We start from the raw sequence: 54,066 nt of genomic DNA on the forward strand, positions 1-54,066 counted from the left end.
GTAAAAATTAAATTATATGGGTATTGATTAGATGCATCATAATAATTATACCATAAACCAAGGAAGGAAGAAACTCTCCACTTATCCAGAGATAAAAAAAAATAGTAACAATTAAGTGACAGGGCTCCCAGTAATTTAGCCAATTAACTACTGCATAGTATGCCTGTGTGTGTACAGGCACATAAGAATTAATGTGTAAAATGTGTGTGTAATGTGAAAAGTAACCAGGTCAATAGAGAGGGCTTAGATCAAACCCAACAAACAGGATTGAAACCTCAGAGATATAACACACAAGTGCAATAAATAATAATGAATTAGCCCAAAAGTTTCTTACACACCAGACTGGAGGTGGTACATGATAATCTCACACACAATACTAAGGAACACCAATTCACATGGTATAGAAAATGGCAAACTTAATGTATGCTTAAGACTAATGATGGGTAACAAAATCAACTACTGCAAACTAAGGCAGCCACAGTGCTGATTATATATGTGTAGGGATCCCCAAATTTGGGCCCCTTAGGTGGGTTCCCGTTTAGACAGGCACTAGAGGGTGGCCTAATGGGATTTGGACACCTAAAGGTGGTCCTAGATGTTTATGTGCTAAAAGGGAGTTTCCAAGTAAGTTAACAGCAACCACTAGATGGCGCTGTGCTAAAAGTATAAAAAGGGATGATACAGACACTATGGGGCAGATTGATCAAAACGCGAGTTTGAATCCCGAATGTGAAAAATTCAGATTGGATATGATAATTTCTGATGATCGCAAATATCACAAATATGCTTACGAAAAAATCGTATTAGTCATCGATAATATCATATTGGCGAATCGAAAGTCACAAAATTTTCGTATCCGAACGATCGTAAAATGCAGGAAAACCTTTCCAACTTTGATACTTCTGTGCACGATTTTGGAAGCCTCCCATAGGAATTAATGGCACTGTGCAGCTCCGACATGGACCAAGGAAAGTCACAATACCAAAGCTTGAATGAATCCGAAACTTTCATACTCACTGCGACAATACGATTTTGTTGCGGTTTTTTTTACGCACAGTACGAAAAAGTCGCGTTAAATAACAAAAAAAAGGCGAAAATACGCAAGGTACGGAAAAGTCGCAGAAAACACAAACAGTCCGATCGAACGAACGATCGGCCCGTTCGTGGATTGCTAAATCTCCCCCTCTGTGTGGTGTTAGTCCTTTATACAGAGGATTGCTACAGGCTGGAGTTTATAGTTCAGGAGATTGGTAATACTTCACTCTAGGAGTGCAAGACAGGTTAATTAGAATGGGCAGACTGAGGCCCCACCAGGAGATAGCGGGGTTAAGTGACAGCTCAGGTGGAGCAACAGGACCACATTGTGGAGATTCCTAATCAAAGGGTATTCCAGCGAGAGTACTGGGGAGAGGCCTCAGGGAGAGTCAGCCTGGCGGGAGTACAGGGGAGATCACTAGAGTGGGTCTCCTGGCGAGAGTACCGCGGGGGACTCCCAAAGAGGGTCTTCCGGCGGGAGTACCAGAATAGGCCTGAGAGAGAGGTTCTCCCAGAGGGAAGTAAGAAAGTACCTGAATTGCATGTGATACCCTGAATAACCTGTCTGCAAGTAATAAGGGAGTTCATCTGGTTAACCATCACTGGCAGTGTCCTGATCTATTCAACACTGTGTGGATCCTCAACTGCCTGGTAAGCAGCTACCCCAAGGTGGGCAAGGTACTGGGAGTTGCAGGGAGTCCCACTTCAAGGAGGACAGTACAGAGTTCCCAGAGAGGGGTATTACAGTTCCATCTGTCCCTACCTTGGGTGGAGGCACGCCAAGTAACAGCAATATAATACCTGCCCCCCATAATAAGCGGGGACACAGGGCTCCTGTAGCACCAAAAGCATACAATTGTGTGTCAGAAGTAGCAGCACCATCTAAAGTGGGCTACATATGATATAAGTGGTTGAAAGTGGACTGAAACGTTGAGGCTTGCTATGTTTATTTTGCTCCATTTTTCTCATTAAATATCATTTTATATACATTTGTATGAAACCCTGTGTGTGCTGGCATTACTCCTGCAATATGATATAAGTGGTTAGATACAAAATGTTAACCCAATATTCAGTGTTCTTAACGGTATAGATCACAAGGTACAGCGTGAGCTCCAATAGCTAGCCAAAAGTTATAAGTGGTGACTGCCATTCTCATTGCTAAGTTTCATACCACCAGCAATAGTGCACTTGATTTCTTTTCATTTGCTTGCATTTCTTACTATTTACATAAAGTCTCTACTTTGGGGGTTCCAGAGTAGTGCTGTTTAAAGAAGACTGAAGGTCAATAAGGGTCACGTTTAGGGATTTTTATTTGCTATCTTGTCTGTTCTTGAAATACTGTGCCAGATAGACAATAATGACAATATTTTCATATCTGTACATGTTTTCAAAACATTTTCAATGCGTTTACAGTTTCCTGGGCCTCAGGTAGAACCCTGTGCTCTCTTATATCAGAAAAGTTGTTTGTAGTTTTACACCTGTATTGTGTAATGATAACTGGCAGTATATATACTTGAGCAAAGTGACTCCATAGTGTGCAATTCAGTCATATATGTTGTTTCTTTGTGGCAGGGAGAGTAAGGAAAAATTATTTCTAAGCAATACTACTTCTTTTAGCCTCCTACCTGATTTTAGCTACATAGAGGCCTGCTTAAAAGCCTACTTATCAAAATTCATATTTGTGTGATTTTTATGTTTTTTTCTGCTTTAAATAACTGAAATTTTAAATTTTTATTAAAAAGTCCATTTAAGAAATCAGATAAACAGATAAAGAAACTCAAATACATCAAATTCATAGTTTTTGTGTAATTATTAATGGGTCCCATAGCTCAAACAAAAAATCAAAGAGCTCAGAAAACTCAGATTGACTAGATAGTCACTAGATAGTTGAAATTTTGCCTAGCACAGCTCCCATTGACTTCTACATGACCTTGCAAGCTTTCAGATGGCAAGTTTTTTTGCTTTTTAAATGTCAATAATATATTAGTGCAAAAAACTCAAATTACGAAAAAAAACCATGGACAAATAACCATAGTTTAATTTGATCTTTCTTTGCTTTGCTGATTCCTGTTTATTGTAAAACTCTGTGACTTGCATATTAGTGTTATTTAATTCTCTTCAACCTTATCTTACTATTTGCTTGTATTTGTTTCAATTTCTTTTTCTTTATTTTATCCTTTACTAGTCAACTGCTACATCTTAACAGCCACTTACTTGTAGGGATGGAAATAGGAGTAGGCAAAAGAGGCACGTGCCTCTTTCTTTGCCTCTCCCTTGTCTGGGCCCTTGTCTGCCTGCTCCTCTTTAGTCAGTGTGCACTTGTTCACGCATGTGCATATGGGGGAGGGCCACAAGGGTGGGCGGGTTGCCTAGGGCACCCAGCCAGCTAGGCCTGGCATGGCTCACTTGTGGTTCCCTACATAGCTGAAAAGGGGGAACCCTAGCCATTACAGACACAAACAGTGAACAAACAACACCAAAATAAAACATATATTTTTTATAAAAATAAATGAATAAACAGAGAACAGCTGAAATGTATTTTCTCAATCCTTATGTCTAATAATTTCTACTTCTAGGTGACGTAGCATGTCGCACCAAAGCACATGGGAGGGGTATGTGGGACTCCACACACAGTGAGCTTAAGTTGGAGTAAGGCCAAAGCACATTATTTTAGGAAATGCTTATTTAAGCTTATTAAGTTCCTTTTAGCAGTTCTGCAGCAGCAGCTGCATTTCTTGTACTAAGAATGCATTCAGCCAGCCCTACATAAAATAATGCAACAATATGTGTAAAATATAATTACACTAATACATTTTAGAAAGTATAAAACAATGTTTAATTGTAATAGTACATACATTTTATTTCTATCACACATATTAGGAGGTGCAGGGGGATTTGTTTGCATTATCTGAGGCATATAGCAGTAGTAACAGTATGTTAAGGTCAAACATAAAGGCACTTTTCCCATGCTCCTATGTTTATGGACAGAATATAGCTGCTACCCTCATTTCCTCTTCCTCAATAAATGTATTTGAAAAACATTGTAAACCCCCAAGATAAGTAAAGCGATGCTGATATATCTGTGAAGTAATTATTACTCAGTTTATTAATAACAATATATAGGCTGTTTTTTATATTGATCACAGCCAGTAGTACAGTAAGGGATATTTATGAATGTTGGGCTATGTAAGGCTATGCTCAAGTGGTACACGGTTAACCTTGCATCAAGGAGGACAGTCAAAGTATCTTTCAGTACAAGAATGTTCAGAGTGTATGTATAAAAGCTACAGGACGTGGAATTATAGGCTTCATTTCTAACATTTGGCGATTTCCAAATGCAAAAATATATTTACAATTAACCATGTCCCTGTAGTGGACCGCTTTTTGCATAATTCCAGTGCCTCTGTGTTTGCAGTAAAACAATGTACCTGCTGCTAGATGCCAGCTATGTATTAATACTGGTGCATAAACTCCATCCCACTTGTAATTGTGCTCAAAGTACATGGGCATCATTGTGGGCATTCTTTTAAAAGATTTTCTCTTGTGTGCTATTTAGCTAAAACAAAAGCATTTGCATGTGAGTGCTAATGGGCCCTGACACTTACCGTGGGGTATATGTTTTTAAATATTTATTTCAAAGAAAAACAGTAAACTAGCTCTGTAAGTGGAGAAGAGGGTCAACAAAAACAACAGGCACTGGTGGGTCTGGTTGAGGGTGGCCTAATTTGCACACAAAGGACAGAGGGTGCTAGTCTGGAGGGACACATGGCACCCGACTCGAGTATAAGCCGAGGGTGACTTTTTCAGCACATTTTGGGTGCTGAAAAACTAGGCTTATACTCGAGTATATACAGTAAATAGTTGCTTAGAGCATCGTTGTGCCTATAACAGTGCACTTTGCACCTTATTTATAATAGTTAATGCTATGGCTTAGGCATGCTAAGCAGTTTCATGAAAAATTAAGAAACACTGATATTTCTCACCTGATCTTAGCAGTGAGAAAGGCCATCTGGGTTTTCTTATCTCTCTCCTAAGCAGAGCAACATCAGAACACTGTTTACCTTCTGAACATGTTCTCCTTGACTGTACAGTCAGAAGAATTGACCAGCAGGTGGTGCTGTTATGAAATTCATAATATGAGCAGTTTATAAACAGCTAAATATTTTTGAAATGAAAAAAAAAATGATAATAATAATTTAAATTGCAAAAGTCCTTAGGGCACCCTGAGCAATTTTACATTACATTTTGAATGTTTATATATTCTTTAACCCTAAACAATAATTTCCAAGAAAATAAGCCTTTCATTTGACTGAATTTTGTATGATCCCTAACAGGAAGATTTTTTTTTTTTTTTTTTTAAACAATCTCTTTCATTAAACCAAATTTCTTTTGGTAACCAGTAACTGTTTGCAGTCATGAGAATTTTTTGTACACTGACAGCAAATACATTTGATAAATGGGAATTTCTCAGTCCATTAAACTTTCCTTACATCTCAGCTACTTCACTTAAACAATGAACAAGCCTAATATGCTAACAGGTCAATGTGAACAACTAACCAGGGATGACCCCAATCCTATTTATTAGCAGAGGTATTCTACTTGGTTTGATATAAAATTATATGGGCAAAATTGTTTACTTAGTTTTGTCATTGAAGAAGAATTACAATAAAACATGGTACAATCATCCTTTACTGAAAATAACTGCAAGTTATGGAGGTGACCTCATGAATCTCAACTTTGAATAGTAAATCTTAACTATTTTGAGGCAAGCATTAAACACCAAAAATTGCATTCTTGTGCTCCTTAGTGCTCTTGCACATATGTCAAGGGGGGCAGAACTCTTTAGTTATGCCTGGAGTTTGCTTACTATTTGTTAGGGAGTGTAATACTGATCTTATCTCTACCCTTTCTCTTAAGTGATCACAGTAGCCTCACATTTATATTGTACATGGGTAAACTGTTAGAACTAAACGCTTTCTGTCCATCTGATGTTAAATATGTAATACAATGGCAAAGATCTATGGCAGTAAGCTGGATTTCAACTCCATGGTAAAGTACTATGGAAGGACTTTTTTTTATTTGAAGCGACTTTCAAATATACGATACTTAAAAATGTTCACTGGTTTTCAGTGTGTCTTTAAATGTAATTGATACTGAATCTAGTATCTATCAGGCTGTTCTGACTCCTGATACAATGTAACAGAAGCAAGCTAATTAAACAAACCTAGAGGAGAACTCACTACTACTACATTGTTTGAAGTGTCAGCAGCACAGAAAAGAAGAAACAAGTACTGAAGGAGAACTTCAGCCACATTGTTTGTGTCAGAGGCAGAGAAAAGAAAAGGAGAAACAAGTAGTGATTTAATTTACAATTACAAACAACTTACATGTTTTAATGCAGTGATCCCTAACCAGTGGCTTGTGAGCAACATGTTGCTCACCACCCCCTTTGATGTTGCTCCCAGTGGCCTTAAAGTAGGTGCCCATTTTTATATTTCTGGCTTGGAGGCAAGTTTTTGAAGCAAAGAGACACAGTTTTACTCCAAGCAGAGCCTCCTGCAGGCCAGCGGCCCACATGGGGCTACCAAATAGCCAACCACAGCCCTTATTTGGCATCCCCAAAGAACTTGTGTGGCTCACCAACACTTTATACATCTGAATGTGGCTTACAAGTAAAAAGGGTGGGGGATCCCTGTTTTAATGTATGTTTACTGTAACGTAGCTCCAGCACTTGCTCCCCTTTTAATACAGGTAGCCTTAAAGCTAAGTTAAAGACAGGTTTGAGTTTAAAAACCAAAGTGTTTTATACAAATGAGAGTGGGATCATGGGGTTACACATCAGTATGTATAGCTGAGAAGACTGCATCACAAGCAGTCAGACAACATAAAAGCTACATCCATCCATGTTGATGTCAAAGATCATTAGGCTGATACAAACTGAATTCATCAACGTGTTCAACTTAGGTAGGTGAATCTTGAGGCAGGTAATTAATCAAAATCAATTCTTGCTTAATGTATATAGTGGATGTCCATACTGGAGGGACATCCGCCTTTCTAATTATAAGAATTTATGGCCATGATGCTATTATCTGATTGATAACTGTGTATGCAGGGCTACCTACAGTACATGTCTTTGCCTGCATAGGGATGTAAGTGCATGCAAATGCCAGGCAGCTTACAGGACTATTATGTTGCATGTACAGTATGTATAAAAAGTTGTATGCTTAGGGCTGCATACAGCACAAAACAGCATGCACTTGTCGAACTCCAGGACAGTGGATAAAATTCAAAAGTGTTTTATTTAAAGATAAAAACTTAACATGTTTTGTGTATGCTGTTTGGGACATTACAATGCATGCTTTATTTAAATCATGCTCAGTATATTGCCATTTGTGTTTGTTAAAGAAACCAGAGTTCTGAAACATTATTCATTTTTTATTATCATATGGATTACTGCTACTGGGCAAATTAGTAATTTTTACTACATATGGAGGAAAGCTCCATGTTTTGAGCCCACAATGCAATTTGTCACCCCAAGTTGCCTTCCATTCTCAGGTACAATCCTATGCACTTGCCTGTATGGAAGTCAAATAGTTGCTCCCTTTTGTAAAGAGACCCTTTTAATCCCTCCACATCAGCAGTTTCTAGATCTTACAAAATAATTTAATGTGACAGAACAATATATCTCTCTAATTTAATGTGCAGGGCAATCAGCAATCCAAACACTTAGCATCTCAAAGTCACATAAACTTTCACATGGACTTTCTTCACAAAAGCACTGAGAAGCAAAGATAAAGTAACTTCTAGCTTCTAAATATAAAAATTTGTATCTGTTTCTGCACTTTGATCATGGCCAAACAGAATTTTTCCATAATGCTTTCACCAGGATCTCTGGAAATGGAAAGTAGTCTAAAATTCAATGGAAACTATGCATAAATTACTTGGTTTACATTATATATATAAATAGGATATTCAGAGCAAATGCCAGTTTGGCTCAGAATAATTGATAACCTTGAAGATTTGTCTTTATGTCAAGTATAAATTTAGTTATAAGCGTACAGATCCAATCATTCTTCGCAAGTTTAAAAATCTGAGAAAATCTTTGTCTGTGTAGACGACAATAGGTAAACAGGATAGAACATTGATACAGCCCAACAAAATGTATTTTTAGTCAGTCACTATATCAAAAGCATGCATATGATTCAGGAAAAGCTGAATGTTGTATGAGGTGGTATTTCTCATATAGCAGAGAAAAAACATGGGTTGGTCTTGATGTAGGTGGTAATTTATTACTGCAGTCCCATCGTGAAGGTTAAAAAGGTCAGATTTGTATGTGTAGAAATATATTGGTATAGAGTACTGGCATATTAAAACTGAATATGATTTTCTGTCTCCTCTATCATTGTATTGCTAATATTGACCATGTGAACGATTACATTTGCTTCAGTTGCACTGAATTAATAATAGTAAAATATAATAAATCAAACTCAGATTTTCTTTGTAATCTTTTTCTTTCCACTCTGTCTGTTCTTGTTCTCCATGTTCTTGTCATAGGCACATGGATTTGGTAATTAGCACACCTTTCCAATTCAAGCCTTAGCTCATATATACACCACATAGCCCTTGAATGAATTGTACGGTATTACTTGTTAAACAGGACAACAAAATGCTTTATTGTATAGGAATTAGCCTCCTAGTTTTTTACTTGACTGTTAATCTCTGCAAGTCTGATTATTGATCCTTTAACCTACCTGACTGTGTAAAAGTTATGTTACAATATGAGCAAGTTTATAGTCATCCTTTCTAGTAAACAGGCTTTGTGTGTACTTTTATTATTATTAAATGACCAATGTAATAAACTGCTGCTCTGTGTCACCCAGAAGTTGTAGGGTTAACTTGCCAGCTGCATTGTGCTTGCAGCCTGCTTCAGAACGACATTCATCACACAAGACCGGCACAGTCCTGAATTGTAAAGTTCTCTCTGTGAGACTGACACTGGCTATTCAAGTAACTCATTCCACCATCTGCCTGAATGGCAGGAACCTTCCCACAAATACCTATCTCCTGCGCTCCCATCTCCTATCCCCTAACAACCTTCCCAGGCACTGGATGCCTTTCTTATTCAAGTAACAATGCTGGGAGAGCATGAATGAGTTGCCTTGCTGGAGAGAGGATGTTACAGAAACTATCCTTCTAAATACAAACATTGTGAAAATTCTGGAAAAGATTAATCAAATGGTAACTTCTAAAAAAGACAGCAAGCGATCTAAAAAGTAGAAAGGGAACAGTGTTCCATATTCTGTCAGCCAGGGTTCTGCTTAGATTTGCTCAAGTAAGTTTAAAATAACTTTTTTTTTTTTTTTTTGCTAATCCTCTAATAGTAGGACTTCCTTTCTTCTTGTTTGGATATTGTGCTTATAGGTAAACCATCCACATATGAGATGTAAGCACCTAAGCTATGCGTCTCTTGCCCTGCAGTAGCTTAACGGCCTGTGATCTGTTGTTTCATTTAGTTTAGCTGCTTTTTAACTGGATCGGCTAATTTATCTATATTGTATGCAGTAACCTGCTTACAATTGTTTTTGTGATAACTGGGAAATATTTGAATTTTCACTGAAATAGTCATTCAAAGCACTTTTTATGTGTTTTTTTACAAAATGGGCATTTCACTAAGAATCGGCCATTTCACTTGGATATATACCACTATATATATGACGGCAGTTCTGGTATCTGTTTAGTTTAAAAGTCATTCCCTTGCATTACAGTCTATAAAAAAGATGGCATATGTGATGCCGTATCTATTTCAAATGTTACTTAAAAATCTTTTTGGGCCAAGTTACTCAACCATTGCCAGTCAGGTTTATATTTGCATGTTGTCCAAAGATTAACCCACAGGGCAATACATACAGTGGTTGCATGCTACAGCCCAGTCATGATAAGCCCCAGTACCCCTTTCTCCTTACATGCAGAACATCCCTAATGATTCTAATGATTGGAATGGGCTTTAAACCTGCATGTGCTCAAATTTTTGGACGGGAAATGGATCCCATGAAAATTCTACTGTATGTTGTATAATTGTGATGATAGTTTGTGTCTCTATGCTCTAGAAATATTGTTGAAACCCTGCAAGTTCTTAAATGTACATATTTAATATTTGAATATCTTCAGTTAGGATATTAATGAAGGGGAAGAAATTATGTCCTAATTTGTATTTATTCCTTAGTAATTTCTGTTTACATGAGACACCTGCATGCAAGACTAGTTTAGGTATCATAATATACAAACACAGGTTAGTACTGTAAGATCTCACTTGGTTGCAAAGTCAGATGGGGTTAGCCCTACAGTGTTGGCATACTGCACAGTTATAGAATAAACCATTAATCTGTTCTAACACAAACAAAAAGCTGGTGGTTGAGGACTGTGTATATATACTAGCATCCATGACTTGAACTTGTCATGTCACCATTCTGAACAACAGACCCATTGTCTCCATTTACTAATTACACTGACCATCTTTTCAATTGTCTGGAAAACATTGGTTTCTAGAGTTATTGTTTCCTTGCTTTCCATAACAGCCTTCTCTTTGCCTTGCTCAGAATAAAGATGTTCAATGTTAGTTTGTCTACTCATTTGACTGTTTGGGTTGTGCTTCTGGGAGTAAAATAACAAGAAGTAATGGCTTGAACAAAGCAGACTGCCCATAAATCCACTTGTGGAAAGGCCCCTTCTGCAGGTGATGTGAAGAAGCCACACAGATACAGGCCTGGCACTGTCACCCTGAGAGAAATCTGAAGTCTACTGAGCTGTTGATCTGAAAACTCCAAGACTGATTTGAGGTTCCAGAGTGCAGCTATTGGTGCTCTTCAGGAAGCAAGTGAGGTTTACCTGGTTGGTCCCTTTGAAGATACCAACCTGTGTGCCATTCATGCCAAGAGATTAACAATTATGGCCAAGGACATCCAGTTAGCAAGAAGAATCCATGGGGAGAATTTTTAAAGATTTTGCTAGGAACTTTTTTGAACGTAGTTTTCTTTTTATAATTCTACATTGCAGTGTGGCATATTTTATAAAGGGTTTGTTAACTGTAGTGTAGCTGACAGTAAGGTGGTAGTAAACATTTTATATGACATTACCATAATCCCTAGGTTTTTCAGAAATTTGTATCTGCATCTAGTCTACTTTTGTGACCCCCTCCTTTAAACCATAGTGCATGCCCAAACTTCATTCTTTAAATAATTTTGTATCGTTCTGTGTAACTCCACTGTAAATAAACTTTCCACTACCTCAAAAAAAAACAACTATACTAGGCTCTTAACACCACAGTTTCACTGTAACCAAGCAATAACAGGGAGTAAACTGTGCAAAGGAAACTTATTTTGCAGGTGTTTCCTTGCCCTGACAAATATAATGAACATCATTAAATATATGCCATGGCATTGTTTGTGCTGACAGGTTATCTATAAAATGCAATAACCACCAGGAACCTCAATCTTTGAGCACCTTTGTGTCAATTCTTTACGTAAAGAAAAAAATCAGTATACTGTATACAGGTCTACTACAAGCAGGCTATAAACAAGCCAAAACTAAACTCACCCACTTTCTATTCATTTCTATGGGATTTTTAGAAGCATATTTATCAATGGAAAAAAAGAGTTCACCACTGGATAAATATGTTTCTAAAAATCCCCTAGGAATGAATAGAAACTGGGTAAATGTTTTTGTGGTAAGCTCTAATTTCCCATTTTAATAAATCTGCCCCTAAATGAAACCCTGGATGAGGAGGAATGGAGACATATTCATATGCACATGAAGTAATCATCTATAAAACCATGATTAAAAGAAAATGCATACAAAGTAAACTATGATTGGTATCTTGCTCCTAATAAGCTACATAAGTGGTTTCATTCCACTGACCAGTGCCCAAAAGGATGTAGAATATCCACTGATGAGATACACATGTGGTCGACCTGACTAATAGTTAAACAATTATGGGATGATTTATTCTCACTCATCACTGAGACATTGGCCACTAACTTGAACAAAACCCCTGGCTAGCCTTCTTACTTCACAAACCAAACCAACTTACAAATAGTGACTTTCACTTTCATGTACATCTAGATCTGACCACAAGATGCCTAACAGTGACAAAATGGAAAGCATATATCTTACTATATCCTATTAATAAACTTATAAAAGAAAAAAAATGCAAAAAGCTGAGCTGTAAGTATGGTGATTCATATTATGGAGCATTTTGTATAACAGACCTGTATGTGCCTTTGGGTAATTCTAAATAGAAAATGACCATTTTTAAGTACTAAGGGCTGCCCCCCTGAGATTCACGGTGCACATAAACAAACCATACATGTTAGGTTACATGAGCCAACTAATGGACAGAGCTCTGCCTTTTACTACCACGCTTCTTCCTGTATAGATAGAGCTGCATTACTTCCTGTCAGGTGATCTCTGAGGGAGCACACAGACCATCACGAAATGAAGGTTTAAGGGAAAAGATGTAAAAGGGCAATGATTACTGATATATATATTGCTGATTTTGGGCTATGTTACTTAATATATTTTAACTGCATGTGAAAAACTTTTTGGAATTCCGAGTCATTTTTTGTATATAAAGTACACTGTACTGTATATTCTGATATATTGATATATCCAAGTTTGGTAAGATTCTTTAATAGGCCACATAATATGACAGAAATTATATTAGTTATAATATTCATTCTGGGAATAATGAGCTGCAAAACTTCCAAACTTCCCTTCATCGTACAACTTAATTGTAATGAATTCCAAATGGCTCCATTGTGCCAATTACATAGATTTTGAGCCCTCTTTGTTGCATCACTGCTGGACAGATATATGCTGAGGAGAAAGAATTGTGCTGTCTGTAAGATACACTTATCTGCATTCATCAAAATTCACCAAAAAGCTTGAGGGGTGGTAAGCTCTTTTGTTAATTGTTTCTTTCAAATGTGCACTGTGATGAACATGGACAGAAAGCAAGGGAACAATGGGGAATGAGAGGAGCTTGTGCACTCCAGCCATAGTCTGACCTTGCACAGACCTGGACTTCCATTCCTGTCATTGGCAGACATACAATTAGCATAACTGTAGTCACAGTCAGAATCTGCACCTGCTGAAAGGGTAGAAAACCCTCTGGAGAGCTGTTTGGAGCAGGAAGAAGCAGCCCACACGCAGGACTGGTACTAATCACTTGGAATAACATGGAAGTTGTCAATCTCTAATTAAAAGCCATAGAAGCTCTTGACAGATAGAGCAACCTGCTATACTTGCATTATATGAAGTTGGGTGCAACTTCAAAATGCTACATGATGATGAATGGCAAAATTGCACTACATTTTTCTATGCCCATTTTGTCTGTGCATATGTTTAATCATTTTTGGTACTTAAAGTAATATTTGTATTTAGGATTCCTGAAGAATTTCTTCTTAGCCACAAATCACTTTCCTGACTGTGAGGGAATTATTCCTGACAGTTAAGTATGCCACATAACCACATTTATCATAGCAGTTTGGAAAAAAGCATTTGAACACCATTCTGTTCCATAGAATGCTCTTTCAAAGCATTAATCCCCACAGCAAGTTCATGTGAGGATTACCAATGCCAACAAGTTCTTTTCAGTTCACTCCAGCTTGAAAAAGAGCTTGGTAAATATGACTTGTGGTACAAAGTACTGATGCTTAATAAACCAGCCTTTTATCTGAAAACCATGGCCTAAGTTAATGCATTATTATTGGCTGCCCTTAAACCCATTATTTCACCTTTTTAACCCAGTTGCCTTTTTTTTTACCTTACTTGCTGAATGCTCACATGGTCACAAAAGGTGTCAAGGAGCAGCCAATGCTGCAAAGAAAATTACACCCATCCTTGAGCTGGCTATACATGTGATTATAAAAGCTGGCGTTTGATTCCTCCAGATTTAGCTTGAGTCTGTGATTGGCCTGCCCGACCCATATCTGAAAGAAAATTAGCCAGTGGGTCTCCGTAGACAATATAGTGCATTTCACCCAATTTCAGAGGTGCAATAAGGTAGCACATTTGGACACAGTGCACAAAGGGAGTCCTGTATGTTATTATCATTTAAGCTGTATGGGGCTCCCTTGCACCTCTCTGTTTTATGTCCTGCACCTTATTCACATTAACAAGTGCAACAGTCACATTAGTGCTAGGAAACTTAGTTGCAACTGCTTTGTGTATGGCTTTTTAGTACAGTTAAACATGCATACATTTTCGTACCTAGTATTTGCATATGTCTTTGTAAATTAGGCCCATAGTTGTTTGATATTTGATGTAGCTTTTAAGCTATCATAAAAATTATTCAAAGATATATAATTATTCTTTCACACATATATGTGTAATCATACTGTAATATTCACAAATATATATTTATGTATATACTGTATATACTCCAGTACCATTTTAGTCTGGGTAAAAAATAAAAATAAAATGCTGTATCTGACACTTAAAGGTTCGCTTTGTGCAGTCTAAACATACTTATGCTGTAAGGAACTTTTAAATTCTCTAAAATATTTGAACAGAAATAACAGGAAATACTTTTGTCGTACTGCTAAGTGAATATACTGGAATACACTTTGCTTCTGCGGTTACAGTTCTGAAACAGTTTTCTGGCTGCAGGACTTACAAGAATACAGCGTACAATGAGAGTATAGGCAAAATCAATTCTGTTCAATTGTTGTGACCGGCTAGGACATCCTTCTAGCCCGAACAAATGAAATCAGTGAAAGAAGACATTTCATTTGCATTTTCCTTTCCCTCCTCATTTTGTCCAAAATATACATTGCTACTTTGATAACTCTTTCCTTGCTTAAAACGTTCCAATATGCACATGTGGGCTCAGTATAGAAGCCAGGCAGCATTTGTAGGGTTAAGGGGATTGTCCTGTCTCTTCTCATTGCCAGCGTTGGCAAGGTGACAGTAGTCGAGTGTGCAAGCCTGTGCTATTGTCCATAGGTCTTGGGATACCATGGAGACCCACTAATATGGCACAGGAAAATGTTTGCTGATGGCAATTCTATGGGCTTTGTCTAAGTCTTTTTCCTTCATGACGACTCGATTTAAGTCTCTAACTGTTTGACTACAAATGCAAGAGTGCTATCCAACTCAATCCTTTTGTCCATGAGGTTTGAATGGGTAATTCAGCTTTTGTGTGGCTCAATTGAGGGGGCAAACATAAAGACAAGATTCTTGAGCTCTCAAGCTTCCTTTCCATGGATATCTGCACATCTCTTTAGAGATTTGTTTCTTTCTTACCTTTCTGACATCACCCCTTCATCCAAAATGAGGAGAAAAGAGGAAAAGAAAACCCTGACCAGTTAAAAGTGGGCTTGGCTGTGCAGTAATGCTGGTATTGTCCTGTGCCACTCAAGCATGGTTACCTCTAGCCTCCCAGACAGATTCGCTTATTTTAAAGATAAAAAGGGTGTCTACCTATCTTCACTTATCATGAGCATATCATGTTTTATTGTGGGGAGGTGAAGAAGGAGGGAAATGGGACATGGTAAGAAAGCAAAGAAATGATGGTATCTGTTGCATGTCTTTTTGTAGGTGTCCCCATGGTGATAATTTGTAAGTGAAAAGAATGTGGGAACAGAGAGTCTGCTCCCTGATTGGACTGCTTTGTATTTGCAAAATGGATTCTGATTGGGCTAAGTGATTCCTAACTAGCAGTAGTTTATATTCATTCACTTTTCTCCTAAACACAGGAATCTCCACTTGCACCCTTGCAGGTTTGTAGTATAACAAGATTAGTTCTGATCTGGATTACAGTGAAGTTGTATTCTTGGGATGTAAAGGTCATGTACAGAATAATCAGAAATAAGGAAGAGTGGATGGATATGTTGGGGTATGTTAACTCTAAATGTATTATAGATAGCCTCCATGCTGCAAGTAAAGTATTTTAAAATGAATGTTGCACATCATATAGGATGAAGTATATGATATATGATTTTGTTTCATTTACATTGCTTTTTTAAAATTCCATTTTTTCAGCAGGTTGGATAATACTGTCTAATGGAATAGCCTGCATTGACTTTGTATGGAAATCTGTTTTTTTAAATATCATGGCATCTGACAGTGAAGTGAAGACACTTTTAAATTTTGTGAACTTAGCATCTTGTGATATTAAAGCGGCTTTGGATAAATCTGCCCCTTGTCGGAGGTCTGTGGACCACAGAAAATATTTACAGAAGCAGTTGAAAAGATTTTCCCAGAAATATTCCAGATTGCCACGATGTACCCCAAGCAAAAGTGTGGACCTGCGCAAAGGTCTGCTGGACAGACAAAACACCACAAGCCTTAACAATGGACTGAGTGAAAAATCTATGCATGCATTAGAAACAGAGGAAAGCATTATTAAGGACACTTTCACTCAAGAGAATAGTTCTGAGGCTGGAAGACCCGATCAGGTGCCCATGCGAAAGAGGCACCTGCCTGCATCATTCTGGGAGGAACCTAGACCTTCTTCCAGTCTTCTTGAACTGCACTGTCCTTCTAGACCTGATATATTTAAGGAGAGTACTGATACCTTACTACCTCTTTATGAAACCAAGAGAGGCAAAAACTTGGCGATCCATGAAAGCCATAGCTCTTCCTCTTTCTACCCTTCTGAGGACAAGGAGTCTGGAAAATTGCCCTCTGTGGCTTCACTTACAGAGCTGGTGAATGCTTGTAGCTGCTGTCCATTTCAGTACCATGGACAAGCCATGTACCAGCACTATCCTGGAGAACTGTCTTCTAACCCATTCACTGCTTTAGCCCTGTGGAGTAAAAGCACCGTGCCTACTTTAGAACTTCAGCACCTCTGTAAAGAATCAGGCCAAAGGATTTATAGACATGTGGTCCTAAAACCAATTCCTACAAAACCAGCTGTGCACAGCTCCCTGTTTAATGTTTTTGGATACATTTAGTGCCAACCTTTCATGACAATGCAGTTGTTTTATTGCCATATTAGCATACAGCAACAGCATACAATATCTTGTGGTGATCTGGGAAATCAAATCTACAACCTGATAAACCGAAGGGCGGGAGGATAACATTATACAACTAAACAAGTCTTTTATCTATCAATAAAAGGAACTTAAGCTGCAAAGATCATTTGTCCTTCTATCCCAAAATTTGGTGGCTTAAAAATAGAATCATTTGGGCACATGCAGTTCATCTATAAAATGTATAAAGAATTTGTTTTCTGGATATGTTAACTGAGCAAATAATACGAACTTTATATGGGTACAGTGAAAACTGATAAATCTGCAACTATAATTTAATTGCCAGGATTTGTAAAGTTTGTAAGCGTGCATTGTTTACATGTAAGTATAAAAAGCTACAAAAATTATTCATTTTTTTTGGAAATGTTTTCAAAACGATATTTGTTTAGGCTGTTAACATGGTTTTGTAGATTTTTATTTATTATTTAGAACTTCTGAATTTGGCTAAATAACATTTCTTCAAATAGCAAATAGCATACAGTATTTTCTTCTGCAATGTCATTGTATAAACCAAGACCAGGATTGTTTTGAAATATTTTTAATTTATAGAAGTAAAATATTCCTTTTTAAATAAACAAATAAATTGTGAATTTTGCAAGAATATGTGTAAAAAGACTTTGTTAGGAGGACAACATTGAATCCTTGCATGAGTTGCTTTATTGTATTAGAGCCTACCATATAAAAAGTACTTGCCTGTGTTATTTTACTAAAAAATTACTTCCCTCCTGAACTATGGTAGCCTCCTGGCATATTTCAATGTTGCTATATGACTTATCCCTACCACCACTCCTCCCTAAACTGTTTGTGTTAAGGTCTTGAAGTCTTTCCTGTTGTGTTTTATAAAATTAGATAATTTAAAGTAACTGTGTTTTTTATGCTCAGCTAACTTTTCCTAATTACCCCATATTCAGTGCATTCAATCCTGCACTGCTGTGAACAGTCCATGTCAGATGTGGGGCTGAATCACTAAGATAGCTGCTAAATTGCACCAGTGCGATAAAGACAGTTTATATAATTCTGGAACAGTTCTGTGTTTGCCTGAGCTTGTGCTACTGTTTTATTTTGTTTTCATGGCAGGATCCAATCCAAGAATTTGACAGATGTCTCACCTTGTAAACATTTATTCAATTTCACAGTTGTAAACAAACAATATAAAAGCAAACTGTTAGAAAAAACCCAATAATATATTACAAACACACAAACAAAAAGTGCTCGTGGCAAAACAAATAAATTGCACATTTTTATATACTAAAAATACAGTAATCAGTAGTTGCAACTTTTACAATTAAAAAAATTGGACAGTTTGCTCTTCTTAACACAAAGTTTCTCCTCTTGTAACACTGCCTGAGTGCACTGTACCATGGCACTTCTGTAATAAATTAGAACCACTATTGATTTATTGTATGAAACACTGCACTGTACAGTAGATGTGCTATTTAGCTCACTATTATTACTATACTGGTGAAATGCTGTTTAGCAACATTAACTGCTATAACTCTGTAACACTGTATTATATATATTGTATCTGTCAGCTGTACACTGAAAACACTGCTTCAGGGAACAAATGGGAACAGCTTTATCAGTGATTTACCCTCTGGAAATCTGTTCTTATATACTGCATATCAGAAGCACTGTACACTGCAATAAATAGGTCCAAAGCTTTGCAAGCAGTTTACACTGCAGGTTGCTCACCAACATTTCTTCAAGATCATACTGTATTCCCCAATGTCACATACATTTTAGGGTTGACAATCACCATATACCTCATACAAAAATTAATAATACAACTGTAATCCTTAGATTAGCTTTTGTGTAAAAACTGCAGAAAAAAATCCAATTACATTAAGTAAATGTACCTTAAGTAACTGATCATCCAGCAGTTGTTCTGAAAAACTGAACTGATTGACAATGCCGGTATAGGTGGTTTACTGTCTGAGGTTCATGCATGTTTTTGGACCAGAACTGCCTGTATTTGTGGTGTTCAAGTTTCCAGAAGAGAATAAATAAATTTACAAATAAATCTGTATAGCATGGCTCACATTAAATTAAAGTGCCCCAATAGATAATAGTCAAAACAGAACTGGCTCAAAAACTTAAGTTGGATGAAGCAGCCCTAAAATATTTTAGATTTTCTCATGAAAACACAGAAAAGTGTTATTTCTTTAAACAAAACGTCTTTCTGAAATCTGTTTATAGGATATTGTTGTAAGTATTCATGTAAAAATTATTTCTGAGAAAACTGTACTTATGGCTCAATATAAGTATATATGACTTCTGAGACAGCAGTGGAATTAGCAGGAGCTAATCATGTGACCCAGCAAGGGACCATCAACAGCCTACATGCAGAATTAATAGCACAATAAACTCCCAATGTAGGGGCCCCTGTACCAAATTAAGGCATTTTATAGGAGATGACTGAGAAGGAAACAAGAATGTTAAGTGGAATTATGAACAATGTCTGTCATGTGCCAAAGACTAACAATTTAACTGTTAATAAACCACACACATAAATTTGAATTTGCTGCCATTGTTTTGTGCCCATGTTGCCTTGATGTGGTGGTAGGGACTGAAAGAAACATTCTAATGAATAATTTAATTAATAATAAATGCATTGCTGTTTATATTACACGTACATTAAAAATAACAGAACTGATCGCCACAGATCTGTGCTAAAAAAGTTCTATTTACCTACAGTTTATAGCTATTGGCTTATAGCTAGTTACTTAAGCTGATAGCTTAATGTTGTCGCGTGCCATAACACCACACTCTGTGACCATGCTAAGAGATGTAAAATAACAGAACTGTACTTATAACTGGAGCTAATGTTTACAGTGCTAGATAGTCAAAACAAGGATTATCCTAACTCTTATGTGGCTATAAAGTTAAATTTAAGAATAATCTATATACAATATACCTGTATGCCAGAATGGCATGCATATTGCAACTATAACCAACAAAAACATTATTTTTTTTGCTCTACACTTTTAGGAGGAGTACTGCAGTATTACTGCACAACATATTCTTTGCTGTTTTAATCCAAATGTCACAGTTTTCCTGTGTATTACCCAAAAAGGGAGCAGTTCTTCAGAATAGATTATGCCAAAATGCAGATATACTGTAATCTGAATGCATATTTATAGGGTTGCAAAAGTCTGTAACATAATTATGTGGTTTGAATGTGAACTGTTTGGTATTTTTGAGTAAATTGACCTTCTGCTCCATTTGGGGATACTATGACGCTCCCAGCAATTCAGAGAGCAGGGGCCTGTACTAAACTAACATTTTTTTTAAGGTTGAAGGATCACTGGATATTTAGCCAAGCTGCAGTGGTGAGTGGAACTCTATTCTAAAATGCTTTGTGAAGCAAGCACTGCAATAAGCATTGTGTCCAGGCTATGTCTTTATTATGCAGAACTAAGCTGGGTGTCTGGCTTAGTTGTGCATAATAAAGACGCTGCACTCTCATTTTTCATGATAAAGTGGAAATCACTGAGACCTAGACTGGGGTTTCTTTTACAGATTAGGCAACAGTTTGCAAATTAACAACATTTCTACAGAAAAGCAAATATAAATTTAATAGATTCTATAAGAAGTGGTGCTAGAAGTGAGGCAGGCTAATTTGTGTGTGAGTGCCTTTGCAATTTTGAAAATATACAGTAGTTAAAAGCAAATTGGAAAAATAAGAAGTTACAGTTACATTTTCTCTATATTTTTTATCTGTAACTACAGGGTCAGTTGGAATACTTTGCCTAAAGACATATAGTTCTGAAAAGTTTATGTCCTTAGAGCAAAACATCCTAGTTTAGTTCTGTATGGGCACTGACAGAGCGAAACACTTTGCACTGGCTCCCCACCCCTGCCCTTCAATTGTAGACCAGGACTTGAAAATAGAATTTCAAATATTTACTCTGCTACATAATTTACGTTAAAGCACTAAATCATGTATTAGGTACTAATATGTCTGACACACCCCACTTCTAAAAAACCTTTAACAAAACCTTTAACAAAAGAAGGTCACAGAGATTCCCCTCCTACCCTAGCATTGCTTTACATCTTATCCCATTTCAAGCATTTTCTCTCTTGCAGTCCATTGGTGCAAGTGGCTTCAATATGAACATCTGATTTCTCATTCAAGTTAAATACTCCTAAGAACACGGGTCCAGTGCGCTGCTTCATTGTCTTTGTGGCACAAGTCCACCATCCAACTGTCACTTGTGCTATTATTAGTACAATCTTTTGTGGTCACCAACTTAGTCTAACACTCACTAGATGTATCATAGGTTAGATAGCGGATCATTCTGCATGGAAGAGGCAATGTGTCGACCAATTTGATGCGGTTTCTTCCAATCAAGCTTCGGACTTTCAACCGACACAGGTGAGACAGAGACCGAGGAAGCTCTGCAAGACAAAAGAGAAACATGCTATGAGTGCCTGCTTGTCCATTGAAGAAATATAGAGAAAAGCATATGTAGATTTTACTAACACTAAACAATCATTAGGGGCTGTTAGATTAAAACATGCAGTTTCATTATGAGCTCATTTATACATACAGTACTCTAGCGTACAGGACATGTACATGCCTGTAGCTTTTTAACAGGTGAAGATTATTTAAGCCATTTGCAAGAAAATGGTTTATGCTGCTGCAAAACCCATTGGCATTTAATCCCTCCAACAAAATGAATATCTGGATTTTTATACCAATTACTTATAATGGACATGGGCAGTTTATATATTTGAGAATAGCCTAAAAAAAGCCATAGCTTAGGTAACACCACTTTTGAACTATTCCAGTTACAAATAGTTATAGCAGTTATAATGAGAACTCTGTGATAACTTATGGGTGACATCCTGAGAGCCGTAAATCCCACCAGCTGCACCTATATAACTTTTTTGAGAAATAATAGGAACTATTATAAAAAAAATGTAACATAAGCTCTATCTCATGGGAGTAAGAAACTTAGTAGATACAATCAATTAAAACTTCTGTACTGTTTCTGAAAATCATCTCTTTGCTATCCCTCTTCTAACAATCTCTCTCTCTGCATGTAGACTTAGGGGCAGAAAATAGAGCTCGCCACAGTCTACCAGAGGGAAATTTAAAGATCTATTTATGAATAGGTGAAAGTGAGAGTTCAGCTTTAAATAATAAGACTTAAAAAATCAAATAGAAATGAAAAGAGAGCGGCAGAACTCCACTTTGGTGTACTGTAATACTGTGTACTGTGTCAATTTTTGAAAGAGTTTGCTTGGATACATTTAGGCAAAGGGAGCACCAACCAATGAGGTATTGGCACTAAGCCAACGTCACTTCCCCTCTCTGCTCTAAACCAATTGCGCACAGGCCAAAATAATCCCAGTGTGTAAACCTCTAACGCAAAGTCCACAGCTCTGTTTTCAAGCTGATATCTAGTGCAACACTGAGAAGGGGCAATTGTGTTTTTATGGTTAAACAATGCGATCGCTCCTATTGGCAGAGCAGGGGAGTGAGGAAAGAGGAAATTATTGCGCACGGGCAGGGTTCAGACAGATCTTCATTGCACATGCACATGATATGATCTGGAGTATTTCAAGTAAGAAGGGAAGTTAGAGGGTTTTTTAACATGTTTTTTTATTTTCATGCACATTCTGGATTACACAGCAATTAAGTTTCCTTGAGAGGCATGCTGATAGTATGTCATTGCTTTCATAATGGCCTGAATTTGTTTTTTTGACTTTTATTCTTCTTTAAATGTATCTCTGTTTTCATGTAAGCCCCCTTTAAATTTTTTTAAAAAATGTTACACTTACCATGCTCTGCCATAGCCCACCCCTAGAACATCACTCTTGTTTACTGCTGATTATTATTATTGCTGAGCTCATCATTCTTCAACTATCACTATTCAGTTGAAATGCTCTCAAAAGCCTTACGTGATTTTTCTTTTATACAAGCCCAGTCCTCATAGCTGTCTAAATGTTCCTGTAACCGTGAACAAAGCTTGACATTGCCAACGTAGTCCAGAAGAACATCAATTATGGGCCCAGCCCAGCGACTCATTTCTGGTGTAGAAACCATTTCACAGAACTGGATGAGAAAATAAAAAACAATTATATTGTAAGTTGCTGGCATTGGTAAGTGCTATGTAAGCTTCAAGCCCTCTCTCACACAAACAGATAGGAATGTATGTGATATGGTGTCACTCTTTTTCTTGGTACAATATATGAATTCCTTTTTACAGGCCTATTACCTGTAGGTGTCACTGCCTCTGGTGAACAATGTGACAAAACACAGAAAAAGCACATCATTATTCTGTGTATCAGCTACAGCTTATTTTAAGAACTAGTAGCACTAAAATTTTAAAAGGCTAGGGAACGGAAGCCTATCATTGCTTATGTGACTGCAGGGCTGTAATTGGCTATTACCCTCCTGTGCTTCTGGCAGGAACCATTAGAACACCCCTCCCCTCATCTGAAACAAGGACAGGGAGGATCTATAGAGAACTGCAATAAAGAGGCAATTTTTAAAGTAAATAATCAATTTTAGCTAGAGTGAAAGCTGCACCGTATATTGCCATTACTGCCAAAAAGACTGAAAGGATTTTCACTTATGCTATATACCTCCTTTAATCATGGTACATTTTCATGGCAATAATAAGGTTGATGAAATTCTTTAAAGTTACCTGTACAATTTTTGCCTGTTTACGTTCTGGCACATGAGTTGTATCATACCGACGTGTGGCTTCTTCAGTGGGCGGATGGGGACCACTGCCATATTGACATGTGAAACAGGAGTCTGCATCACATCCAAGGTCCATAATGAACTTTAACAAGCTCAAGTACTTCATGGAAAACATGATGGTGGCAGGAAAAGAGGTAGGATGTGTAGAGATGTAGGCATTTATGTTAGCTCCATGACTAAGAAGCATTTGCATAGTTTTGAAGCACCCATGGCGAATAGAGATTAACAGTGGATTGATAATATCTATGTTGGGATTAGCTCCAGCTTCCAGGAGCATTTGGGTTGCATTGATATTATTGTTCATAACAGCAAAATATAGTGCAGTACTACGTCGGTCTTCGTACAGTCTGGCTCTGTCAAAAGAAAGTGTGCAGTTGACATCATAGCCTACGTTGATGAGCTCTTCCAATATATCATCATTGTTGCGTTCTGCAGCTATATGGAGAGGACTGATGCCACTTCTTTTCACTCTGATACGACTGGTCACAGGAATGAGCATTGACACGATGCTAGAGGAGAAAATTAATTTCAAGAAATTTACTGTTAAGCATTGCTGTCTCATACAAAGAAGGGTCTTGGGTTAGATTTTATGCATACAAAATAAGACAATATAATAAAAAGTATAGGTGCAATGTTGATTTGGTGTTACTGAGAAAACAAAGGTCTTAGTATTTTAGCACATATTACTTAGAAATTTGTGCATGGTTCTTTTTCTAACAGCAAACTTTTGCCAAAGGAATCAGGTATTTCTGACTCTGAAAACCTGCCTCCAATGTCCAAGCCATAAAACTTGCACCTTCCTGATCATGACCATGATCCTATGTAGGCTCTGAAAGGAGACTAATGAAACTTACTCATCATTGTCTCGCCTTTTAGCAGCGATGTGAATAGGTAACCATCCATCTTTGTTAGGTTTATTGGCATCAGCGCCCTGTGCCAGGAGGAACTCCACAATATCATCATGTCCATTTTTGCTGGCTTCAAAAAGAGCTGAGGCATTGTCGTTGGCTTGTGTGTTGATGTCAGCTCCTACGAAGATAATGTTTAAAATGTATCAGTGAATTTCACTTTAAAATTACTTGTCTCCATGATTGGAAATCTTCTGTGTTGTTTGTGCAAGGAAACTGCAAAAGGCATTTCTGGTGGTGCTTTGAAAGGGCAAGCAAAACTTTCAGTCCTGTGTACCTAATGTTCTGTCTGCTGATCCCTCCAAAATTCTTCAGTTATCATTCATTTCCTTGCCACCACCTCCCCTTCCCTTTGCTAAGTCTCAAACCTTGTATCTGCCCAGAGCAGTGTCCATTTAAGTGTCTAGAATGCATGTGTAAGTGACATACTGGCTCATACTGGATGTCATGAAGGAGAAGACACCAGGTTAACAAGCAATGGTAAAGTATGCAGTCAAATCTGGAATTGAACTGTAGCTGCAAGTAGTTGTACAGGTACAATTTTACATTGGCACTATTAGATTGTAAGCTCTAGTTGGCAGTGCTATGTTTAATTGTATAAATCAGTATGTGCCTGTAATATGTACTATGATGTAAGAGTAGCATAATTACTTCTGTCGTGTACAAAGGGCTTACCAAAAGAGAGAAACTTTGACTGTAAAGCTTAAGCACAAATCTAATTTTTTTGAATAAAGGAATTACTGAGATAGCAATACATTTATGTCTATCTGAGCTCTTAGTTACAGATTTGCAGCACACCAAATATACAATATATGTCTGTTCCAGTTTACTTGGGTGAGTTGGTTTATGTGCAATATTTAGAAATGGTACCTACCACATTTGGCGATGTATCTCAGTGCTTCCATTTGGCCACTCTGAGCGGCTACAAATAGAGGGGTAATACCATAGCAATTCTTCGATTCTATCTTTGCCCCTCCTTTCACTAGAATATCAATTATATCAATAGCATTCCTTGCTACAGCTTCGTGCAGAGCTGTCCAACCTCTGTTGCAACGATGGTTAACATCAGCCCTATATTCGACTAACAATTGCGCAGCTTCTGCATTCATCCGTTCACAGGCTGCATAGGAAAAACAATGTGATTTAGGAGAATAATAAAGGAGAAATGTAACCATGTAAATTTAGATTTTTTTAAGACTGAGGGTTTCGCAATCTGTTTCGATGTTATTAAAGGGGAAATGTAATAAAAGGTGCAAATCTTGCTAGATGTCTAGTTACCTATTAGCAACCAAATTAGCAGAAAGCATTTACTGCTAAGCTATAAAATAGAAAACATATTATAGGTTGCTATGAGTTATTACACTTGGGCAAATGTAGTGCCTTTTATCACATATGGGGGTAAAGGTCCCCATACACGTGAAGATTCGCTCGCTTGGCGAGGCCGCCAAGCGAGCGGATCTTCACCCGATATCCCCACCTACGGCTGGGCAATATCGGGGAAAATGTAGGCTAATTCGATCGTTTGGCGGCAATGGGACAATCGGTTCGGAGACCACATCAACGAGCCGATGCAGTCCCCAATCCGACTGAATCTTTTAACCTGCCCAATCGATATGTGGCCAATTTCAGGCCAGATATCTGTCGGGTATGGCTGTCGTTTCTGCCCCTACACGGGCCGATAAGCTGCCGATATCGGTCCCTTGGATGGGACCATACACAGCCGATATCGGCCCGTGTATGGGGACCTTAAGAGTCAATTTAGGAGGTGAAGATAAATATTCGTTTATATAAGGAATTGACAAGATTACGCACTCTAAATATTGAAGATAAGCAGAGACAATATTATTTTGCAATGGGGAGGTGAGTTAGGCTCACTACAATCAATGAGTGGAAAGGTGACATTTATTTATTAATTTAATATATTTATATAGCTATTACTGCAGCACCCCTATATTGTGAATAACATTCTAACTCTGTAGGACAGGCTACAGCCAAACTACATGACAACATTCCCAGATACAGCTGCATTACATGTAATAATGTTATATATATGATTGTAGCCTTCAGTTAAAATCCATTTTGAACAGAAATCATGCCTGATGAAAATTGGGATATTTTGCACATAACTATCAGTTATTATAAATATTTTGATCATTGTTTTAAATTGTCATATCATGTGTAGAGGACATTCTTACTAGATGTCATTTAGGAAAGTGCTATGGCGACCGGCTCACCAGAATACTGAAAAAAACTGGCTTCTAACCATTTGGCCTATGTTATACTCATATACCTTTTTCTGGATAGGAACAATCCAACCCACCAGTGTAGCAGCCAACAGCATGTTATCTACCATTCCAGTTTGTCTGGGTGACCCAGGATTAAAATGCACTAATGTCACACATGACACATGACCATCACAGCCTTTACCTTTGTAAAGTGGAGTTTCCCTGGACTTATTAGCAATATCTGGCTCAGCACCAGATTGCAGCAAGTAAGTTATGCATTCTATGTGTCCCTTCACAGCACTAAAGTACAGTGCTGTCTCCTCTTGCAGCGTGCGTTGGTCTATAGTAGAAGGATAAGCTGTAAAAATACAATGCAATTAAGAGAGAAAGAAATGAGAAAAATATGAATGACCCAAAATAATACTATACTTTTACTGTAAGTACTAGAATAAGGGTGAAGACACACGGAGCTACTAGTATCATGTGCTACTTGTCATGGCTACGAAAAAAGACAATCCTGATCATTATTGATAATTGTCTCTATGGGTGTTTTAGCAGAGGCAATTCATTTTTTCATTAATTTGTACTCCCATACCTTCCTTTCATTCTCCAAAATTCTTAAATCATTTATGGAGTGGTGAGGGTAACAGCCCTCACCATTCCATAAACAATTTAAGAATCTTAGTCCTTAAGGGAAACTTTAAAACAGAGAATGAAAGGAAGGTATGGGAGTAAAAATTAATGAAAACTTTCAACTCTCTGGAGAAAGGACTGAACCTGGGCCTTGGATTTATGGCAAATTATATAGATTAAGAACTGCCTGCACCCAGCCAAAAATACAACATCTGTAGAGACACTGGGCTAGTAAATCACATGGAATTCCATTCACTTCACACTTCACTAACTTACTCTAATTTATATCAAGTCACTTTGATCCACATTATCCTGTACCTTATCTGTTTGTATCGGTTTGTCCCTTGCAGCCCCCCCCCCCCCCTTTCCCGTTTATATTACTTTGTTAACACCTTCCACACAGATATTCCTTTTTTCTGGGTATTTGATCTATGAGCTGAATGTTGTATATATATCAGACAGCACCACAGCTTCATTGTAATCAGCTTGAAAAAGGAACTAAAATGTTCTGAAAGCTTGCTATGATTATCTTAGTTAGCCAATAAAGGTATCACCTTTATACCACTTTTGTTATTTTTTATTTCAAAAGGGTTACCCTGTAAACATTTTTGACTGGCTAACACAGTACATCACCTTTTCCTGCATTAGTAAAAAGCGTAATTAGTTTAGTTATTTTTTGTCAGAAAGCTAACTATAAGTTGAAACTCACCTTTCAGCAGCAATTTAACGCACTCCAGGGACCCATAATAGGCAGCTTCATGCAAGGGCAGCCATCCTTCTTTGTTAGGTTCACAAAGTTTTTTCCCTGATTTCATCATTTCATTTAGAGAGTCTACATCTCCACTAATGATTGCCTTCTCAACAATGTTTTCCTCCCTTTGAGAAATAAAAAGGGGCATGTCATGTTTTGATGCCTGTAAGAATCACACTTTCAAAGCTGTCTTTATTTCCAAATATAGCTAAGCAAACTGCAATTTATATTATTTAATTCCCTGTGTTGAAAAATTGCCTGACTGACAAGAAATGCCATGGTACTTCTAAAGATAGCTTGGCTGCAATCACAATCTAATATGTAGAATATAGTGATGAGCAAAATTTTTTGCTTTGAAAAATACACCCATAGACACCAATTGGCTAAAAAAGAGTTGTGCAAAATGGAAACATTTATTGGGAAAGAATGACCACTGACTTTAATGCAATTCACAAATTTTCACTGTTTTACAAATTGTTTAGCAAAGTAAAACAGGACAGATTCACAGATGACAATGCCCTTAAAATTACTAAATAAATCAGGAAGACTTTTGGATTAACTTGCAAGGTTCCCAAGGATATAAGATTAGAAAGCTACTTGGACCAATACACTGTATTTATTGTGTATACTTTGTGCTTTGTTCAGCCATACCAAACCGGTGTCTATGAGACTGCCTGAGCTTCAGTTTGTTTATTATGTGCCACACTGCACTGAAAAATGACTGGTGACAGGTGACCACAGTCCAAGACAAACACTAAATAATAGTCCAACGAGCATATTTCTGTTTCAAGCACAGGTGCTGTGTTCAACTCTTGTCACCAGATCACTGCCTGCCCCTCCTCATTCTTGTACAATACACTGTTACACAGAATAAACATACCAGGCCTAAAGTAAGTGCAAATACATCTGTAAATCCCTACCCCAAATGCCCTACTAAGTCACTTTTTACACACACACACATTTGGGAACAGGCATTCAGGCCCGGATTTGTGGCGAGGCCACAAAGGCCCGGGCCTAGGGCGGCAAATACACAGGGGCGGCATGCCGCCCCGCCGCAAGCAAATGTTAACATTTTGCTCCCATACGGAGCAATGGGGACATCTCCCCACTGCTCCGTATGGGAGTTCTAAGTTAGGCGCTTGCGCATGCGCATTAGCGATAGGGGTTGTTCGCGCATGCGCAAGTTAGGCGCATGCGCATTCGCGTTTACGCGGCGGGGGTGGGGGGGCGCCGAATGGGGGCGGCCTTGGGGCGCCCCAAGTAGAAATCCGGCCCTGCAGGCATTTCCACAAAAATGATAACCATGTGTCCACATTCCTTTTGTTTCAATGTACCCTTAACCCCTGTAGATTGTAAACTCTTGCTTGCACAACCGTAATTTGCTGGTGCTATATAAATAAATTATGATGATGATTTACAAGCTTTTGTAAAAGACATAGCATAATCTCCCTTATTTTTTCTAGAAAAGGAATGTAAGTTATCCTTTTTTTGGGAGTGTGCGCTAAGTGAATGTTCTGTGTGAATTATGTTTGTGTATCCTGTGTAATAGCACATATAAGAAGCTGATGACAGATAAATTTAGTATGAGGAAGTAAAAGGTTCCTGAAATATTTTATGCATGTTTAGTATCATAAAAGCCTACAGATCACTTTAAAGGAATACTGTCATGGGAAAACATGTTTTTTTCAACACACGTCATTTAACAAAGCTTCTCCAGCAGAATCCTGCATTGAAATCTGCTTTTCAAAACACATTTACAAATATAAATAAGTGCGAAATGCGTCAGCGGCGAGAGAGGATGCGGAGAGGAGCACTATACAGGGCAGGACTGCTGAACCCAGGAAAGACACTGCATGTCGCGAACAGGGAAAGAAAAAGCAGCAGCCACCTGATCCATACCAGTGACTCCTAACACGCGCATCCTATACTATGTGAGTGTATTGGGAAGTTTTATTTGTATTAAAGTAATTAAGTTTTTACACATATGGCGCATGCATTTATCCCACAGTAAGTGCACAGAAGGGGAAGGGAAACGGAAAAGTAGTGGAATTAACCTAAAGTTGCTAAAGTTGAAATTTACCTATTTGAAGTGGTTCCTAATACTGCCTGAAATAAAGAAGAGGTGGGAAAGCAGGGAGTTGTGAGCTACAAGCGATACAATTGGATGCCATATAAACCCAAGGGGGTCTGTAAACAGATTTGCAATCGGAAAGGGATATCACAACTGGGCACAAAATGGTGATATAAGTAAAAGTTTTCACTGGTGTTAAAAAGCAGATGGGAGTGCACATAGTGAAGTGATAACAGTATTACACTATATTTTTCTTTTCCTCATAAGACCTCAAAGCAGATCAGGGCACTTTGAAGTATTTTATTGAGCTTTCAAAAACACAAACAGATTTTTTTCATATTTAATTTTGAAATTTCTCATGGGGCTAGCCATATTCTTCATCTCCCAGGGTGCCACAACCATGTGACCTGTGCTCTGATAAACTTCAGTCACACTTTACTAATAAGCTGCAAGTTGGAATGATATCATCTCCCTTCCCTTTCCCCCCAGCAACTGATCAGCAGAACAATGGGAAGGTAGCAAGATAGCAGCTCCCTGACACCTAAATTGCTCAAAGTAGTAGATATGAGAATAGTGCTCTATAGTAAAAAATTCAAGTCTGGCTCCTAACGTATAGTGCTGGCTCATTCTAAAAGCTCAGAATCAGACACAATGCACTGAGATGGCTGAAGTACACCATGAAAATCATCACAGAATCCCTTTAAATTAGTGCTATCCAACTTCTTCTAACTGACAGACTAAATGTTCAAGAACCAGAGTATATATAATATGATAATGTCATATAACCACTGGGCCAAAAAGCTGACACATTTGGATACATAAGGCAGATTGTCAAGGTTCTGCAGCAGCCTCTAACATGCTGTACAAGCAGAAAGATACTGGAGTTAGCAGGTCAGCAGCAGAAATAAAGTATATATATATATATATATATATATATATCTAGAGCGAGAGAGAGAGAGAGATAACAGAGTGACGGCACTCACAGTGATTTATATCATATAGCCAGAGTGCCGTCACTCTGTTATCTCTACTTTATCTTTTTGCTCTGGCACCCGGGTATCGATAAATGGCTGAAGGAGTGCTCCCTAATCTGCTCTTGTATAAATATATATATATATATATATATACAGGTTGGAGTAAATTAGAAAACAAAAATGTATATGCAAAGATTCATTAAAGCAAGTGTGAATATTTCACACTTGCACTCTGGACACATCTCTGCCCACTGGAGAAAAATAATATTTTCCTATTGCTGGTTGTGATAATAACAAAATGTATTTATCCGTTACTTTCTTTTTTGGTTGATACTTAAAGAACAAAGCTATGGATTTCTTAATATATCAAACAGGCTATAACACAGGTTAAAAGGCTTCAATTTCTGCTGACTTTCAGTGGTTCTTAAGAATGCTTATGTAAGAAAAATGATAGAGAAAATATAGAGAAAAATGATCATGCAAAACTCAGTGGCGAAGGACTAGTTATATGAGATGTGATTGTATCTGTAACAATTGTGCTCTGTTCTTATAAATTATAGAAGCACAATGCTTTAAAGCAGCAAGCATTTGAACATAGATTTCAAATTCAGTGATGACTGAACGTGGCCATACACAGCAAGATCTGCTTGATTGGCGAGGTCACCAAACTAAGCAGATCTGGGCCAAATTGAGCTTATCTGATCACTGACCTTAGGGGAAGTAATTGGATTATAACGTGGGGCCAATGGACACCTGTCAAATGAGGACCACATTACTGAGTAACTCATGTAACTGATGACAGTACTGGATCTGGATGCGGATAGCAAGTACCAGGCCAGCTGCTGAATACAATTAGTGGGCCTAATTGGCCTAGTTTTTCTTTTTTTCTGTTGAAATGTGGTGCAATCACATTAAAATTTGACCCATGGAGGCCCATGGAGAGCAATAATTTGGCTATTAGATAGTCCCCAATTTGACTGGAAGCCTACAGAAGGTTCTGTTTTTTATGCAATCAAAGCATGCCCCCTAACCAGAAATTCAAAAATAAGCACCTGCTTTGAAGCCATCTTCTGTTTCCATATCAGTCTTCTAAGGTGTTCATACAGGCCCAGGTTTGGTTGGGCAGTTTAGGGCTCTGGCACACGGGGGAGATTAGTCGCCCGCGATAAAACTCCCTGTTCGCGGGCGACTAATCTCCCCGAGTTGCCTACCCCTGCCATCCCACCGGCGAACATGTAAGTCGCCGGCGGGATGGCAGACGCGGCGGGGCAATTTACGGAAATCGCCGAAAAAGCCTCGCGAGTCTTTTGCGGCGATTTGCGCGAAATCGCGCCGCCGTGTCTGCCATCCCGCCGGCGACTTACATGTTCGCCGGTGGGATGGCAGGGGTAGGCAACTCGGGGAGATTAGTCGCCCGCGAACAGGGAGTTAATCGCGGGCGACTAATCTCCCCCGTGTGCCAGAGCCCTAAGCTGATTATACTACCTAATCACTTGAACATGTGTGGTACCTCCAGCTGTTACCACAGACTGTCCACTGAGCCAAACAAAATAACAGTGCCAGGGGCCAATAACCCCATATGTATGGCTACTACCACTTTTGCTGTTATCACAACTACTAGGAATGCACTGAATTCACTATTTTAGGCCAAACCCTGCAAACATTTTCCGTGTTTGCATGACAAAAAGTCACATGATTTTAAGGATTAGGATTCGGTTTGGCCAGAGACATGAATTCACCTGAATGAGAATCCTTCTGAAATAGGCCGAATCTTGCCCACATCCCGAAACGAATCCTGTATTTGGTGCATCCCTACTGACTACAGTAACAAGAACAAGTTTAAGGTATAGGGCACATTGAGAAGACTGTCTGCAATCCTCCACCTGTGTACAAAACAGATTGCCTGTCATGTGCTCCTTCCTGTAGCTCCATTGACAGACATGAGGGTTGATTCACTAAAGGTCGATATTTCGAGCGCTATTTATAGCATGCGTTAAAAATGTTATCGCGTCTAATTTTTCGGGTCTTAACGCACGATTCACTAAGAGAATACTTGTGTTAATGCTGCTAGCGTTATTTTAGTCGCAAAGACTATTTTCGTGCGGTATTTGACGGAATGGACGCTAATCAATGCATCGCGCACAAATAGTCGCGACGTGCGAAAAAATGCACGCCATATTAGCCATACATGCTATTACTTTCATAAAACTACTTTTATGAAAATGATAATTTCCCTGCAAACTGGAGGCTACATCACTCTAGGGCCAACACGTACTTGAATAAATCACACTGCAAAGTCCACTGCAAAGTCGATATTGTTGCCAAAAGCTCATTAACTGTACTTTTCTATAATTACCGTCTGCCTCAAGTAGGTGTTAATTTTCGCATAGACTAATGCAATATTTAGCGCGTCTAAGTGTTTGTGAATCATGCATTAGTATTATTTATGCGTGCTAATTAACGCATGCATTAAAATTAACGCATGCGGTAGCGCAAAATTTAATGCATGCGATATGCGACTTAACGTGATAATAATTTAGCGAATCGCGCGTTTTTTTTTCGTGTCAATTTTAACGCAAAAAAGCATGCAATATGCGTTATCGCACTTTAGTGAATCAACCCTATGGTGTGTGCCTGTGTGGAGTTACATTAAGCAGTGTGGAAAACACATAACCATGCATTTTTGCACCGCTAGCTGCTCAATGGTCTGCTTACAAGATGCAGGCCTGTCAGACTGATATCTGGGTAGGTTTGATTTTGATGTTGGATTAAGGGCCACAGCTGTGATATTGTACTCATTCGGGGGGCGAATGATCAGATCAGCCCGCTATGGCTCTCCTCAAAGTGAATATTCAATGTATTGCCAGCTTTAGCTGCAAATGATCAATAAGAATGATCTGAAACCAACTGCGAAAGTGTTTAAAAGTACATACAATGAACACATTTGTTTTTACTCTGCTGAAACAGCTTTTACATACAACAAGGCATGGATGCCTTTATATACATACATGAGCATATGTCGATCTAGCTTGTTGTATTTCTGCCTTTTGGTTATAGTGCCAAGAGGAAATGTCAAATCATCTGAACAAGGGATATCTATTATCTGAAAGGTGGCCGGTCTAAAGGTGCCCATACACCTTCAGATCCGCTCGCTTGGCGATGTCGACAAGCGAGCGGATCTTCTCCCGATCGGGCAGGCCCGTCGGTAGTGCCCGTACACAGGCCGTTTCGCTGCCGAAACGGTCTAAAATACCGATATTGGCAGCTAGAATCGTCCCGTGTATGGGGACCTTAAAACAAGTTTTACTCAATGCTGGTTTTCCTAATCAGTTTACATTACAGTTTACATTACTAAATATTCTAATCAGAAGAGGTCAGTTTTCCTGATGACTGAGAATATGTATTCTAAAAAAACACCCCAGATACAAAGCCTTTTAACTTTCTGTTCCAAAGCCAAGAGATGGTAAAAATAAACAGAGTGATTGCAATTATCTGCTTGGGTTTTTTTGTTTTTTGCATTGGACTGGGTTGCACAATCTTGTATGGATAAAAGAGCAAAGTGCAACTGAAAGGGGGGGGTAGCCTGAATATTTACACTGAAGATAAGCATACTGACTATCAGACCTCGCCTATTACCAGCACCTTATCCACTGAATATAATCATACTGCCATAATGATGCTAGTCTAGGGCACGTCCCCTTATAGTTACACAGATAATAAAACTGTATAAATGAAGTGTTTATTATTTTAGTACTAAGCATCATCTAAACAAAGAAATTCTGAGTGTTGTTTTTCCTCAATAGCTTGGCAAAGGCTGCCTATTTCTATCTAAGTCATTAGCAATAAAAGCAGTCCTTTTTTTACCTTTGTAGCAGTGATTTGACAAATTCATTCTCATACATCACTCTATTCAGACGAAACTAAGGCACAAAACCACAGCTGTACCTAACTATGGCTTGCACTATTATGCCCATTGTGGTGCACTCAAGTGAGCATAGTAAAGTTATGTGACGTGATCATGTCTGTCACTGACATTGATTGCGAATGGCATATGGAAATATGGAAACTGAGCCATAAATTGGTACAGCAGACTTTAATGGAAACAACAAGAGCTACTACTGTCATATGTCTTGTAAATGACACTGGATGTTCTTGTATATTTTTGAGTGATATTTGAAAAGATATGTGTGTCTGAAGCAAGGGAGGTGATGGGAAGAGAAGAATCCTGTGTTACAGACTTGCTAACAGAAGCTCCTACAAGTGTGGAAATCTCTTGTGAAACTGAAAGACACAGCCATTGCAAAACATCTCCTGAAATTACCAGACAGACATCCTCTTGCTTCGTGAAGATGCTCTGCGGTTACATACGTTTTCCCACAAATGACCTCTTGCCCTCATTATAGATCTGATATCTCAAGAGAATTTGGCAAACAGCCTGTGTACACAGATCCTCTTTGCAGAGATACTATGACAGATTTAATCAAATCATATTTAGAAATACTGAGCAGTCAGTGCACTAACAAACCAACGGACATCTCTCTGCTCCATTATTTCATTTATAATGCTATACAAATTACAGGAGTAGTCAGTGCTGCAAAGCATTTGTGACTGAATCCTTTCAAGTGATGCCCAGACTGGCAATCTGTGGATTCTGGCAGATTCCAGAGGGGCTGCTAAAAGATACCATGGACAGACATTTATTGGGCTGGTGGGGGTTATTTGGGCCTCTGGGTACTATAAGTATTATTGACAATTGTCGCATATTCACATTGGTTTTTAATCAGATAAATAGGAGTTAACTATGGAGAGGGTGTGGTGACAGAGGTTGTGATATCTGATGGTATTTTAAATTCTGTGATTATGTGTATGATAATATGCCTATGACTATGTGTTGAAAGACACGAAATGCATCAGGATTGGTGTGAAATAAAGCTTTGTTTCTTAACCACCTGCATTTGTGTTTGGGGTCTGCACTCATCTGACAAATTGCATTTACACTAATGCTAAAATAAGGGTGTAGGCCTCTCTATAAAAATGTTCAAAACTGAAGGTATTAAAAGAATCACAGTTGCACCTCCTTTTAACAGAAAATAACAGTGGTCCCATTTCTCTGGACATATGATTGCAATTTATGTTTTATAGATCTGTCTATAGATATGTTTTAAAGATCTGTCTTATAACTTGCCAGTTATAAGCATTTTAAATATTAGCAATAATTGTAGTAACCCCTACAACAGTAAGAACCCATCACAGTGGCAAACAGTAATCATGCACAGGAATTTTGGCCTGGAATCATGACGCAGAACATTGGGTTTAATGCATGTTCTGAATGCAAGTTTAGTTCTACACCTGCAAGCCTGGGGTACACAAGCTGGATTTTATTAGCCTGCGGATAAATGCAGGCTCAGAATCCACCCCAATGCACCAATGTATCTGCACCCATTGTGTTGGTGCGAAACTGCATTCACGAACAGTTTCCCCAAAAAATTTAGTTTTTGGACCATGGGGTCAATTCTACCCCATGTACCACAGGTATGTAGGTTTAGATCTATCCTTGCATTCAGAACTTGCAGGCCGAAATCTGGCTCATTCAGCAGTGCCTTTACCGGTCACTGTGATGCTCCTGAAGCTAAAAAGCTGGTAGTAACATCACAGACCTATATCTTGAGTTGACTTAAGGTCCCCATACACGGGCAGATCCGCTCGCTTGGCGATGTTGGGAGAATCCAGGGTAATTATAATGACGGGCATAGGCAAAGTCGGTTGGGGGACCACATCAACGAGCTGATGCGGTCCCCGGTCTGACTAGATTTTCTAACCTGCCTGATTGAGATCTGCCCGATTTCAGGCCAGATATCAGTCGGGAGTGCCCATACACGGGCCGATTAGCTGCCGAATTGGTCTAAGGGGCCGATATCGGCAGCTAGAATCAGCCCGTGTATGGGGACCTTTAGGCCAATTCCTACACTGGCATCAACCTTTTCCTGTGCCTGCACCCGGAGCCATTGTGTTGGCCTGGCTGCAGTCACATGTGCAAGTATGTATTTCTGTGTCAAAATCCCCTCCGTGTGCCTGGAGTCATTGTATTGTCCAAAAACAAGGTTAAGGCTGATGCCAATATAGGGGCTGATTCTCAGCCTGCATTTATCTGCACTCCACAGGTCAAGAATTAGCCCCATTTGGGGGTATGACCCAGGTTACATGCTCACACTCCAGCATCTCTGCACTGAGCAGTATTGGTATAGTCCATGTGTTCTACAGCTGGTACATTTAAACATACAGCAGATACAGGCTACAAAGGATAAAAGCTGTACAAACTGCCTGTGTGCATTGCCTACAAGCTGCGTAAATTATATAAATATCAGCAGGTAATTCCAAAGTGTGACCTTTTCTGAAAAATTGGCCACAATTCCACCTTACTGGGCCACAGTCCTAAAATTAAGATCCACAGAGCAGAGAACATGTACACAAGCATATACAGTACAAGCAGCATAGCATATTGCCAATGAAGAAGCACTTCAAAACTATTTTACATCAATACCCTGAAACAGAAACTACAGACACTGTACAGACAGGAAGCAGACTTACAGGATGAGTGCTGATGCTCAGCAAATTAGGCATTTTTGCAAAGCAATTACTCTGGCATTAATAATAACATAGATTATACATCCCTTATAAATGGTATTTAGCAAAGGACAATGAGCCACAGACATATGTCACAGCAAATGCACCTTTCAGCGTCAGCAAGTAGGGGGTCTGTAGCCAGTGCACAATTATGGGGGATGGGCGCCTTACAACGAATGCTGATATGGAGAGATAAGATCACTGACAGACATGATATATTCTATATCTAGGCAGCTACAAATCGGAGTTCTATGGTAGACAGGGATATCAATGATGGCACCTCTATTTTGAAATCAAATGCCTTTAGGCAGGCTGGCTGCAGACTTCCAATATGATGAAGTGGACAGACAGAAGCGACTATGATGTGCAGACGTGTCAGTGCGACAGAAGACTGTGCAGCATAAGCACAGAGGCGCAAGGCTCGACTGACAGAAAGGACTGCATGAAACGGTCACTTACGCGAGGGGGGCGCTGCAGTAACTACCATCATACCTCTTGATGCTCCTGTGTGACCCCGGGGTGGGTGGCGGTGCAGCACTGGGCTGGCAGCTCCTGCGTTTGTGGTGACAGGCATGGAATAAAGAGAAATATTCAGAGTAGGAGAAGTAGATCATTTCCAGACACAGACAGAGAGATGCAGAGGGAGCTCTGGCTGCGGCCGGTGCTGCAGCTACTGAGATAATAAAGCTTCCTGCAGCTGAATGAAAGCAGATGGTTCAGACTCTGCTCTCAGCTGCTCCAAGCACTTGATTATTTTTGGCCCTGGGAGGAAGTGTCAAGGGATTTGAATGACCATATAAGACAAGAGTGAAGCAAAACACACGCACTCTCTCAGCATCCCTAGGTCCTGGGGGCAAAGGTTCACCTTCAGGAAAGCCACAGCCATTCAGCTTGGATGGCAACTTGCTTGTGTTGCCTGCAGAGATGAGGAGACCATGCCCTTCTCAGTGAACTGAAAACCCTGATACTCAGCTTAACTATTGTTATTGGTGGAATTGCTTCCACACAGTTCCACAGAAGCTACAGAAATCAGTACACTGGCATTTGCTCTAGGGCCTTATACTGTCTTTTCCTGTTCTCCAGTATTAACAAAAATACATATTTGGAACTAGTGATAAGACAAAAATGTAGAATAAGACAAAAAAAAAACAGTGTCTTTGTATATACACACCAGGAGCCTCTCGACAGAGGCTCCTGGTGTGTATATACAAAGACACTGTTTTTTTTGTGCTTATTCTACATTGCCTGATGAAGCAGGAAATGCCTGCGAAACGCGTTGCAATATTGTTGTGAATAAACTATTACTGAAAATTACCACTTTTGTTGGTGTCTGCCTGGAGGAGGTAAGCTTACTACTACCTCCTCTGAATTACCCATTGGGTTTTTAAGTGTTTTTAGCTAATTTTATCCTTTTGGCGCCTCTGTTTTGTCTTATCACTATACCGAGTCCACCCCGAGTGGAGGGGTGTCATCCCCATTTTTCTTCCTTCTACAGAGAGCGACTTCTTATTCCTGAGTGGGGTCAGGACAATCTCCCCACCTGCCTATACAGTGGTTGCCTATTGGTAACCCTGGCTTGTGAGTATTTATTTGTTTATTCTACCATTACTCCTTGTAAAAACATATTACACTATTGGGGCTCTTGGTGTTCCTTTTTGTCTACATATTTGGAACTGTGCTGTTAGAAGTGTTTATGTACAAAGCACAAACATGTTGTGCTGTTGTGGGAATGAAAGACATTTATTCATACCAGCAGATAAGTTGCTGCTGCGCCACATAGTCCATAGCAATGCTAGGGAAGGTTGCACTATGCCAAAAGGTTATTTAATGCAGGATAAAGTGCTTATGTTTCATACATGGCAGCGTAATAGCATAAAGTGTGATGCCCTGCCATGCAGGGCATGGGGTCAACACAGGGTAGTCTAATGCCAGTTTCCCATGATGCAAGTAGTCTTGTATGCTCCCATAGCAAGCAATGAAATCTATTGGTAGAGATATCTAAAAACCATCTTAGTGCAGTGAATGTACTACACCCTAAAAGCATTCTGCTTTGTTAATAGGCCATGCCCAATCTGGCATTGTAGACTATGTGATTTCAACAAAGATTTACTTTGCACTAACATTTAGTAGCTGTTTCATCTGTGGCTGTCGCATCTGCATCTAAGATACAATCATGTAGGTCATTCCCATTTTCCAAAACCTTCAATAAATTAATCTTATAACATAATTATGGTGATCCACAGACTTGATTCAGTTTCCAAGGCAATGATCAGCAGCCTTGGAAAGGCTTACTGTAGCAGATAAGGCAACTTTACATATAGGTCACAATGATTAACCTTTACCAGCTGGAACAGAACTGCAGATATTGTTTCCTGAATGTATTTATTTTGGTATGTAGTGTGCATTTTTGTCTCAAATGCATAATAAAAAACACATTTTAATAAAAGGAGCCTTCAATTGCCTTATTGTAATGTTTAGGTTCTAAGAACAGTGCATGCATTGTTTGATAATGGCCTTCATTCAATTTTCATACATTTTCATCTGTGTGCTTCCACAAATATGTACATACAGATGTTTTTGCAGCAGTTCTCTGGAAATTCGACATTTTGGTGCTTTTTTCTGCCTTATATATTTATCTGAATGACTGCAAATCTTTAGGGGTCATCTACTATTCCAGGTCTTGGAAGTTTTTGCTTTCTTTTAGATGTTTGCTGTCAAACAGGTGACCAGTAAACACTTGTGCTGATCGGATGCATTCGTTTACATTTACAGAGGAAATTCTGCAAAATTGTATTATGATACCCCCATGTATGTGAATTTAAATTACTTATAAATTATTAATCGGTGCATTGCTTGGCTGTATGTGGGATGCCAAGGCATATAATGCAGGTTTTAGTACTGTTTGGCATGGAATAAACACCATTTTGATAATTACCTGTATCCTTTTACCTGTAGCTTCCATGGGGATTTACTTCATTGCTTTTATATGTATTTGCTGCCCTCACTGACAGAAGTTCAGAGCACTAAGCATACAGAATTTGTCAGTACATGTCAATGCTATGTACTTATATCCAATGCACATAAACACTGGTAGCTGAAATGAAAATCAACAAGATATGTGTTGTACTTCTATGTGATATGTATAGTTTTACATACAGCTGGAGCTGCTATACTGCTTGTTTAGGAAGGAGATTCTCCAAAGTCACAAATGCAACAGCATAAATATAGGCACTGTGTAACTTGATAACACATCAGTGATGATTATCACAATATCATGCAGTTGTTGGAACTTTAAATTCATGTAGCAGTGTAAACACACTAATTTTATTTATGCATTTTGTATTTTCGTTTTTTCTTCACTTTTGATTTATATATTGCAGCCTTTGTGATATCGTTGTCTCGTCGATCCGCCATACACGCACCGAATATCGCACAAAACAAAGTTTTGTACGAAATTATTGGTGCGTGTATGGCCAGCTTAAGTCTCCTGCCTGTTATTATTGCATCATGGAAATAGACGATGATGAATTTCATCAGGAACATGCAGGGTGCCACTACTAAATACACAAAATATACCACATTGCAGTTTTCTAGCTATTTATTTATTGTAATACATTTGAGATCCATGGGGAACACGCCATGCCATCACTATATATAGATTTACAGACCCTGTTCTGTCAAGTGATGGAGCCTTCAGATGAATATAGATCAACGAGACTGATTCCCAAGTGAAAAACTTCACTGTTGAACCAGTTCTTTATCAATATGCTTAACATAATAAGAAGATAGCATTGAAACTGAGGAGTTAAGGTCCTACTTTCACCAAGCTGTTGTTTGACCTCTATTTTCTCACCTGTTCCTAGTGTTGGCTGCTATGGGTGCTTGTTTAGCAGTAGGCCTGTTGTTGCGACAGGCAGCTGTTGCCTCTGCATTGACGCTGGCTGACAGCTTCTGATGTGTGTGGGCAGTTGTTGGGCCGGAGTTGTTTTCTGTGAGACTTTGTTCAATGGCCATCTGAATCAGTTCCTCTTCACTCATACTGCTATACAGGCTATAATCCTCTGAGCCCAGAATGCTTGCAGGACGGGAGCTGGAAACCTGCATTGCCATTATAAGTTCTACAGAGAAAAAGATAATACTCAGATATAATAAAACCTATAAAGTGTAGCTAAATGTATTTCTTTATCTGGTTATATGTCACATGAGACAATTTTAATGTGTGTTTTGTCTTTACTTTGAAGTGCCATAAATTTGCATATGAGTCTTCAAATGTGTTTTTTGTCTTTACTTTGAAGTGCCATACATTGCATATGAGTCTTCAATGTTCAATGTTACTATTTGTCTTATTTTACACAATGACATTCTTCTCATCCCTTGCCTTCCAAAATGATTCACACAGCTGTTATTTTTAGTGATACAAAAAGCCATTGTGACATAGACAAGGTCACACAGAAAGTGGCAGATTAAACATATACACACATACATGTACAGACTTTTAGAAATTTAGGAAATAGGAACATTTCAGTGTACGCACTATAAAAGAGTGGATGGCACAAAGGAAACTTGTGCACAACATCTTCTGTCACTCCCAATAACTTGAATAAGATATGCGGGAAACAATCAGTACTGGTCTTTTTCAATCTGAAAATACTCTATTGAGCTGCAAGAGGCTATTTGGTGTACTTTTTACCCACCTGAAAAATAACAGGCTAGAGACTACCATATGTGCAATCAGCCTAAAGGGTCATTCTTTAATGAAAACAGCAGTGCTGACATGCTGACATGCTGACTGAAGTAAGGCAAAGGAATAAAACACAGTAATTTTAAAAATATGTAAGTTTATGAATAGAGAATATATTTACTAACAGTAATCTGCCCAGCACTAAATAGACATGCATAAAAAAGAAATGATAGTATCGTTAGAAGAAGATAGAAAACTGACCAAATTTTTTTTTTCCTGACCACCCCCACAAACTTTCAGAATCTTTAAGTGCTTAATAATTGTACCATTATGAAATGAATAATACAAGATTGTTACAGGTGGGTCCCTGGTCACCATATCCTGGTGGTTCTGTTGCCAGCTGGTGCCAATATTGGTCAACTTTGCCAACCCTACTGACTTTGGGACTTGTCTATTGATGGTGTGTGTACTATGAAGTCATGCACATATTACTGCGAAATAAAAAAACATACATGCAGCTTTACAGGAAAAACATTTCTGGTTACCCAGTGCACTGGGCCACCACAAGGGAGACAGGAAGGTCTATTTATTAAAATTAGAATTTGTGATTTTTTTTTAAATTGACATATACATAAATATTTATACATTTGAATGTGTGCTTATTTATTAAAAAATTGAATATAAAAAACTTGATTAAATAAAAGAGTGAAAAAACACTTGAATGCAGCAAATTCAAATTCTACTCATCATTTCCAATGGGTCTACAAACAAACTGAAAATTGATATGTGATATTTAAACAGTTAAAATGATATGTGGGCAAGGGTCAGATGTACAGATCCAACTGCCTCATGCCAATGAGATAATTAATCTGTTTTTCCAGAAATACACGAACATCCCTAGGAAATTTTTCCCATGTGGAAGCCTTGGATTTGTTAAATGGGAAGTGCTAAACACTACATCATAATTAACAATTAACTGCAAAATATACCTATAATGATAAAAAAATAACACTACTGAAAATTTGTCCCTGTTTAGGTAAATGTGGCTCTTTTGGCATTTTCTATCCTCCAATCCACCACTAGTCTGTGTATGCTGGGTAGATCACTGCCCAATTTTGCTACACCTGCTGCTGCCTAAGTGGCCATTACTAGTATATATTGTAAGTATAATATATATAGTAATATCTCATCTAAACAAACAGTTTGCCAGGATGAGTGAAAATCAGCCAATTCACCCACTTTCTCTGCCCACTTGTATGAAGTCTTATTGTGACTGTGATATTTGTTTAAATATAATGATGGGGCATATGTGTGTTTAATTTTGCCCAATATTTTGGTGAGATGTCTCTGAAACTGTATTAAAATTATGAGGTGTTGCAAATAAACACTTGAAATATTTTAGATATTGGTTCCAAAGGTCTACAGAAGCCCCAAGGAGGTTTAGTACTGAAAAAGAGCTACTCCCTGTATATCCAATGAATAACATAAATGGACATTGATTAATCACCCATTTAGACTGATGTCATCTTGTTTTAGGTAGAATTCTCCACACACACTTGGAATGTTGGACTTCACAGTTGCAATGCAGATCCTATTACACTGTATAGTTAGGCACATGACAGTGAAGCAAATTGTTGGAGAGTATACAGTGGCTGTCTCTAAATAACAACAAAGACATCTAATAAACTTCACAGTGTTTATTTTTAGATTCAGGAATATATTTCTGTCTGCACTATGAAGTCTTATTGATGTTATGTTTTGCTCCCCAAGATTATGGATGGCTACTCAAAGCATGTTTGTAAGCAGCAAGAGAAGAGATACTTAGCATAGTTGTCACACTGAAAACACCTACTCTAACTGGGGATAAATTGTTACAAATGAATGGTATCAACAATTACGGCGTATAATATATTTATTTACCAGTAGGTATTTTCAGCCGACATAAGGGCATGCATTCCAGTTAAAAGAAAGAAGGTTCCATCCTAATTTTCGAGAAAGGGTTTTTTACAGTAAGAGTTGTGAAGTTGTGGAATTCTCACCCTGAATCAGTCGCTGGTTTTTTAACCAGCCTACAGGTCTTTGGAAAAGACCTGCTAAGAGAACTGATTCTCTGTTTTTTACTGTATTGTTATATGTATGTGCATATGAATTAACCTAAGGGTAAACCTGTGGGGTTAATTGAGGGGTCATTTATGAGTGCACTAAAAATGACGCAATGGGGAGTGCAATTCAGTAAGATAATTAATCTGTTTTAAAAAAGAAAGAAGCCATCTATTGCATGCTGTTTACCACTAAACTTCTTGTGACCAATAAATGTTTTGCATGCAACACCACAAATTTAGTTAGAAACTAGCTCCTGCTCTGTCATATGGGTGCACATTGTTTCAACTCTGACTTTTCTAATGAATATTAAGTGATGCAGGGTGACTCTGAAACTGTTTCCCCCCTTGGCTTGGTGGTTACACCAAGGTTTCAACGGTGGCTTGCATCAATAGATGCACCAGACTTGGGTCCAGTAAGTTGAATGCAAATGCCATTTTAAATGTACACCTTTACCCTGGAAATGCTATATGCATCTTGCACCTGATTTGCATCAGTATTCAAGCACACTGTGCTGGAATTGTGTGTAATTGTGGCAACAAAAATCAGGCACAATGCTGGAATTGTGGCACAAAACTTGATGAATTGTGTCCAAAATTGCACTTTTCACACTGTTGTAAATGACTCCTTTAGTATTATATTTACAAGGTTACTTAGCATTCGGGGTGTTCATCACTTAGGTTTCTTAATAAGAAATTTGCAATTGAAGTTTGACCTTGTCTAGATCATAGTCATTTCTCTTATTTATATTTTAATAGGTACAAACTTGGCTTGAGCACAACTCATTTAGAGCTGGAAAGTATAATATAACCTCAAGCTAAGCACTGATTGTAGAGTGGATACATACAAAAGAATTCCTTAAAATGCCTTATACAAAAAGATTTACTTTCACTTGATTTATAATGAATTATCAGTAAGTTAAATGATATTGATTACTCTGTGTACAGTCTTATGTATGTTAAATTATTAATACGAATGTGATCAGCAGTTTATTGTTATCTTGAAAGCTGTAATTAAATCCCATCTATAAACAGTGTATTCGTAAACACCTTTAAAATCAACCTGCAGCCAAATCAACCATTTTGTGCAACCTTTAGCTGGCCACATATAGACAGTAATGTTGTCCAATAACAGGACTTCATTACATCACAAGGGGTGACATACATAACATCATAGCTATCTTGAGTCTCTAAGCCACTTACATCTGATGTTTGAAAACTTGATAACATGTACTTATAATCTTAGGAGGCATTCTGTTAAATAGGACAGAGAAATGTAAATGTATTACTAAAGTTATATCATATTGCCTTGGCTGGAGGCTTGTGTAATTTTCCCAGCACTGATCCCAGTAAGCAAGCTCAGCAGTTCAGCACAGTGCATATCGTTTTACAGTGTGAACCTTGCAAAATACAACACTCTTTTAAACATGAGCAACTGCCAACTTCCATTTAACTTCATTCATCACTGTAATTCAAAGCAGGATCCTGTTGCAGAGATTTTGCTCCTTGGTTGTTATAAAAAAAGATACATGATAAATGTTGTTATAGTGTAATTAGTCAGCCTCAGAAGTTCCCTTTATGTAAGTTCCCTCTTACGTATAATGATACATGATCTGATAAATTGCTTGATGTTTACTTATAGGTTTTAACAGCTGACTGAACTGTGGTTAAGCAACAGTCAGACATAATAACATGTTTCACTTATGCAATATCACTTAATACGGGAAACTAAATTTGAAGCACCAATATTGGCATCTTCCAAAGATCAAACCTAGCAAGTAAACAAATCCAGAGCAGCACCATCTGTCAGTCTATATAAAACTGCCTGTGAAATAAATTTGGCCAGGAGAACACTGTATATTCATCATTACCAGGTCAAATGTAGTTCCGTGGCAAAGACCAGCCTGTCTGTCTAGATCAATGACACTGACTTGCTTGGCCTGACCATGCATCTTTATCCAATGTCAGTGCACCTTGTACTGCACCACACTACATGTCATATTGCTATTGATAAGCTACTTACTGCACAGTAGATCAATGTTGGAAAAGCTGTGCCTGACATCCTTTCATGTTCAAAGTTGCAGTTTATCAACTAAAAAGCTAAAAATAGGAAAAAAATCTCTTTCTGTTGGTTATTTTTTTTTTGTTATGGTAATTATTTTTAATCTTAGCAAGGTATTTCTAAATATGGTTCCTTTCTGTGACCCTTAATTGGAATGGCAAAGAAGTGAAAAAGCAGCGAAAATGCATGGCTGTATGTGTATACTTTTTAAAAGGATTTCATTTTTTTTTAAATATTTGCAAGAATAAAATAACTTGGCTGATTGCTGGAGACTGCTACATTCCTTGCAAGTTACTGCCCAGACATTAAGTTAAGACTCTGTGCTCAGTCTCGGTCTGGGATTGCCAGTGGTATAGGTAGCCAAGCTAAATTAAAAGCATGAATAGCATTTTAAATAAAATGACTATAGTGATTTGCAAATAAATTATAATTTAAGAAGAGAAGCATTCTTAATCCTTGAATACATAAAAAAGAAAATGGAAGCTCTCAGAGCAAAGTACAAAGTTTGCTCTAACTTGCTTTAATTATTTGCCTTCTCATATTTGTTTTCTCTGTAAAACACCAAATACTTCATTGAATAGTATTCAGTGCAGCATTATAAAAGAATGCATTGTTTGAGGATGCTGGTAGAATGCATGCTAGCGTTACCTTTATATTTCCAGGAGAATGAAATGAGCTTGTTAAAGTGCCTAGGGCTCACAGACAGCCCATAAGTTGCACCCTTGTCCTCCCCTGCAGCAGGTTGCCTCTGCCTCTGCGAAACTGCCCTGTAACACAGACTTTGTAGGCTACAGTTTATTTCTGGAGCACCGCATGATCAGACACGACAAGCCAAAACTCTGTCATGTAGCTCAGATTTCTTATGCAGAGATTAGAAGAGCCAGCTCTGCCATCCAGAATAATATTCCCTGTTGCATTGGCCTGCAGCAGATATTACTGGATCCCGTGGAGAAGTTGCACAGAGGGCTCACTCCTCCCTTGTCTCATTGTTTATACATCCTGACAATAGGCCTTATAAGGATACATTCTTAAGAAAAAAAGAAATGATTTTGGTATTCTTCCTTAGAGGTATCTGAGCCAAGTCATCACTTGTAACAAGTCCTTGATTTCCAACTGAACACTTAAAATTATTTGGCACAATCCCAGACTCATGCCATATAAATATATGTTTTAATTCCTTCTTCCAGAAGGAATGCAATAACAGTTGGAAAGATTTTATTGTTTAGACGTAAACGTAATTTTCTTTTAATTGTAACTTTTTTTTGGCTCAGTCAAACATTTGTTTTCTATATTCTGTGAAAAAAAAGTACAGAAAATGGCTGATTGTAAATTAAAGGCATATTTACAAGAGGCTGTTAATTGTGTACAGTGTGGAAGAACCACAGGTATATGTAGGCATTTGCATATGACTGTAATGAATTACAATTTCCAATGCTAAATACATGTCCTGTTCTTCAGCATGGAGAAAGCAGTTTCTTTTTGCACATGCAGACCTACCTCTCTGAGAGCTCTTCCACTGGAACATCCTCCTTTTGGTATGAGTGGAAAGATAATGCCTCCAGATGCAAGAATATGTCCTTTTCTTTCAAAACTTCACTGGAATGGTTTGGTAGTTTTCTTTGCCTTTTACAATATGCCCCATACATTATGGCTATGACTAAGTACCCCTCTTGGTACAAAATGTGTAAGGCTTTTTGGCATTGTGTACGGACATAATAAACTGAAAATGTTTTGACTCTAAATTGAGCTGCTTTGAAACATGTTTTGGTGATCCTGAGTGCCTGCCTGCATTTCCAGTGTATACTTTATTAATAACACAAGTTTAGATCTGCAGTATGTATTGCTTTTTGGTGTATATTTAGAATACACCTGAGAGCCATCTCTTAATAAAGCACACTCAATTGGGTACCTATTTAGCAGCACACATATAAATCAGCTGACATAGATAGGTGATGCAAAGTTTGATCATGTGGCTACTGTGTACCTTCAGATTTTCAGGTTGCCCACACCCTATAGGACCCTCCTTTGCAGTGCACCTTTAAGGTGTCCACACACATAACAAGTGAACCTTTATATTACCCACAGAGTGCTCCTTTAGGCCAGCCATACTAATGTAAATTTCAATCACCTATACATTTTCATGTTTGTCAGTAACAATGCACATAAAAAATTATTTATATAGTGAAATGGTCAAGCATTTGTGAAACAAGGCAGATGAAGAATGGAGTTTTAACATAGAAAAAACTACGTATGTTGTAAAAGTGACAAAAATAAAAAAGTGCAAAAGAATGGTATCTTTAGGGCTTATGCATCTGATGTGTGTTTGAGTGCACCTACAACACATCAGCTATCTGATTCCATTATATTCAACCAAAAACATACTTTGGCTCATTTAAAACCCACATATAAAGGCAATATATGTGTTTTTATGTGCTTTTATTTTTTTATTCTATAGCACAAATCTTTTATTCCATCATATTTACAATCATATCTGATATCTGCAAACATCTTTCACTGGTTGCCTAAACAAGTACCCACCAGGCCTTTTGTGTTTAATTGACTTCTTAATAATGCATATCCCATGGTTTGGCTCAGAAAGCCCTAAGAAAAGAAATAAACACCCCCACACAGTCGTTCTTGATGAAGGTCACTCCATGGAGCTTCCCATTGTTGTTAATTAGAAGCTGCCCATGGCAATTCTCAGCATTTTGAATGCTTCTTCTGAGTAGCAAAGAACAAAAGGCTACATGTGCCACTGCCCTTAAAGTCCATTAGTCAGTGGAGTAATTAAGGTATTACAAACAAGCAGAAAAAATACAAAGGTAACAGTTGGTGTTGTTTTACGAAAAATGTATATCTTGATTAACAGGTAAATAAATAGCAATGAAAACTGTGAAATAGTTATATTCCATGAATTTAGTATATATACATTCATATGTTTTTTTTTTTTTTTTAAATCTTAATCTATTCACTGGAGCTGCAAATGGCACTTTACTCCTTTAGTTAATTAAAAGTTGGGTTCATTATGCCCTGAAAGCAATTGTGGACAGGTCTGTTGAAAGTCATCCACTGCTGCATAACAATAAGCCATTGTAAAGGAAACCTGACTCTGGTTAGAGATGGCACAGAACAGCTGCAATCAGCTAGGCAATAAAACCTGAATGCATTGTCTCTGCTATGTATAACTCTATGTAACTCTGCAATTTACATTCATTTTCAGTTAGAGCAGTGACTAAGAAATAACAAAGCATATAAATAAAAGGAAATGTTTAGTCCCCATGGTTTTAAATATTTTTTGTCCACCTTATGATAGTAGATCATGATTAGTCTGAAGGAAGCCTACCCAATTCAAATTTTTGACCCTGTGTAGACTTGCAGATCCAGTTGTAGTCAGTACTGTGAACTACAGAACATCTGTTTACTTAGACTGGCACACTGAGCTACTTAGTAGCAGCTACTTGTCACGGGTACTAAATGCCTACCATAGACAATACTGAGAATTGACTCTGCTAAAACACATGTACAGACAGTTATCAGTAAATGATCAGCATTGTCTATTTTTGTAGCCATGACAATTAGCTGTTACTAGTAGCCCTGTGTGTTTTCAACCTTAAGGGCCTCGCGAGGCATTTTCGGCAATTTGCCGAAATCGCCTGCGCAGCGTGTGCCATCCCACCGGCGACTTAAGTTTACTATTTGTAAATAGTTTGAACAAAGTGAATTTGAAGATAAAGCCAAAATATGTCATGAACAACAATCTGTCGAAAGAATCAAATATTACTCAAACCAGTGGTACAAAAAATGTTTCCACAAAGCCTCAGAGGATTGCCATAGTCAACACCCAGGCCTTACAATCTGAAACACAGCAACATTATAAATTAGGTTACAAGTTTATGCAAATAGTACTGTTCTGCATCTTCATCTTGTAATATCTGGGGGTTTATTTTAGGTAATATAGGTGTCTTCACAGCAGCTATAGGGTTAACTGTCTCAAAGCCAGTTTTAGGGTAAAGACACACTGAGCTACAAGTAGCAACTACTTTTTCATGGCTACTAAACTCCATAGGCAATACTGAGAATTGCCTTTGCTAAAACACACGTAAAGATACTTTTTTTTTTTTACAAAAAAAAAGATTTTACAAAAATATATAAGAGGTTGTTCACCTTTGCATTAACTTTTAGTATGATGTAGACAGAAATATTCTCAGTTGGTTTTCATTTTTATTATTTGTTGTTTTTTTAATTATTTCAATAACTGTTCAGCAACTCTCCAGTTTGGATTTATAACAGCTATAAGAAATAAATAAGGAAGACCAATTGAAAAATAGCTTAGAATTGTTTGTTCTATAATATACTAAAACTTAAATTAAAGGTGAACCACCCCTTTAAAGATTACTCCAAAAATGTTTGCAGTATTTTCCCACATCTTTACACTAGTGAAAAATTAATATCTTTCAAATGTACCAAGGCAATTTTATAAGCTTAAGTGAAACAAGTAATTATAGCAAGCTAGCACATTATAGTGAGCATTTATACCAAGCTCCTGACCTTAAAGGCTGAAAGGTGAAAACTGCTGACTGCTCTCTTTAAATGTGTCAAATGAGCATTAGGTAAAATAACACGACAGGTTCTCTTTGACCCCTATGCTCCAACTCCAACATTGCTGCTTTTAACCTCTGACCCATCTTTAAAACTCTTGATTTTTTTACTTTCTATTTTACCTCCATGTCATTGTCTACAAAATTATGGCACCATTTTTACCTATTATTGAAAACAAGGTGAGAAACACTGCACTGGGCAAATGTTTTCTTTAATAAATGACTTTGACAGCTAGAAGCTAATAACAAATGGCCTAAGGGCTCTGGTACACGAGGGAGATTAGTCGCCCGTGACAAATCTCTCTTGTTGCGGGCATAAATGTAAATCGCCGGTGGGATGGCATACACGGCGCCGTGCTTTGCGGAAATTGCTGAAGTTGCCTCGAGAGGCAACTTCGGCGATCGTGCCGCCCCATATGCCATCCCACCGGCGATTTACATTTTCACCGGTGGGATGTCATATCGGGGAGATTAATCGCCTGCAACAAGGGAGATTTGTCGCGGGCGACTTATCTCCCTCATGTGCCAGAGCCCTTAGGCATTGCTGACCCTGTGAAACAAATACATCAGTGCAAAAGAACAAAGATAGCCCAGATCTGCATAGATTTATACTAAAGGAGATCTACACAGGTCTGCAAATCAGTACCCACTGAGCTTTAGGGCTCTGGCACACGGGAAGAGATTAGTCACCTGCGACAAATCTCTCTTGTCGCGGGCGACTAATCTCCCCGATATGACATCCTACCGGCGTAAATCGCCGGTGAGATGGCATATGCGGCGCCACGCTTTGCGGAAATTGCTGAAGTTGCCTGGAGAGGCAACTTCGGCGATCGTGCCACCTCATATGCCATCCCACCAGCGATTAGTCTCCCCGTGTGCCAGAGCCCTAAAGTCAATAATATTTACATTCTCCTTTATCCTTGGCTGTTTGCCTAGTTGATATTTTACACTGCACAGGGTCAGCAGCAATGGCTAAGTTTAGCCCAAGTGCAAGTAGATATCACATGGTTAGGAATGGTGCTTGTTGTACAAGGTCTATTAGACTGAGATTTCAAACTAACTAAAAATAAACAGGAGTCTGGAAAGCCTCAAGTCATGCAAAATAAAGGACAATGGCTGTGATATGAGTCAAACAAAAAACAGGGCATAATGCTGAACATTTTAGGGAATCACTACCTTGCTATTTTGAAAAACTTTATAAAACCCTTTGTTGATTACAAAATACTGTTCACACATACACAATCTGTAAATCCAGACTGAAAAACATTTATCTTTTAAAATGCAATCATGACATATGGTTTGGGGAAAATGTTGTTGCAGCAATGCAAACGTTTTACCGGGAGTACAATGCATACTTCTAGTAACCTGAGCACTAACAGAAGATCTTCACTTAACCCCCTTAACAGCATGTTTGAAGATTTAGCACTTCTATGACAAGACTGCCAGTTATGAACACATGCATCACTCTAACATTTGCAAATTAGTATCAGTCAGCAGCAACTCCCACTGTACGGAATTCCATATCTCGTTTGTCCTTACATTAAAGCAACTTTAAGGACATGTCCTTAGTTATCTGCATTGTCCTTTGTCTAAAAAAAGTTAATTACGTAAATAATGTTATTGACCTTGAATATATTTGTATATTTTATGTCAAAAATTACTCTCAACATTTGCAGTCCTAAGCAGATTGTATTTAGATTTAGCAAAGTCTCAGGTATAAATAACCAAGCTTGTTTTATGACACGATTATCATGTAAAAACCACATAGGTTTAGCAGAAGGTGGGGGCTTTTATACTTACACTGCAGTTCTTTGGTCACAGACTACAGTTCCCATTGTTAAATAATTATTGCTGATCTTTTATAGATAGCCCTGTGCATATTTTTACACTTTTTCCCAAGTAGTTTATATTCTTCAAGACAGCTGGTGTGGTATCTGAGACCCTTAATCAAACCTTGAAATAGAGGTAAAATTACATTTAATAATGTGCAAATCTGTGAAAATGATCCCCAATAAAAAGGCCCATAGCTGAAGAGAGAGCCAGTTAATATGAACACAGCAGTCATGGGTCCACCTTTTCTAAGAAACTGCATCTAAGAAAAGGGCTGCCAAGCTATAAATACATTGTCAACAGTTAGAGCTGGATATGACTCAGATAAGAGGCTTGTGTTATTGAACAGACACTTTTGAAATCCTTAAGGCTACAGTATACCGCCAACAGAGTACCAAAGGCCCACTCTAGGAACCATAGGGTTGCTAAATGGTACCTGGGGAGGTAATGAGGGCCTGGACTGGGGCTAGGTGAAGAAAGAGGTACATTCCTAGTTCCCATCCCCATCATTGCACCCTAGGCACATGCCTCTTCTGCCTACCCTTACTTTTGGTCCTGTTTGCGCAACGAACACTGGAAATGACACCAACAGTCTTCCACGCAGTTGCATCTGATTTGAGACAAAATGTGCACAGTTGTGTTAATTTTGGCAAAGTAGACAAGTGGATGCAATTGTGTCATTGGCAGCTCAACTGCTTCAAGCGCATTGCCCTCCTTGTTACACAGAAGGGGGTTGTGGGAGCACTCCAAGGCTAAATAGAGTATACAAATTCAATGAAAGTGCGACTGATCTGGCCAAATTAACTACAAGCATACAAAAAAGAGA

General features: G+C 38.2%; 2 protein-coding genes across 5 annotated transcripts; one reads left to right on the top strand and one right to left on the bottom strand.

Annotated features, from left to right (window-relative positions):
* Positions 1 to 15,766: 15,766 nt before the first annotated feature.
* Positions 15,767 to 19,586, top strand: fam181a (family with sequence similarity 181 member A). 2 transcript variants are annotated; one of them, XM_004917075.4, is made up of 2 exons: positions 15,767 to 15,928; positions 16,075 to 19,586. In XM_004917075.4, the coding sequence occupies exon 2, from the start codon at positions 16,146 to 16,148 to the stop codon at positions 16,989 to 16,991; it is 846 nt and encodes a 281-aa protein (XP_004917132.1). In that variant the 5' UTR covers positions 15,767 to 15,928; positions 16,075 to 16,145; the 3' UTR covers positions 16,992 to 19,586. The 2 variants fall into 2 exon arrangements, with proteins under 2 accessions (XP_004917132.1, XP_004917133.1); XM_004917076.4 differs by having other exon boundaries at positions 16,078 to 19,586.
* Positions 17,592 to 47,691, bottom strand: asb2 (ankyrin repeat and SOCS box containing 2). 3 transcript variants are annotated; one of them, XM_004917072.4, is made up of 10 exons: positions 47,461 to 47,691; positions 41,824 to 42,088; positions 38,463 to 38,522; positions 28,260 to 28,426; positions 27,120 to 27,275; positions 25,567 to 25,812; positions 24,639 to 24,813; positions 23,726 to 24,293; positions 22,977 to 23,130; positions 17,592 to 21,467 (listed from the first exon to the last, which is right to left on the bottom strand). In XM_004917072.4, the coding sequence occupies exons 2-10, from the start codon at positions 42,078 to 42,080 to the stop codon at positions 21,325 to 21,327; spliced, it is 1,926 nt and encodes a 641-aa protein (XP_004917129.1). In that variant the 5' UTR covers positions 42,081 to 42,088; positions 47,461 to 47,691; the 3' UTR covers positions 17,592 to 21,324. The 3 variants fall into 3 exon arrangements, with proteins under 3 accessions (XP_004917129.1, XP_002933276.2, XP_012824933.1); XM_002933230.5 differs by having other exon boundaries at positions 38,430 to 38,522; positions 47,461 to 47,690; XM_012969479.3 differs by lacking the exon at positions 38,463 to 38,522 and having other exon boundaries at positions 47,461 to 47,690.
* Positions 47,692 to 54,066: the final 6,375 nt, after the last annotated feature.

The sequence above is a fragment of the Xenopus tropicalis genome, chromosome 8 (genome assembly GCF_000004195.4).
Source record: "Xenopus tropicalis strain Nigerian chromosome 8, UCB_Xtro_10.0, whole genome shotgun sequence".
Classification (NCBI taxonomy): Eukaryota; Metazoa; Chordata; class Amphibia; order Anura; family Pipidae; genus Xenopus; species Xenopus tropicalis.

Bases quoted from the DNA above. Each gene is read 5' to 3' on its own strand.
- fam181a (XM_004917075.4), top strand. From the start codon at position 16,146: ATGGCATCTGACAGTGAAGTGAAGACACTTTTAAATTTTGTGAACTTA.
- asb2 (XM_002933230.5), bottom strand. From the start codon at position 42,080: ATGGCAATGCAGGTTTCCAGCTCCCGTCCTGCAAGCATTCTGGGCTCA. The intron at 25,813-27,119 runs GTAAAGGCTGTG...TTTCCTATGCAG, and splicing joins GGAAACTCCACTTTACAAAG to CCTGTGAACGGATGAATGCA. The intron at 21,468-22,976 runs GTAAGGCTTTTG...TTTGTCTTGCAG, and splicing joins TTGTATAAAAGAAAAATCAC to AGCTTCCTCGGTCTCTGTCT.